General features: G+C 33.1%; 3 protein-coding genes and 2 non-coding genes across 6 annotated transcripts; all 5 read right to left on the reverse strand.

Annotated features, from left to right (window-relative positions):
* Positions 1-8,645: 8,645 nt before the first annotated feature.
* LOC132268589 (ethylene-response factor C3-like) lies at positions 8,646-9,723 on the reverse strand. The gene has a single exon (XM_059769419.1). It carries the CDS (start codon positions 9,614-9,616, stop codon positions 8,864-8,866), a length of 753 nt encoding a protein of 250 aa, XP_059625402.1. The 5' UTR covers positions 9,617-9,723; the 3' UTR covers positions 8,646-8,863.
* Positions 9,724-27,978: 18,255 nt separating this feature from the next.
* Positions 27,979-34,572, reverse strand: LOC132271259 (uncharacterized). Of its 2 annotated transcripts, XM_059772581.1 has the most exons (6): positions 34,212-34,289; positions 33,926-33,975; positions 33,189-33,478; positions 32,994-33,083; positions 28,562-28,926; positions 27,979-28,394 (listed from the first exon to the last, which is right to left on the reverse strand). In XM_059772581.1, exons 2-6 carry the CDS (start codon positions 33,948-33,950, stop codon positions 28,130-28,132), a joined length of 1,035 nt encoding a protein of 344 aa, XP_059628564.1. In that variant the 5' UTR covers positions 33,951-33,975; positions 34,212-34,289; the 3' UTR covers positions 27,979-28,129. The 2 variants fall into 2 exon arrangements, with proteins under 2 accessions (XP_059628564.1, XP_059628563.1); XM_059772580.1 differs by lacking the exon at positions 33,926-33,975 and having other exon boundaries at positions 34,212-34,572.
* Positions 34,573-36,012: 1,440 nt separating this feature from the next.
* On the reverse strand, positions 36,013-53,632 carry LOC132271260 (probable inactive histone-lysine N-methyltransferase SUVR2). Its single transcript, XM_059772582.1, has 9 exons — positions 52,958-53,632; positions 49,577-49,853; positions 48,748-49,186; positions 46,717-47,750; positions 46,058-46,323; positions 43,062-43,128; positions 42,896-42,946; positions 38,656-38,747; positions 36,013-36,606 (listed from the first exon to the last, which is right to left on the reverse strand). Exons 2-9 carry the CDS (start codon positions 49,757-49,759, stop codon positions 36,600-36,602), a joined length of 2,139 nt encoding a protein of 712 aa, XP_059628565.1. The 5' UTR covers positions 49,760-49,853; positions 52,958-53,632; the 3' UTR covers positions 36,013-36,599.
* On the reverse strand, positions 43,300-43,451 carry LOC132271991 (U4 spliceosomal RNA). Its single transcript, XR_009469940.1, has one exon. It is a non-coding gene; the product is annotated as a U4 spliceosomal RNA (small nuclear RNA).
* LOC132271989 (U4 spliceosomal RNA) lies at positions 43,508-43,657 on the reverse strand. The gene has a single exon (XR_009469939.1). It is a non-coding gene; the product is annotated as a U4 spliceosomal RNA (small nuclear RNA).
* Positions 53,633-72,089: the final 18,457 nt, after the last annotated feature.

Raw genomic sequence — 72,089 nt, forward strand, 5'->3', positions numbered from 1 at the left:
AATAATCTCAAATTAATATATGTTAAACAACATAGCATGCTCATTACATATATCAAATCAAAAGTGTCAAATGAGCAAGATAGCATCATATAGAATTTAATTAATTTAAATTAATCAAATCTCTAGATTTCAAAAGTTATTTAAATGATCTCTAATTAATATATATCAAGCACCAAATCATGGTCATACCATATCTCAAGTCTAAAATGGAATACAAGTAAAATACAATTTACTAGAATTTAAATCAAATTAAATCCATTTAATCTCTAGATTTGAAAATTTATCTAAATCATCCCAAATTAATATATATCAAAGATCAACTTATAGCCATGCCATTTACCAAGTCTAAAATGAGTTATATGCAAGATATGATAAATCACTAATTTCTCAAATTAACAAAAGGCATGCATATAACTTATAAAAGCATCAATAGCATACAAGAAACAAAAATATAACCCTATAACATCCCCTACCTCACTAGAGAAGAGTCTCTCTAAAATCCAAGATAAATTAACACAAAATGGCAAACCCTTTTGGGGTTATGAAGAGGATGATGAGGGGAACAAAAAGTGTTCCAAGTTTCATGGTCTAAGGTGAGTGGAAGGCCCTTAAAAATTAAGGTCAAGGCTTAAGCATCAAGCTCCATCCATGGAGGCTAGGGTTTGTGATGAGAAAGAAAATGACATAAGGTGAAAAATGGGTGAGTGGAGGAAATAGAAATCATCTACTCACTATGTATTCCTACATCATGGTCAACACACACAACTATGGTGAATTGCACAAAAACCCCTCCTTAAAACTATAATCCCAAAGTGTCCCAAAAGTAATTTGCAAGACTTAATCCCAAGCCTACACTTGTCAATCATCCAAGCCAACAAGTGCACCAATCTTAGGCCAACAAGTGGGTAAATCTCTACCTTCCAAATATCACAAGATGATGCCTCCAAGTCCCTTCACCCCAATGCCAATAAGTGGTTCCATGAGAGTGTGACACTTGTCACACTTTTCAAAAATTGTAAAAAGGTCCTTTTTGAAAATATCTTCCAAATTAAATTACAAAATGGTCCCTAAGACGAAAAATAATTACTTTACAGTAATTACACAAAACCCCAAAAGTTTAGAATATTACAAAAATGTTATGCGTCTATACCATTTATAAGAAAAGTAAGCACTTAGCATGCTTTTCTACAAAAGTGAAAATACACATAGTATGGAATTAAAATATCGTGGATGCATGCAAAATCGGAATCAAATCCGAACACGAAAAGTGAGGTTATGCCAACAAAGTGACAACCGAGAAAAAAACGAAAAGTGAATAGTGTCACAAAAGTGAAAATGTGAAAATGATTTAGTCCTCAAAGGAAGTTAACAATTCAAGGAAAAGAGTCTCGGAAACCATCCCCGAGTACTCAAGATGACATTAAGTGGTGAGAAACCGAACTCAGAAAGGAAAAGATCAACGGAAAAAAAATATCCGTGAAAATCTGAGAAAAAGAAAGGAATGAAAATGACCGAGTCATTACAAATCCAATAAAATGACACATAATCAAATAAAATGCGATTAAATAATAAATTAAATAAAAATTAAATACCAGGAATATCCCTTTAAAATTAGGGGTGTTACAATGACCTCATGGAAGAAAAGTGGCGAAGCAGCGCCGAGATAAAGTTTCGAGTTTGAATTCAGTGTGGAGTTCATTTCTAAACAATTTTAATGATCTCAAATTCCGTAATAAGACGGACTCAAATAATCTTGCGAATGAGAAAATGATGCGAGATGCAAGAAAAAAAGAAAAGACTAAACAACTAAAGATTTAGGATAAACTATTGGAAAAAAAGAAGGAGATGTTGCTAATAGATCCAAAATCGATGACAACACTAAAAGGGCAAGAGCGGGTTCATATGCAACAAAGGAAGATATTGGAATCTATGCAACAAAGGTTGTCATAGCCTATTTATTTATTTACTTAATCCAAGCTAGCTTGGATATTGTATTTAGTTTCAATTATTTGTAATTGTTTTTAATCCATGATAATCGATATTGCATTTATTTATTTATTTTGTTATTTTATTCAGATGAATATAGTGATGATGTATTGTTTTTACATAAGATAAAAAATATAGCCGTTATAAAAATAATTGTTGGTAAAAATAAATAAAAAATAACTATATATATATATATATATATATATATATATATATATATATATTATTTTTAGAGAGCGAAAATTCGGAGAGACTATTGAAGCATCAAAATTTGAAGAGCAGAAATTGCCTATATGGCTTTTAGAAAAGCTAATGTGGCTTTTAAAAAAAATTAATGTGGCTAATTTAGAGAGCAAAATTTTAAAGAGGATGTTGTGAATGACCTTAGATGGGTGTCCTTCGTTTTTGGATTACTTAGCCCTTTGGGGGGCTTTATAATGTCAGTTTTTTCTTCCTTGTACAATTGGCTTTACCTTGTTCACTCAAAAAATAAATAAATAAAATAAAAAAAATTGTAAAAGTACTAGCTTGCATTATGAAAACGTAAAGTGAAGTGAGTCATTCACTTTGTTACATTGTGGATGTGTTGAAAACCAAAACTTGTAGAGAGATCTTATGCAAGTGTGAGCAGAATGTTGTGAGAACTGGACCAAATTCGATAGATGTTACAAGGAAAACATCTTTGAACTAAAAGTTATTCAAGACAAAAACAAAGCATTAAATTGATTGATTTCCTTAATGAGTATTAGTTGAGATGGTATGATCCTTCATTTGTAAAAAAAAATAAATTTGAGTATTTTAGTGGTGGTCGGAGTAATATTATGAGTTTGTGTGCGTATTTGCTTAAACTTTCAAAAAAAAGAAGATTTAATTGAACAGATTAACCATTATAATTGGTTCTCACGGTAAGAATTGGTTTAGTTTTATGAAGCAAAGGCAATCGATTTTCAAAAAACAGTTATAGTGACTGTCATATATAATGAGTAATAACTTACGTTATGGCTCCGTTTGTTTTGAGGTAAAAAATTTTCTTCGAAACAGATTTATCTTTTTAAGGTAAAATATTTATTTATTTATTTTATTTTGTTAGTGTTTGACAAAAGTCAAGGTCGTGGTTGAGTCCATTGGGCGAAACGTGTAAAATAATTGCCGAATATTGATAAGTATGTTATTTTTGTTAATTTTTAATATATTTTTTTTCTTCGAAAATATTTGACGACAATCGAACACCAAAACATTAAAAAAAAAATTCGGGAAAAATATTTTATATCCAAACAAACTGAGTCTCAAGTACACAAAGACAAAGTTGTTCCAATAGTCTAATTGGACCAAAAAAATCCGAGTCCCACAAAAAAACATAATTGAAAGGATTCTCCATTGTCAATTATTTTCAAAATTTATAAATAAAAACAAAAAGCGAAACGATCCACAAACAACAATCATTATGCAAAAGAAAATTACAGAGAGATATCTAGAGAGAGATAGAATCCATTAATGAATTCAAGAAAGTGGGAGTTTAATTTGGGTTTTTGATGCTGATTTGATTTGGTGACTGTTGGGTTTTTAGTCGTTCATTACTTTATCAGCCAAGGCCTATCCACATACACATGACTACAAGGTCCAGTGCAGATGTGGATTTTTGGGCTGATGATGCACGCACTTGAACAATTTTTTTTGGTTATTTTGGTCAGTTAAAAGGAGGTTATAAAGGTAATTTAATAATTTACACGAATTAATTCAGAAGTTATAGAATAAGTCAGTATTTTTATCATGGTTGGGATATCTTTATTCAGTTTACCGAATTTTGGGAGTCATTGTTCAAAAAATGCTTAAATTGTAAATGAATTTTGTAACTATTGGAAACGGGGGCATTAAAAACATAAACTTTGATGAGATTTGGAATAAATTTCGCTAATAATTTTTTACGAACCTCTAGGCGAGTGCGTTTCTCTCCGTAAGGAGATGAACGTGGTATATTTACTTTCTCAAATCCGTTTCCGGGTGAATGAGAAATTAGCTCTAAAGTGTGGTATTTTGATAAGCCTAAATGGGTATGCAAAATGTGGGAAATATTTGTCCCATACGGAAAAAATGTTGAAACTAATTGAAATTTAAATAAGCCAAATTTGGGTTTGGGCTTGGGCCTAATTGTAAAGTCCAATTATTCTTTTTACTAAATGGAATATTGGATTGGGCCTTTAATTTTGGGCTGGGCTTATTTAAATGGGTGGTTAGTTTTTGAATTTAAATTAAAAGTTACTTTTTTTTTTTGCCAAAGGATTGTATCTTTTTACTAAATGGAATATTGGATTGGGCCTTTAACTATTTATGTGAACCATTGCAACCTATTGGAGTGGATGTGTCTATTGGTGAACAGACACCATGTGAACCATTGCAACTTATTGGAGTGGATGTGTTTATTGGTGAACAGACACCATGTGAACCATTGCAACCAATTGGAGTGGATGTGTCCAGTGTGAAGAGACACATATAAATGGTTGTGTTCAATGATAAAAAGACACACCCAATCCGAAAAGACACCTTACTTAAAAACTGCTTTTTAGTTTTTTCCAAAGGGTTGCACCCAATCCGAAAAGACACATTAATTAAAAAAAACTACTTTTTAGTTTTTTCCAAAGGGCACCCAATCCGAAAAGGCACCTTATTACCTATAAATACCCCTCTTTGGATCATTTGCAAATCATTCATTTTCATTTTATTTTATTTCCCTCTCTAGACTTGAACCCAACCCAAGTGGGTTTAAACCATAGGTTAACTGGTCCGAACCACTTAGATCCTAATCCAATTTCATCGAGCCATATTAAGATTGGTCCAAACCATTTGGTTCGAATTGCACTCAATTCAGCATTTATATAGTATAGATGCATTTTTGAGTCAGAGAGAGTATTACACGGAGAAGGTTCGCCATATCCACGAGTTTGTAGTGCTACTACTGGTAGATGTAGACCGTTGTATCCTGGGAGATAGATGTCACTGAATCCGTTAGCACCATAGCGGGGCGAATCTGTCTTAAGGATATAGTATCCAATACTAGCCTCGATTTAGGTTCTTTATTTATTATTATTATTTTATTACTTTATTTTGCATATTTAATTAAATATAGAATTGCATATTTAATTAATGATTTCTTAGCATATTGTTAATTATCTTATGACATATTAGTATAAGATTTGTTATATCTTAAATGTCACATGAAGCATATATATTTACCAACAGTAACAAGGGTCCGTTGTTCCACATCGGATCCGAATGGAAAAGTGATTGGGTATCGATGAGTGGGTATGCAGTACTACTTAATAGTTTGAGTTTTTTGATAAATGGGCAAGCGTCCACCCGTTACAGTTAGTATCAGAATCAGACTCAATCTTTGATCCAGTGTCAAGCCAAGCGTCCAGCTCGAAAGATGTACGGGTAAGCCATCTCGGGTAGGCAGGGTGGCCTGAGTCGCAACGAGGATGTCGCGAGTTTTGATGAAGGAGAATGTAACAAAGATCATTTATCCCACATCAGATCCGGATGAAAAAATGTTTGAGTATAATTAAGTGGATATATAGCACTACCTAACGGTTTGAACTTAAACATGTCAAAAGTGAGAAGCAAAAAAATTATTAATAAAATTACTATATAAAATAAAAAAGTAGGCAAAAAAAAAAAAAAAATTATTATTATTTGGAACCAGTAGCACAATCCATCCATGATCATGACAGGAGTCAAAAGACTCGTGACCACGGCGGCAAGTCAAACAAGAATTCAATGTGACGTCATGTATATGTTCGGGTAGATGTCCACTTGGCACTAATACTGTTCTTGTCTTCCAACTTGGCCAAGCCCCAATAAATATTATATGCTTTATATTAAATATATATATGTGTATATATATATATATATATATTGAATAAATATTAAATATGCTTTACTAACTCACGTGTAGTGTTGACTGAGAATCACAGGAAACTAGTGATGTAACATTGAATAATCAACTTACAAGGGAAAAACTTGAACCGTAACTTCATACAATGATGTTCCGAAAAAATTTAATTGAAATAAGATTTTTATATATATATATATATTATGTTATGTTATGCATGTGTGTGTTTAACTGCAACACGGCTAACCTTTGACCCTCCGAAAACAAGAAAGCCCTAGAAAACCGGTGCTACAACCCGTGGCAGCGGTCAGCCGCGGTCATCCAATGTACCAGTGAATTTACCTGCCGATATGCTTCCGTTTGCAGTCAATTTTGGGGGCTTTTAAAATCTACCATTTTCTCTCTATTGATTTCACAAATTAGATTCAGCTTTTCTTTTCTTTTCTCTTTGAATCTGTACTTGTTACATTGATGAGAAAGACTCATATATCTATATATATATATATATATATATATATATATATATTCTTTCAAAATTCTAGAGTTTTCTAGTCTATTATTCTTTCAAATTCTAGAGTTTTCTAGTCTATTTCTACTTTCTTCATATATGTATTTAGCCCATATGTTTTTTGTTTGCAGTTCTAATTTTGACCGGATTGCTTCCAAATTTAAAGTTTATTTTGATTCCTCACTATTTATTGTGAGGTCGCCAATTATGGCCAGTCAATTGCTTTTTCTGATTATATGTGTTTGTGAGTACGTGTACATACATATATATATATATATATGTAATATTATGTACAATGTATTCGATTATATAATCTATAATATTAATACACACATGCCATGCACTAACGGGCACACAGGGAAATTGGTTGTAGAAGTTAATGTTAGACTAATCATCATTACTATGTATATCCCACCAAATTAATTAAATAATTAGGGAAAAAATCAAATAATTAGGAGGAAAAGATTAGAGATATGGTTACTATATGACCTTGTGTCATTCAATTTTCTGGGAATTGAAAATTAAAAAAATAGTATAAAAATCTGTTTGGTTGATAGTTTTTAAAAATTATTTCCTCAAAACTTTGTTAAAAATAAAATAAAATCTGTTTTTAAATAACTGCTTTTTATATTTATTTGAAAACAGTTTTCTATTTTTCTGAATTATTGAGATTGTTTTTTGAGTGACAAATCAAATACAATCTATATTTTGCTGAAACTCGAATCCACTACTTCATAGTTTACACTTCTTCGTGTTTTTACAATTGTACATATCAAATAATTAATTGCTCTCAAAGTCACATTATTTAAGTGTGTATATCCCACCTATATAAGAGTTTATATCAAAAAAAGAAACAATATTATTTTACACAAAGTAGTTAGCTTTTGTATTCGATCACGAAAGCAACATGAAACTCTTAATCTTTTATGTTCTTAAACAACCTATAAAGTGAATTAGATAGAAGGAAATAAGAGGGGGTGAGTTTTGGCACAATTATTTGATTACTTTATTCTGTCTTGAAGGTAATGACTTTAATTTGAAATAAGAAATAACTTCTTCGGAAACCTTGTGTACTAGAATGAAATAAGAGGAGGACCGGTTTTGGCACAACTATATGATTACTTCATTGTAACCTGAAGGCAGACACGAATTTAGCATAGGACTAGTGGGGGCGGATGCCCCCTATGGATTTTTTATATTTTCATTTTAGACCTTAATTTTTTTTTTAGAATTTTTGATGATACCCCTACTAAAATTATAATTCGTCCCCACCGATTTTTTTTTTTTTTTTTTTACATTAAATTTTTGAGAATTTATGAAGATGCTTCCACTAAAATTACAATTTGCCCTATTGGATTATTTTTTTTTTGCAATTTATACTTTAAATTTTAAAAAAATTATAAAGAAAACTCCATTGAAATTATAAAAATGGACCCACCATATAAGTTTGCCCCACAAATTAATAACCCCCCTCCCTCCTCCCAAATTTTCTGGATCCGTCATTGCCTAAAGGTAACGACTACAATTTGAAATAGGAAATAATTAACCTCATCGGAAACTTTGTGCACTAGAATGAAATAAGAGGGGGACGGGTTTTGGCACAACTATATGATTATTTCATTGTGATTTGAAGGTAACGACATCAATTTGAAATAGAAAATAAACTCTTCGAAAACCTCGCGCTCCGAACTACCTTTTTTTTATTAAAAAAATTAGGATAATGATTCTCGAACCTAGCCTAACCGAAAAGGCTAGCAGATGGTTTCTTATTCCTTGAATACTTCATTGAAGTCACATTTTTTACATTCTAATATTGAAAAGATCGAGAACATTGGCCTCCAACCCCAAAATATAGGCAGGCAAATTAAAGGTTGGTAAGTAAGGCTCAAAGAATGAAAATGCTGCCAACAGATCAAAATTGAGTACAATTAAATTAAAGACAAAAACAAAAAACAAATAAATTGATTTAAACCAAGCAACAACATATAATAATTGTTGATATATACTTACTATTTTCTTGGCATATATCTTCTGAGTACTATTATACTAATGCAACATAAGTAGGAAAAAGATCAATATCCAATTGGGCTATATAACACAGACTCTCCAAAAAGTGCTTGTCACTCAAGAAGGGTTAGTTATATAAAACCAGAGCATGGGTTTTCAAAAAAACGGTTATAGTGACCGTTAGGTGCCATATCATGTAATAATTTAATTATTAGGAGACAAAAATTAACATAATAGAATATTTACTTGTCCCACAATGGTCAAGTTGACCAAACATCCAAGTCCCACAACAATAATTCAAACATTGATCCTCAATTATTTTTTAAAATTTACAAAGAAACCAAAGGCTAAAAACAGTCTTAAAATTAAAGTTACATTATCCAAAACAAAATCACAAAAAGGAGATCTTGAGAGAGAAAGAGAGTTTCTAGAGAGAGAAATTAGAGAAACGAAGTGGGTGACCATTTTTTTTTTCACCAAGGAGTATTAGTAGAACACTCAGATAAACTTAGAAGTTCCTCCAAATAATCAGCTCCCAAATCCTCCAACACCACCACATTCTCCAACATCACCAACTCTTTCACATCCTTCTTCTTCCGACTCACCGCTTTCCTCTTCATGGAGTGTCTCTTCTTCAACGCCAGCACTGGAGAACACCCTTCCTCGAACCCACACTTCATCTCTCTCAACGAGTCGTAAACCATCTGAGCCGGAAAATTTAGCACAGCCATTGAGCCGCGCATTGCAAAGGCGGCTTGGTCGTAGGCCAAGGCTGCAGCCTCCGCGGTGTCAAATGTACCCAGCCATACCCTAACTCCATTCCTCGTGGAGTCCCTTATTTCGGCTGCATATTTCCCCCATGGCCGCCTCCGGACCCCTCTATAGGTGGTCTCCTTGGCGGGCTCTTCAAATGCTTCTTCTTTGACTTCCACCGACGAGGAAGTCCCCGACGATGAATAATCATCAATGGATTCAGAAAGGACTCCGAAGAGAAGCATCTCTTCGGAGTCATTTTCGTTGAATGGAAGCGGTTGGTTTTCGAAATTGAGCACGTTGTTACAATTGAGAGAGTCGGAAGAAGACGAACTGAATGAAGATTGGCGGGAAAATTCGAGAAACGGATGCTGAGAATATGAAGAATCCATGATTTTGGCTGTGAATTCTTCTTTTGGTTTGTTTAGTCTTGAGTTTGTTTTGTGATCTTTGGTCATATGAAGAAATATCATAAACTAGAAGGGGTTTATATAGTGTGTGACACACGAGGGGGTTTCATATGAAGAAATATCATAAACTAGAAGGGGTTTATATAGTGTGCGACACACGAGGGGGTTAAATCATGAAGGTTTTTTTAAAAAATGTGATATGATGATGATACATGAACATGAGCATTTTGGACTTTGGAGGCACTACTACCAATTAAAATTGTGCTTCACTAGTGGGACCCACCAGAGGAGTTTTAGTGCATTAGCGCACGTGAGTCAAACCATTTGTGGGCAAGGCGGCCAGGTCAGATGAAAAATCACTGTGACGTCAGCATCAAAGATCTAATTTTTGTTTTTGTATTTTTGTTGGGGCACAATCAAGGTCCACGTGGCACGGACCCATGTACTCCAACTTGGCAAGAGTGGAGGAGTCCTTTACCTTGACAAAGTCTTGGTTGCTCTCATCTACTGTTGACTAAGAAGTATGGTTGACTGAGAAGTAGTACTACGTATAGTTAAGGATAAGTTATTTCAAGCTAGACGTTCGAGTGAGACCAACAAAAAACAGTGCAATGCTTTTAGAATTAGGAATGTAAATAATAAAGTTTCATATTTTCTACTAGTTTAAAATTTTGGGTTAATTATAGATAGAAAAATTATTAATTTGTAAATTGAACTTGGCCATTCCTCTCTTTTGGGTTAGTAATTTCATTCAAACCCAAAAGTTTAAACTATTAGATATTATTGCATACATGCCCTTGTATAAGATGGATGAGGACCAGAAAGTTTGGGCCAAGATCAATTCACGATAGCCTGTTGTAGATTTTTACATTCAGTGCGATTATTTGTTTCGCAACAATCAATAACTTTGTATTCCAAGATCGTCGCTGGACTCATTAGACCGTGATAAGACACTCGGGCTAGCAGAAGAGTGTTACTAGTAGCCATAGTTGAAACATGATGTTGGTAGATATGTGCAGAAGTGTCGAGGGTGCCAAACACAGCCAAGGGTCAGGCACAAAACATAAATTTATATACACTTCTTTGCCCGTACCAGAAAACATTTGGAGGATTTGACCACATATTTCGTGTTTGGACTTCCACGGATTTAAAGAGTTATGAATTATGTTTTTGAGGTTGTTGATAGATTTTCGAAAATGGCACACTTTATTCCATGTTGAAAAACTTCAGATGCAGCCCATGTTGCTAATCTATTTTTTCGAGAAATTGTGCAGTTACATGAGATACCAAAATCAATTACTTCAGATTGTGATGTCAAATTCCTTAGTCACTCTTGGAGGACCGTATTTTGTGGAAAAAATTTGATACTTCTATGAAGTATAACAATACTAGTCATCCGCAGACAGATGGGTAGATGGAGATGGTGAATAGAACCTTCGGAAATATGGTTTGGTCCATGTATTTCTGGTGATAAATTGAAACATTGGGATTTGCCTATTCCTCAAATTGAGTTTGCTTTCAACATGTCCAGAAAATTCAAGCTGAGGTCGAGTAGAATGTAGAGCAGTCCAATTCCAATTAAGTATAAAGTTGCAACTGACAAGTATAGACATGAAATAGGCCACATCACCAAAATTCAAATTAATCTGACGTCACCTTAGTGTTAGCTTCAAAAGAATAAACAAGAAGACAAAAATGGACAACACTTGGTCGATATAAGAGCTCCGACAAAAGTAACAGCCAGTCGATGAACCCATAAAGCATGGGACCTACAGTCGATCGATAGGCCCTGAACCTTAATCTGACCAAAGCCACAACTGTCGATCGATGGGCCTTGAACCTCGATCCGGCCAAAGCCATAACTATCGATCGATGGGCCTTGAACCTCGATCCGACCAAGCCATAAATTGTCGATCGATGGGCCTTGAACGTCAATTCAACCAAAATCACAACTGTTAATCGATGTGCCTTGAACCTCGATCAGACCAAGCCATAAACTGTCGATCGATATGCCTTGAACTTCGATCTGACCAAGCCACAAATGTCGATCCATGGGCCTTGAACCTCGATCTGACTAAAGCCATAAATGTCGATCGATTGGTCTTAAACCACGATCCAACCAAGCCACAAACTATTGATCGATGGGCCTTGAACCTCGATCCGACCAAGCCACAAATTGTCGATCGATGGGCCTTAAACCTCAATCTAACTAAGTCACATCCTGTCAAAGAAAACAAACAGTGATGAGTAATGGTAAGACTCTTTGAGGCCAGTGGGAATACAAAAAGGGACTTTGGAATGGAGGATGGAAAACTAGCTATGTCTTGCTAAGAAAGGACCCAATTCGAAGAGAAAAAGCGAAAGACATGTTGCAGTAAGTATAAAGACCTTTACAACTACCTTCTATTTAGGTCATTCAAGGAGATATATACACCTGGCAGCAGAGCAGAAAAAGTAGGGATTAGGGCATCATGATCCATAAAAGAGCATGGGCCCTGACTCATCTTATCCAGAGGTCCAACATATACAACCTGAATGACCTAGGGCTATAAAGAGGTGGCTAAGGCAAAAGGGATAAGGACACAAAGAATTTGGGCTCTGTCAACACTCCAAACTTCGTCTTCTCTACTATCTTTTCAGTCCTCAGATTGGACTGGTTTTCTCTCCCTCAATCCCCTCTTCTGTACTCCTCATATTGTTTTAGTGGTATTTCCTAGATATAGTCATCTTTAGCTTGACTCGAAAAACAGGTACATACAACAAGCATAGAGAGCTAAAATTTTCAAAGAAGGTGATAAAGGGGTGGTGTACTTGCGCAAGACCAGATTTTCAATTTGGACTTATGGCAAGTTAAAAGGCAAAAAATATGGGTCGTTTTGTATCACAAGAAAGATTAATGATAACATTGCTTATGTGGTGAAGCTTCTTAATGATATGTTAATTTCTAATACTTTTAATGTGTCTGACTTTTTCGATAATTAAACTCAAGGACGAGTTCTTCTGAAGTGAAGAAAATTTATGTAGAATGGATTGTTGCGGATTACGAAGACCGTTACTTTACCCACAGTTAAACTCAAGGATGAGTTCTTCTAAAGTGGAGGAAATTTATGTGGAATGGGTTGCTGCAGATTACGGAGACTATTTAGACCGTCGGAGGGTTAAACGGTACACATTTTTCGAGGTAAGTTGATTATAATATGGAGAACCAGTAACAAGCCAAACCTAAACTCTACTCGGCGTTTGGCATGATACTAGATCAACGACGAAGCTGACTTTAGCACCACTGGCTAGACTCTTACGCTATAATCCAATAATTTAAGTTATTAGGTAATACTAAATAGTCGTCCATATATATTCAAATCATTTTCCATCTTGTGGCCAAGTCCATTGTCATATTTGATTTTTTTTTCTTTTTTCCTCTTTCTGTTAAGTTTGTATTAATACCATTGTTTATCAAACTACCATTAAGCTTGACCTATTTAAAATTCAAGAAGCTAGTGTAGATTCAATGTAGTTAACTTCGTACATGTGTTTTATGGGTAACCTTCAGGCTCGATGCTTGAAATTACAGTCAACTCTGAGGGCTTGAAATCTTGAAGTATTTTATAAGAATTCTATAATTTAGACTCATAAATTTCTTTTTCTTTTGAATCTATTTAAATAAGAAATTAAGCCTCAAACACATGCATTCACTCAACTTCTAGAATGTTTCTAGTCTAGTGTTTTTTTTTTTTTTTTCTTTCAAACAATAAGGCCCATGCTTTTTATTTTTATTTATTTATATATTATTATTATTTTAAAAGTATGGCCCATACTTTTAAATTAATGGCTGATCATCCCATTTGAATTATGGTTGGTTGAGTAGGAAGCCAATAATTGGCGGGTCAGAGTCACACTGCTGTGCACTGCAGCTCATGTGTGTCTCTTATGTTTTTATATATGTATCTAATTATCTATATTTTCAGACATGGCACACTGGTAATATTAAGGACTGCATTTCCGTGTACATGGAAACTTGCTGCACTATTTGTGGTAACCATTAAAAGAAAATATATATATGGTTCCTCATTATTTTGCCACATTTAAATTGACCACTCATTCCATTGAACAATGTTTATGGTTTTATATTTGAAAAGAAAAAGAGATACATCTTAGGTCACATAAGGGAGCGAAAGTGAGGGTAGTGAATACGATTGTGAGAGTGAAAATACGAAAATGACAATTTAAAATTTGATTTGACCAGAAAAGCGCCATCAGAGTGTTTATACACGTGTACTATTAAATATATTTGTGTATGCATGCATTATCAATATTTGTACATAGACTAATGATCATTATATATTTTGTGGAGTAATAAAAATGTAATTTTATTAACACAAGAAAATGTGTTTGAATTATTTTAGTCATATTCATAAAGTTAGTGACACTTAAAATACAAATATTCTACTATAATTTTATTTCTAAAAAAATGAGAAACCATAAATCTATATGTTTATTATAAATTTTTAAAGAGAGAGATATATAAGTTAGCTAGAAACAATTGGAATATTCAAGTTTTCTTGCCATCGTAAAGGATCCTTGACCTGGCCACTTCTGAGACAATGACCCCCACAAATTACAATATTATGTCCAAATCCATGCCAACATGTGGTCATAAAAGTATCAAACGTATCTTTGGTTCATCATTAATTCTTTATATATATATATATATATATATATATATATATATATATATATATTATTGTTTTCCCTGACAATAATGGTTCATCTTTATATTAAAAGGCTGAAAAAGAAAATTGAAATAAAAATATAAATCATTTTAAAAAAACAAAAGGGCCCCTTTTTTAGGCTTTTATCACCATAGAAATGGTGCATGAACCTGTATAATTCATTGAATAAGATAGTTGTCAATTTTTCTCATCAATGCCAAATTTTGAGCATTGAATTAATGTGACAAATTATTGGTCTATTTTTCTTATTTTAGAGATAATAGTTATTTTATATGCTCAAAAATAATTCATTAAGGTAATTAATGGATCCCCATAAAATCTAAAAAATAGAAAAATAGACCTCTCATGAACTTCAAGGGGCATGTTGAATGCTCATTTGAAATCAGTTGATTTTTCTACAATATGGATGAAATCACTGACTCATTCTTCCTTTTAAATGACTTAGTACAATTTTAACAGTGTTGCAATGACTTTGACCCACTTGTTACAAGTTTTACCATGCATTTATCTTACATGACTCTAAATTTAAGAAATACGGGTACGGACATGGGACGCGGGTACAACACAATATTAATATTGTGATACGGTAAATCTTTTTTTAAAAAAAATAGGACTGAATACAGCACCGATACATAAAAAAAACATATATAATATTTTATTATATATAGAAAAATAATCATTTTTATTCATTTGATTCACATAATCATGAATGAAAGTACTAATTTGGAGTTTAGAATTAAATATTTGTTATTTAAAATTGTATATTATTTTTAGTATTAATCCATAATATATTTTAAATTGCATTGAATTTTATTATTTTAATAAAAATAATTACAAAATCACCACGCCGTATCCTGAAAGTTTTCAAGACGTATCCTAGTTGTGTCCATGTCGTGTCTCAGTCATGTCAAATCAGAAAATAAAATATTCAAATTTCAAAACACTTCTAGTCGCGTTCAACACGTGTTTTCATGTCCAGACCGTGTTCGAGTGTTCGATACCGTTACGATAACCTTAAGTAAAGTATATTCGCTTTCTAGTTCTGAACCGTCACGGGTAGCAAATATTCTCAATAAGTTTTTAATTCTCGAAATAGGGAAAGGTGGAGCTAGAAATGTTTGATCTGAACCCACCAATAAATTTGTCCCATTCTATTATTAAACTGAATTGGTTTGGGCTTGGCTCTGGATAGAATGTTCTCGAATCCATGCTACTAAATATTTCCAGATATTTTAAAATAACTTTTGTGGTTAAATAATACTACCAATTTTACATTTTTAAAAAAAAAATAACTAATACCAATTTTTATAAGGATACATTTGAATATACTCTTATTCGAATGAACCATAAAAAGAAATGTGAAACACTTCACTAAAATTTTCTAATATTAAATTCCTAGCTCTTTTGCTTTTAAATAAGAAATTCAAAATTTTAATATTATTAGTAAGATAGTTGTCAACTTGTCATTTTCTTATGTGACTTTATCTACATGCAAGTTCATATTAAAATAACCATCATTTGTCAGGCCATGGAAGGGCTTTTGTGTTACACAAATTAGGCACAAAAGCAGCAAAATTGGGTTGCTTTTAGGTTAATTAGCCCTCGTGTAGTCAACTTTCAAATTGCAATCTTCCTACTCAACAATTGTAGCCACTAAAAACATTCATGACTCATTCTCTGCATAACATGCATGAACTAGTAAAGAACTCACAAATTGGTAGGGGTTAGAGTATGAACTAGTATGAACCCACAAATTGGTGGTAGATAGAGTATGACCCGTAGGAAGGATAATTAGGAGGGTTTAGGAACATGAGGAATAAAAATAAGGAGTTGGACATATGTACCCCGGTATATCTTGTAGTCTTGTCACTCTCGTGTGTTGAAGGTGTAATAGATCGGACTTAAGTTATTGGGTAGTACTGTCGGATCCAATGCTAACATACATGAACTAGTAAGAACCCTCAAATTGAGAAAGTAGTTAGAGCATGACCCGTACGAAGGAGAATAAGAGGCTATAGGAAGATGAGGAAGAAAAATAAAAAGTTGGACATATCCTGAGTTTACCTCGTAGTCTATACACTAAAGATATAATAGACTGAATGTAAGTTGTTGAATAGTGTTGTCGGATCCTATGTAAACAAGACCCTTTTAACATTTTTTCTTACCCGAACTCATAACTTTCTCATTACAGTCAAATCATTCTACCTACTCAGCTAACACTCGATCACCTCTCGGGTGACCGGACAAAGGGTTGAGTCTGACTCAAATACCACTTGTAATGCACCGAATGCTTGCACTCTGACCCAAAAACTTAAATTGTTGATTAGCGTTGCATATTCATCCTCATATGCCTAAGTCGCATCCGGATTTGATGTGAGATAAGTTCCTTCTATAGGGAGGTCATCAGATTCAAAGTGTTCCACGTCATTAAGAAAATAAAAATAAAAAAGGGGACAATATAAAAAATGGAAAGTTAGACAAGTTTAAAAATTATGTGGCAAGAGAAAAAAAAAAAATGGTTTTAATAATTAGTTAAAAAACGAAGGAAAAAAAATACTTCTTGTGATACAGTGATAGTCACTAAACTTATACAATTAAGTTGACACCCATGCATGATGATCCCAAGAAAGTGAAATTGTCGTTCTTCTTCTTCTAAATGATAACCCCATTTGAATCAATAATTTAGTTACTTTGGTGGTGAGAATATTATGACATATGCCAGAGTGACGCACACTCATGCATATGATTTTACCAAACCACCAGATAATCAATCGGTTTTATGAATCTATTACTACTGGTCTTGCGTTGAAAGGTGGTCAACATGAGAATATATATAAAATTGAGATATGTTGAGCACTCGATGTGGTGAATATATATAATACAATAGAAAGAGATAGTTGATGTGGTTGTGGTGTCTTTACAGAGGGGGTCTGGTCAATAAGACATTTATAGTGAGTGAATGATTCAATCAAAACTTCCAGAAGTTTTGATTGAATATGTTTCAAAGTCCAAACCTCTCAAAAAGTTAATTGTGGTCAAAAGTTACAATTTGGCTGAGATAAGAAAACCTAAGTGGGAGCTCTCAAATGGCAGCCTGCATTTTGGTTTCACACTAACAAGTGAATGGATTTCACATGTAGTTCAATCCAAAGTAATAATAAGGAGAATTAGCTTTCAAAGAGAATGTGGATTTTAAATTATTAAAGAGGGTCCTTTTAATAAAATAGGAAATAGTTATATGAAGAAAAAATGTTTTATTAAGAAAGAATTGAGTTCTGCTTTTGAGCATTCACATTAAAACAATATCAAATCATGATGGCATTCACATTAGGTACAAGTGCTGAAAATACCCTAAACTATATGTAATACTTTTATTCTTATTTGAAAAAAATGTGTAAAAAACACTCTTAATTTTTTTACATTCTGTAAAAATACTCCTCAATTATAAATCTGACATAAATTAATGATGTAATACCCATTTTGTCATTTTACTCTTTCGAAAATGTCCAAGGGAATATATATGATACTAATATCATAATATAAGGGTGTTATGCGTACATTATCTTAATATTATTTTTTAAAAAAAAACTTTTTTCTCTATATATATCTCTAAACTTCTTTCTTCTTCTTCTTCTTCTTCTTCTTTCTTTCTTTCTTCTTCTTCTTTTTTTATTTTTTTGAAACTTTGAGAATTTGTAAATAAAGATTTGAATTTTTTGAGATTTCAGTTTACTATTTTCTACTATTTTTTTTTTTTTTTTTAATTTCGTACCAACATTGTTAAACAAAAAAATAATAATAAATAAATAAATAATCACAATATCAGTGTCCAGTGGTTTCGGAGTTTGTTGTAGATTTATTTTCTTTCATTTCCACTTTATTCTCGCTTTTTATTTTTTATTTTTTTCTTTACTTTTCTTTTATGCTTTTAATTTTATTTTCTATTTTTATCTTTACTTATCCATTGTTGGCGTACGTCCTCCAATAGTGTCTTTTTCAGTCATTTTATAAAATTATTTATTTGTATATATTTTAGAAAATGGTTCAGTAAGGGTAATTTAGTCAACTTAGGATTTAAATTTGTCAGGGTGGCCTATTTGTACCAAATTGAAACTTTAGGGGTATTTTTTGCACGGGAGGGGCGTCCTCCAATAGTGTCCTTTTCGGTCATTTTACAAAATTATTTGCCTTTATATATTTTATAAAATGGTTCAATAAGGGTAATTTAGTCAATTTAGGATTTAAATTTGTTAGAGGGAGCTATTTGCACTAAATTGAAACTTTAAGATTTTTTTTTTTTTTTTTTTTTTTTTTTTTTTTTTTTTTGCACGTGTCTACAGAACATATCATTACCAATATTATTTCCATCAAAATGTAGGAATCATTTTATTCATTTGTATATTTACTGATATTTTGGAGCTAGAAGCTAACAAAAAAATAAAAAATAAAAATCCTCACTTTGAGGATTAAAACCTTCCATATTTTACGTCGAAAAATGAAAAAATACCATAAGACCGCTACAAGATAAAAAGTAAGTTATGAATGTTCCTAAAAAAGTGAGGCCACATAAAACAGCATTTGCCCTAAGAAATGTAAAACAAATTAAATATAAATAATATAACATTCGTAATCATTGGTTCACTTGATATCTTTTAATATATATATATACATTGATATCCTTAAATATTACATATAGAAAATAGGAAAAAATACCAGTAAATGGTTCACTTGATATCTTTTAATAGCCATGGAGAGGACAGCCTAACGAATGCATAACCAATTAATTAAACATTGCTGAGAATGCTTTTTGCAATAAGTGTGGATTAGATTGGAACTGATAAACACAAAGCAGACGTGAAGATGGGGACAAATAATAGAATCAACCAAATCCAATAAACATTAAACAAGAAATTTCAAATCGAGCAACAAATATATAAATATCAAATCGAGCAATATATATATATCTTAATTTTAAGTATATATACATATATATATATATAAGTAGTTACTGTTGACGTTACTTGGAAAGATCATGCTTGTTCAGCTATGAAGTGAAATACTGGTAATATTTTTTTAGTGTAGTTATTGTGCTCGGAAATAACTTGTCGTTTAATTTTCTTGAGCGATGCACTGAGTTTTGAAGGACTGGTGTTAACTTGAAGAGGGGTTTCTGGAATTGCCTTGTAGATTGTTGGTTGGATGGCTAGAAAAATGGTAATCTGTGGAGAAAAACACTCTGAGGGTTTCCATGAGCCAGATAAACAAAATCGAAAATTGAGGGACCGAAAATTGAGGGACACCCAGAAAACCTGTTTGCGAGACGAGATCATAACAGAGGCACCTTCCGGTAGGTTGCGAGCTTCGCTGCTCGTTTCGACGATATAGAGAGAGAAGAGAAGGATGAGGAGAGAGAAAGTTAGCGAATGATTAAGAAAGAAAGAGTTAGGGTTTGTGTTTATCGTGGATTTTTTATTTTTTTATTTTTCTTTTTTGTTTTATGAAATTTTAATTTGGGCTTTCGGGTTGAACCCAGCCCAAACCGAATAAGGTTGGGTTTTAAAAAAACCCAACCTGACTTAAACCTGAATTGTGAATTTGTATGTCCAGATTTTAAAATTTATGGGCTGGACTCTGGTTGGACTAAGCTAGCCTGCCCAAGTTGCACCCCTATCCATGGCTATGGGACATTGATTCTTAAATATTCTTAAAATTAAGATATATATATATACTTAAATTAAGATAGATATATATATATATATAATAGTAATAAATCAACCCGTGAATCCGATCCAACCCGTCCGAACATATTTGGTCCGGGTTATAACTCAACCCATGTTGGGTGTAATTCGAATTGGCCCAACCCAATTCAATTCGGGTTGAAATTGGGTTGGGGTTGGGCTGGATTGGGGCAGCCCAAGTTGCACCCTAGTTTTATGAAGAAATACGTGGCCAATTCAACGCCACAAGACAGTGGACAGCAGACGCGCCCATAGAGAGAGTGTGGGAAGTTTCAGTGTTCGGATTCAATGTTGGTCCAAGACCGCTCAAACCCCGAAATCCCTAAAGACCCACAACAGAACACTCCCAACTCTACATCCAAATCGCTTCGCTGAGGCCAAAAGCCTCGATTTCTCAACATGGGTCGCTGAAAACCTCTACAAAATTGTCCCTGGAATTGTAGTTTGGCATAATAATATATTAGTACTTGATTTAAGCCAAATGACTTTTATCTATGCTAACCAACAACAACGGAACTAGTTCCTCGACAAAAACCTTTAAATGTAAAATTGGCAGACATCAAAGCAGAAATAATAATAATTGAGACCCATACTTTCCAATTAAAGACATTTGATCGACATAAGTGAATACAAAACAAAGAAATTATGAGAAGCAAGGAGAAATCAGTAATCTGCAACATATAGACGTGTAAAGCTTCAAATTTATGGTTTTAAAATTTCTTGATTAGAGTGATTTCATGTAGATGAACAACATTCAAAATCTTTATAGGGAAAGAGAAAAGATACTACGCCTGGGGTTCAAAAATTACAAGGGAAGAATTTTCTGAGGATGCGAAGGATCTTGCAGCCTTGTTTGTCTCTACCTTTGATCTTGATGATTTGACCGTGTCTCACAGCACTCCTTAAAGCGGGGTCGGCAGCGATGGTTGATGATGTGGCGGTCAACGGCAAGGAGGACGATGAGGAGAACGGCGAGGCCGAGGGACAAAGGCGTCTTGAATGAAAACCTTCCTTCACCATGAACACCGGCGAGTTAAAGAGAAGAGAAATAAGATTTCATTACCCAATACCCAAAACGACGCTGTTTAAAGGAGTGTCTATTTGGGTAATTTTAACTTATAGCAATTTTTTAATATTATTGTATAAAGAATATTGGGAAGCATTTTCGTATATTTACCTACCCCTCTGACAAAAAGTCTTTATTTACACTATTTTGAAACTACAAGGGTGGCGTTTGAATAGCAGGAATGTTATTTGCACTTTTTTAAAAGAATAAAGATGTTTTTTTGCACTTAACCCGTTCAAAAACTAGAGGAGGCTTTCTTGTTAACCCACATCCCAAAAAAATTCTCCTTCAAACAGACTGCACAAAAACAAAATTCTCCTTTCAAACAGATTTACACTCGGAATTGAAATTCTCCTTTCAAATGGACTGATTTACACTGGGAATTGAATAGCTTGCATATCAATATATCGTGACAAGCTTCATCTAAAATGTCAATTCTGTTTGTCGAAAATAGTAGGCAAAATATTATCCAATATATTGTTTAGAGGGACCTCAAGCATATATACTAGAGAAAAAAAAACAGATTCTAGTAGTAATTCGTAAATCCTGCCTACCTACAACAAAGTACAGGTGATGAAATCATGCATCAATTTGGATCAACATTGAAATACACAAAATGCAAGTAAAAACCCAAGTTTTGATATGATTAATTAGCATGGTAATCTCTTTGCAAACATTGCAGTTAAAGGCTACAGTAACCAGTTTCACCACCTGCGGATGAGAATCACAATCACATCGCAGTTATAGGCAGTAACTCTATAAACTTTTTGCCAAATAAACCAAGATAAGTTATGGTGAATAAACCATTTTAGTCATTTACAACTAAATGGACAATCCCAATTAATCACTGTGCCTTGATACAACGTATACAAAGAGAAGGAACTATATTAACCAAGCCACTGCTGGGCACGACGTTCCCCACCACCACTAACAGAATGCCGAATGCTGATCTTCTCATTTGCATATTTTTGCTGGAGCCACTCAAAACCATTCACATCGAGTTTCCAGGAAACTGATTTCCCTTGCTTCCTACGACTTTGTTGTTCACGTATAGAAGCCCAAAGTTTCGTGATAGCATCCCTTTGCTTAGTGCTGAACCTTGAAATGTCATCAAAGGCATGCTTTACTAAGATGTCTATCACTGTTTGGCACCTGAGAAGATGAAGTTCCAGTATGTTCACATCAAACAGAGATAAAATAGGGGAAAAAATACAATTTTTTCAAAAAAGTAGCAACCGTTTGAAAATTTGGACATTAAACAACAAGAAAGAGGAGAAAATGAAAGAAGAAAATAAATTCACAAAATAGCATTCAGTTCTACCATGGGATTTTGTAAAGCTGTGCAGCAATCTCCAAACAAAGAACTAGTGCTTCTCTCTGTGACTTGAGAAATCTTTTGGTCTCTTCCTCTTCCTCTTCATCTTTCTTCAATGTGCTTGGAATCAGAGCATTAAGCCCAAATGGATCTAACTCCTCGCTATTTGCCTCACATGAAGCAGTCAAAGACGAATCCTGATTTATCTGACTGTCAGCCGTTGCCACTTCAATTTCTTTCAGAGCTGCAGCTTCTTCTGTGTCATCGTCCTCAGTTGCAACTGGAAGATTTGATACACACCCTTATTAGAAGTTGCAGCTCTAAAGTGGGATTTTCATGTCATTGGCTTATACACACCCTTATTAGAAGTTGGTCATGCATGCACATTTTTACATACGCCTTATATAGATAGATAGATAGATATCGATATATATATATAGATATCGATATATATATATAGAGAGAGAGAGAGAGAGATAGAGAGAGGGGGGGTGGTTTATAAGTTAGCTAGAAACAATTGGAACATTCTAGTTTTCTTGCCATCGTTAAAGATCCTTGACCTGTCCACTTGTGAGACGATGACACCCCACAAATTACAATATTATATATGTCCAAATCCATGCCAACATGTGGTCATAAAAGTATTAAACTCATCATTATGGTTCATCTTTATATTATAAGGCTGAAAAAAGAAAAATGAAACAAAAACATAAATTATTTTGAAAAAGACAAAAGGGCCCCTTTTTTAGGCTTTTATCACCGTAGAAATGGTGCATGAACCTGTATAATTCATTGAATAAGATAGTTGTCAATTTTTGTCATCAATAGCCAAATTTTGAGCATTGAATTAATGTGACAAATTATTGGTCTATTTTTCTTATTTTAGTGATAATATATAGTTCTTTTATATGCTCAAAAATAATTCATTAAGGTAATTAATGGGTCCCCAGAAAATCTAAAAAAATAGAAAAGTAGACCTCTCATGAACCACCTTCAATGGGCATATTGAATGCTCATTTGAAATCAGTTGATTTTTCCTTTTAAATGACTCAGTACAATTTTAACAGTGTTTCAATGGCTTTGACCCACTTGTTTCAAGTTTTACCATTTATCTTATGTAAGTGTAAATATAGAAAATACCAATATGGACGCGGAACGCGAGTACAATAAAGTGTTGATATGGTGATATAGTAAATTTTAAAAAAAATTAAGACATGAATACACGCGGCACCAACACATCAAAAAATAATAATATAATATTTTATTATATATAGAAAAATAAATATTTTTATTCATTTTATCCATATATTCATGAATGAAAGTACTAATTTGAAGTTTCGAATTAAATGTTTGTTATTTTAAATTGCATATTATTTTTAGTATTAGTCCATAATAAATATATTTTAAATTGCATTGAATTTTATTATTCAAATAAAAATAATTACAAAATTACCACGCCTTATCCTGAAAGTTTACAAAGCGTGTCCTGGTCGTGTCCATATCGTGTCAAATCAGAAAATAAAATATTCAAATTTCAAAACACTTCTAAGTCATATTCAACATGTGCCCCGTGTTCAGACCGTGTTCAAGTGTTCGACACCGTTACTACAATCTTAGGTGAAGTGTACGTAATTTTTAATTCTAAACTTTCAAGAGTAGCTAGTATTCTCATTAAGTTTTTAATTCTCAAAATAGGGAAAGTGGAGCTAGAAATGTTCGATCTGAACCCACCAATAAATTTGTCCCATCCTATTGTTAAACTGAATTGGTTTGGACTTGGCTCTGCATAGAATGTTCTCGAATCCATGCTACTAAATATTTCCATATATTTTAAAAGAACTTTTGTGGTTAAGTAATCCCAATTTTACATTTTTTAAAAAAACTAATACCAATTTTTATATGGATACATTTGAATATACTCTTATTTGAATGAACCATAAAAAGAAATGTGAAACACTTCACTAAATTTTTTAATATTAAATTCCTAGCTTTTTTGCTTTTAAATAAGAAATTCAAAATTATAATATTATTAGTAACATAGTTGTCCATTTTCTTATGTGCTACATGCAAGTTGATATTAAAATAACCATCCTTTGTCAGTCCATGGAAGGGCTTTTGTGTTATACAAATTAGGCACAAAAGCGGCAAAATTGGGTTGCTTTTAGGTTAATTAGCCCTCGTGTGGTCAACTTTCAAATTGCAATCTTCCTACTCAACAATTGTAGCCACTAAAAACATTCATATTCATTCTCTGCATAACATGCATGAACTAGTAAAGAACTCACAAATTGGTAGTAGTATATGAACTAGTATGAACCCACAAGTTGGTGGTAGTAGTATGACCCGTAGGAAGGAGAATGAGGAGGGTTTAGGAAGATGAGTAATAAAATTAAGGAGTTGGACATATCTTTGGTCCATCTTGAAGTGTGTTGAAGGTGTACTAGTGAGTTGTTGGATAGTGCTGTTGGATCCAATGCTAACATGCGCGAATTAGTAAGAACCCACAAATTGGGAAAGTAGTTAGAGCATGACCCGTATGTAGGAGGGTTTAGGAAGATGAGGAATAAAAATAAGGAGTTGGACAAAGGAGTTTATGTTGTAGTCTCGTGTGTCGAAAGTGTAATAGATCGGACGTAAGTTGTTGGGTGCTGCCGGATCCAATGCTAGCATGCATGAACTAGTAAGAACCCTCAAAATGGGAAAGCAGTTAGAGCATGACCTGTACGGAGGAGAATAGGAGGGTATAGGAAGATGAGGAAGAAAAATAAAAAGTTGGACATATCCTCACTTTATCTTGTAGTCTAATGTACTAAAGATATAATGGGCCGAACGCAAGTTGTTGGGTAGTGTTGTCGGATTCAATATAAACAAAACTCTTTTAACATTTTGTCTTACCCGAACTCATAACTCTCTCGATTAGGTCAGATCATCCTGCCTACCCAGCTAATACTCACCTCTCGGGTGACCAGACCAAGGGTTGAGTCTGACTCAAGTACCACTTGTAATACACCGAATGCTTGCTCTTTGATCCAAAAATTTAAACTGTTGATTAGTATTACATACTTATCCTTATATGCCTAAGTCATTTCCCATCCGAATTTGATGTGGGATAAGTCCCTTCTACAGAAAATGTTACAAGATTCAAAGTGTTTCACGTCATTAAGAAAATAAAAATAAAAATGGGGATAATATAAAAAATGGATTAGACTAAGTTTCAAAATTGTTTGGCAAGAGAAAAAAAAAATGATTTTAATAATTAGTTAAAAAAAATACTTCATGTGATAGTCACTAAACTTAAGTTGACACCCATGCATGATCCAAAGAGTGAAATCATCATTCTTCTTCTTCTTCTAAATGATATCCCATTTGAATCAATAATTTTGTTACTTTGGTGGTGACAATATTATGACATAGGCCAGAGTGACGCACACTCATCATGCATATGATTTTACCAAACCACCACATAACCGATCGGTTTTATGAATCTACTACCACTGGTCTAGTAGTCTTGCGTTGAAAGGTGGTCAACATAGGAATATAAAATTGAGATATGTTGAGCACTCAATGTGGTAAATATATAATACAATAACCAGAGAGAGTTGATGTGGCTGTGGTGTCTTTACAGGGGGTCTGATCGATAAGACATTTATAGTGAGTGAGTGATTCAATCAAAACTTTCAAAGCTTTAGAATATGTTTCAAACTCCAAACCTCTCAAAAAGTTAATTGTGGTCGAAAGTTACACTTTGGCTGAGAAATGAAAACCTAAGTGGGGGCTCTAAAATGGCAGCCTTTTGATTTCACACTAACAAGTGAAAAGAGAGAACATATCATTACTAATATTACTTCCATCAAAATGTAGTAATCATTAGATTCATTTGTACATGTACTGATATTTTGGAGGTAGGAGGTTAAAAAAAAATTTAAAATAAAAAATAATTAAAAAATCCTTACTTTGCTATATGAGGATTAAACCCTCCATATTTTATTTTGAAAAATGAAAAAATACCACTAGACAAGATAAAAAGTAAGTTAAGAATGCTCCTAAAAGAGTTGGGCGACATAAAATAACATTTGCCCTCATGTTCTTAATAAGAGTAATTGTACTTTTAAGCCCTAAGAAATGTAAAACAAATTAAATATAAATAATATAATACCCGTAATCATTGGTTCACTTGATATATATATATATATATATATATATATATATATATATATATATATATATATATCTTTTAAATATTACATATAGAAAATAGGAAAAAAATTCTTGGTAGCACTTTAAATAATAAGAAAATTTTCTTCGGAACACTCTAATGTGCTTAAGGAAGGCTTGTCTGGCCACCTAAGCTTTAATTCTACCCTGAACACACTCGACCTCAAATTGGTCCTCAATGACATAATAGTTACTAGTTTCCATAACTCCACCATTATAGAATATTAAACCCTAATAAAGAATTATATAAGAATTGTGTAGTCTAGACTTGTCAACTATTAACTAAAATATTTTAGAATTACTTGAATAGTCTTGTAAATATTTTAAACATCGTTTTGGAGTATTTCAGAATCCTGGATTTTTGTAAATATCTTTGCAGCATCCTATAAATAAGGGTGGGAGGTGATTCTCCTGTTCACCAAAAAACCACATCAAACTCTAGGTATTGACATGCTGAAAGCTAAAACATAACTTAGTAATAGGAATGATGTGCAATGAGGATGATTTAAAACTTGTCTTCATTATTATCATTTACACCATAATGGTTTAGAAACTGTTTGTGGTTAGAATCCGTTAAATGTATCTAAAACTGTGTGTTATTAGCAGTTGTTAAATGTATCTGAAAAAAAACTGTATGAAACTGTTAAATGTATCTACAAAAAAAAATTAAAAATCCGTACACATTTCTTGTAACTTTATTAATTCAAAAAAAAAATTATATACATTTCTTCTAACTTATTAATTCAAAAAAAAAATTCATATACATTTCTTTTAACTTTATCTCAACTTTATTAATTCAAATAAAAATCTGTCTGTTGTTAACCCACACCCACGAAAACAAAATTCTCTTTTCAAACGGACCACGAAAACAAAATTCTCTTTTCAAACGGACTGATTTATACAAAATTCTACTTTCAAACGGACCTACACTCGGAATTGAAATTCTCGTTTCGAACGGACTGATTTACACTCGGAATTGAAATTCTCCTTTCAAACGGGCTGATTTACACTCGAAATTGAATAGCTTGCATATCAATATATCATTCCTCAGACCAAGCGCCATGACAAGCTTCATCTAAAATGTTGATTCTGTTTGTCTAAAATAGTAGGCAAAGTATCATCCAATATATTGTTTGGAGGGACCAGAAAAACAGATTTTAGTAGTAATTCATAAATCCTGCATACATACAACAAAGAGTACATGTGATGAAATTATGCATCAATTTGGATCAACATTGAAATGCACAAAATGCAAGTAAAAACCCTAGTTTTGATATAAACATAGCACTTAAAGGGTAAAGTAACCAGTTTCACCACCTGCGGCTGAGAATCACAATCACATCGCAGTTATTGGCAGTATCTCTATAAACTTTTTGCCAAATAAACCATAATTGCAGAATGTATAGTAACCAAGATAAGTTATGGTGAATAAACCATTTTAGTCATTTACAATTAAATGGACAATTCCAATTAATCACTGTGCTGTGATGTATACAAAGAGAAGGAACTATATTAACCAAGCCACTGCTGGGCACGACGTTCCCCACCACCACTAACAGAATGCCGAATGCTGATCTTCTCATTTGCATATTTTTGCTGGAGCCACTCAAAACCATTCACATCGAGTTTCCCGGAAACTGATTTCCCTTGCTTCCTACGACTTTGTTGTTCACGTATAGAAGCCCAAAGTTTCGTGATAGCATCCCTTTGCTTAGAGGTGAACCTTGAAATGTCATCAAAGGCATGCTTTACTAAGATGTCTATCACTGTTTGGCACCTGAGAAGATATAGTTCAGTATGTTCACAGCAAACATAGATCAAATAGGGGAAACAATACAATTTTATCAAAAAGTAGCAACCATTTAAAAATTTGGACATTAAACAACAAAAAAGAGGAGAAAATGAAAGAAGAAAATATATTCACAAAATAGCATTCAGTTTTACCATGGGATTTTGTAACGCTGTGCAGCAATCTCCAAACAAAGAACCAGTGCTTCTCTTTGTGACTTGAGAAATCTTTTGGTCTCTTCCTCTTCCTCCTTCCTAATTTTAGCTGCCGCCTCTTTCTTTCCCTTTGTTCTTTCATCTTTCCTCAATGTGCTTGGAATCAGAGCATTAAGCCCAAATGGATCTAACTCCTTGTTATTTCCCTCGCATGAAGCAACCAAAGACATATCCTGCTTTATCTGACTGTCAGCAGTTGCCACTTCAATTTCTTTCAGGGCTGCAGCTTCTTCTGTGTCATCATCCTCAGTTGCAACAGGAAGATTTGATATGGCTTCTTTTATTCGTCCAGATGCTTTGGAAAACTAAATGATGTCCCACCAAGTTAGAAGATGAGAATCATCCAAAATGAAAAATCAAACAGAGGCATTTCAGCAAGTGTATGTATTTTTTTCATCAAGTTATCTCAATATATAATTCACATAAAACTAAATGATGTCCCCACCAAGTCAGAAGATGAGCATCATCCAAAATGAAAAATCAAACACAAGAATTTCAATAAATGTATGTATTGTTTTCAGTAAGTTATCTCAATATATAATTCACATAACAGCCTCCTCACAAATCATAATCAGTGCAAATTTATGGGCATGTTTCACTGAAAATATAGGCTGTCGTCAAAAGGACAATAACTGAAAATTGCTAAACAAAGACATGACCATGAGTATCCAAGTCCCAAGACAATGAGAGAAAGAAAAGGAAAAATGAACATCAAATAGCTCGTATCAAGCATCACATTGTTGGTTGAAACCAGCCTTCATGGACAAAAAATGATTCAAGTAGAAACCACTCTCTATGATGGCATGAAATTTTTCAATACAACCTAACCGTTCACAAGTTCAAAGCAAAATCGCTGGCAATCTTCATTTCACTAAACAAATGGAACCCTCACACGAATAAACCAGGGGCCAAGAGAAAAACAACCACAGGGATGAGCCTGAGAACTTCGTAATTTTAACCCAAAGAGATTACCAAACCCCAGTAAGTTACTAACTCCCTTTTTGCTATCAGAAATCTCAGAGACGGCCATCCCAGCCGAAGATCAAGCTTCAGAATGGATTTTTCCAGAAGTCTAGCCTATAGTTTCGAAGAGATGAGCAGGCAAGACGTTAAGTTGAAGGGTAAGGGTTGACATAAGCCATTCTGGGTTTAGTAGCATAAAAAGCATTTTTTCAGCTATGAAATACCATATATGATGCGAGTCATATCATAATCATCCTTTAAATTTATATTTAAAATACTTAGTTATTCATTTCTCTTTGCTCCTAATCTTGATTTCAGTGCATAAAAGTTGTGAGCATAATTAATTAAGCTAAAATTGAGGAACTCTTCCTGTGCCAAAAATTGAACTTACCAACTCTAAAGGAACAAAAATTACATTCTTATCCATTCAAGAGATTTTTATACATTTTTGCACACATTTCATAAAGGGGCAAAAAGAAAAAGAGAGAACAGAAAATTTCTTTCTTAGGAAGAAACTTGATTTTTTTATTTTTTTTATTTGACAAGTCTTAGGGAGAAACTTGAAATTGTTTTGTCTTAGTAGTAGCTCTTGAAATCGTTTAAACTATTTTAAGATTTGACCTCTCATTATTTGGGTCTTGGGCCTAACTTCAAGAATAATATCAAAAGGATGTATAATAAGATCGATAGAACTGGGAGACATCTCAAGATCCCACAACTTCTATGATCTTATAGGTATTGTACAAGGAGTTAGGGACTCGAGCCCCATGCGATTTTACATGAGATCCAAATTAATTCTAATATTTTAGATAGTAAGACTGTAAGATCGTAAATCTGGATCGGGATTATTACAACCATAATGTAGACAGATTTCGAAATTTTAGTTGTAAATCTATTTGTTAGTGATGCAACCTACTTTAATCAAGTTACTTCAGTATCAATTTCTGATGCTAATAATTTTTGGAACTATAATCCAATGCATTATCTTCTTTGTGCATATTTTCTCTTCTCCAGTTTAAGCAACATTGGGACTTTAGCCCATAATAAAAGGCTTGCAATCAGTAGGTTAAGATCTAGTATGGAGCTATGCCCATTTGCTGTGTGATGCTTTCACCATTCTCATCTCTAAAATTCAAACTATGGTCACATTGAATCTCAGAGAATTTCTCCTACTGATCTTACCTGGCACCTTGCATAACCCTAACGAGGCTCCTATCTGGCCCTTCCAATCTCCATTCACTTTCTAAACTCTACCCATTCAATACCTTGAGGATTCCAATAATTGAATCTTCAACAAACTAGTATAGTTGATATATATCCTCTTTCTTGATGAATTAATTCACCACAAAGCCAAATTCCACCTCCAAACCTTTCTCCTTTAAATTCTTTAGTTGCTAAAACGTTGCAAGTCAGAACTTCAGTCCAATTGTGGCACAAAGGAGGCTACATGTATGTTCTTTTACATAGGAAAGATAACTATGTCACCTAAATGCATACGTCCAAAGCTAAAAGACACATGATGGATCATTTATCCCTATTGCATTAATTGTTATGGCCATCACCAATCTGCTCCTTGGAATGGCTAGATTAATTAGGTAGTGCCTGAGAATTTTAACTCCTTTCCGGCTCCCTACTTCCCCTATGAAAGAAGGCTAATCTGAAAGGATAAGACGGTGGACATGGCAATAGGGGGATTGTTGGGAACTCAGCAAGTTCATAAGATAAATATACAAGTACTTGATAATATCTATTTTAATACAACTCATCCCAAATCCTTGATCCCAACTACAGATATATATTGAAATTAAAGGGAGCATTCTAATAGTATCGATTGTAAGCCCTTAGGAACCAATTTGTTCGAGAGCATTAAAATACATGCTCGTTGTAAAAAAATTGGATAGCATATCCCGCTAAGATTGAAAGGAAAATTTTATAAAACAGCTACTAGACCAATTGTTCTTTATGGTACAGAATGTTGGACAGCTAAGAAAAAATACATTTATAAAACGACTAGAGGAAATGTGAATGTTGACAATGTGCAGAAAACAGGAAAAGATAGAATTAGAAATGAACACAGTTTTGAAATGGTTGAAAAAGCACCGATTGAAGATAAAACGACAAAAAATGTATTAAGATGGTTTGAACATGTGCAAAGAAGACCAGTAAGTGTGAAAATTAGAAAGAGTGACATTGTCCACAGTGAAGGTAATGCTAGAGGGGGAAAAAAAAAATGTACAATGTAAAGAGTTAGTAAGGAATGATGTGATGACATGTTTGACTGAGGCTATGGCCTTAGATAGAGCATAATGGAAATATAGAATTCATGAAGAAAGACACTGTTGAGTTAAGTTAATTGAGCACATAACGTTTTTCTCAAGCTTGGACATTCCCAGCCGGCATAGTTTTCATTTTTTTTTATATATATAAGAAAATTTTATAAATTAAAAGCCAAAGGGGGACAACACATATACATAGAGTATACAGGAGCAACTACTAAAGTCCTTCAATACAATTTAAATTTCCTAAAAATTAAGCAAAAGAATGTAATTGATCTCAAAAATCTTCAAAATTCAAAAACTACAAATATTTCAATATTAAAAGCTTTAACTTGAAGACCAGCACCTTAACTCCTTCAAAAGGACACCCATTCATCTTCGGAAAATGACACCAGATGATACAAAGAGGCACATCTTGCCAGGCCTCAGGGGACCTCTTCGCAACACAGCCTCAAAGCCACTTTCCAAGCAAATAAATATGAAGTGGCACATATCTCAGTCTCTTAACAAAAATTTCTACTGCACACGTTTTCCTCTCAATTATGTCACTGCAAATACAAGTGAAAGAACAAACAAAAAAAAATAGGCAAACCTAATAAAAAGTATTTCTTTCTTCAAGAAAATGCACTTAAACAAGATATGACTCAAAAATTGCAGCTTGGTACAGCCTTCACAGTTTTTCTGATAAATAATTTTTTGTTCCCATTTTTACCATGTGCTATTGCAGAATATAATGTGATACATGATATATATATCTTTCTAGACATGATACAATAAAATCCAAGGAATAGAAATTCTCTGAAGGGATACACATTTTTTTCTTTTTTCAGGAGATGCAAGAATTAACAATTTTACGCACTTAACATATAATGCAATTGATGGAACAACTAAAATAGATAGCAGTAATGAATTTCATGGTAGTTGTGATGTTTAAATCTGCAATTCTTAAATGACAAATACTTGTAAATTCTGCATGCATGATGTCATTCTTAGCATAACATTCTCGTTACATCAACATGCATAAATCATTAATTTCCAAAAAAAAAAAAAAACATGCATAAATCATTTAATTCACAGTTTGAAAAATTATGAATAAAAAATAGAAAAAGGAGGAGGAGAAGAAGAAAGCATACCACAAAGCTGTCATCAGTGAAAAGATCATTTGCCACCACAGCCCTGATTGTCCATGAAGTTAATTGATTTCTTTGCTTCTTATTAAGGCACTATAGGCAAATGACATTAAGAAATTAAGCCTCAATAAGAATCTATTATTCATACAAGGAACCAATAATCAATAAAATTTCATTTAGAAGAAACTAAACGCTCACTTCAACTGTATCTTGTGCCGCCGAGAACAGTGCATGATAGTCAGCTCGTACTGAAGGATCATTGCAAGAGGTGGGTGATGACATTGCAGCTTCAAGCATGGCAAAAAAGTGATCGCTGGTCTCAGTTTTGACGCTACCAGCCTGTATCAGCTGTATGGCAAGCTTTGAAGCCTTACTGAACTTTTTGGGATTTTTTATATGTGACAATATCTTTTGCATGGCCTCTATAATTTGTGTTACAGAGGCATCAGTTGTCGTCTTAAACCTCAAGCGCTTTTCAGGAGCAGTAGCTGGAAATTACAACGAAAAACTTAGCTTTTCCAATATAATAATAATACTTGTATTAAAAAAAAATAAAAAATCACCAACTGGAGGTCGTTCAAATATGTGTATTTTTTTATAAATTAAAACCTATGAAAATGAAAAGGAAAAAAAAAAAAAATTAAAGGGGGTCGATTTAGGAGCAGAGAAAATGTAGAAAAGAAAATCAAAATTCTGGGTCACTATCTTTTGGGTAAATGTGGTGCCTGAAAAGAATGATAAGCTCGATTAAGCTAAATCAAACAGTTGTAGTAGGCTTCTTTGGGTTGAGTTGTCATGTTCTCTAGTCCACGTAACAAAAAACCCTTTTTAAAATTTTCATCCTCTTAACTACAATTTTTGGACAGCCAAACAGAGCATCAAGTCAGCTGAAATCTATCAAAAATTCAATAGATATCCATGTCAATATTATTCACCTTTCACTGACAGGACCAGATCCATACAGTATTACGAAACCCTAAAAATCCTGAAAGGAGATTTTCAAAAAATAAAAAATACTAGCCACAATAACTCTATAGTCACTGAATTCATATATACAAATTATATATAAAGATGGAATTCAATGACTGAATGGGATCGTTCAAACTAAATAAACCCTAAAATTGTTTAGCTTGAAAAACAAATACAGTAATAAAGGCTCACTAAGTTAGGGTTTTGCTTTGGTTAAAATAAAAAATAAAAAAAAATAAAAAAGCATTGTACCTTCAGGCTGTGATTGAGGAGGCTTGGAACGTTTGAGGGCACTCTTGAGAACAGGAATCGGTGGATTTGCTGAAGAGTCTTTGGCGATAGTATCATTCGCATATTTTTGATGCTGTTGTTCTTGAGCAGGAGGAGGAGGAGGTGCAGAAGGGGGTGGTAGACCTTGAAATAGGCTGTCAGCCATTGCTCACTCTCTTTCTCTCTATATATTTATATATATGTATGTATGTATGTTGAAAAACTGGAACAAAACCTCCCCTTTGTCTTCGTCTGATTGCCCTAATCGGACGATTTTGGTCCGTTTTGGGTTGGGTTAGGAATGGATTTGAACGGAAAGTCAAATTCGATGACTTATTTCTTTTTTCTATTTTTTTTTCCCTTTTTATAAGAAAAGTACTAGTACTAATTATACAGACACGCGCATTATTATACATACATATATACTGTATTGTTTTAATTCTTTATTTACATTTTTAATTACAAATTTGTTAAACATTTACTTTTAATTTATATTGAATAGGAGAATCTGTTTTCACTTCCACCTTCAAAAAAATAAATAAATAAATACCAGCATTTCGTAATTTGGTCTTGCATCACTAACGGATGTACTGTCGGCACAGTAGAGGCATCCGCCCCCACTAAATTTTTTTTTTATTACATTTTACATCCCTAAGTTTGTACTTTTTATATTTTTATTTATAAAATTTTAAAATTGCCCCCACTCAAATTATAAAAAAAAAAATCATTCTATATATATTTGTCCTCCTCATATGAATTTTTAGATTAATGCACCATATCATACAATCATAAGCAATGAAACCTTATTGCATATTTGCATAATATGTAAAGATATTAAACAACACAATAGAATTCGAGTTCTTGAAAGAATTGAAAGGAGAATGAGGACGCACGTTTGGTTAGAGAAGAAAAGAAACATGAAAGGAGGCCAATAACTTAACCCTTTAACAGCGTATTTTGCTCTAATTTAAAAAATGGGAGGAATTTGAAGTATAAGAAGGAAAAGTTAGTGATCACTCATTTTCTTCCTTTTCTTTCTATCCAGAGACAATAAAAAGAGCTACTACTCTTCTTTCCTTTTTTTTCTTTGTTTTTTTAGTTTAATTTTCCTTAACTATCCAAAAATGAAGAGAGGTTAACACTAATCGTTAGTCTATTTCCTCCTTCTCCCACGTAAGTTAAGAATTTTGATATAAACAATACAGTGCAAATATACCTCACAGTCTACAAGGATTTGTTATTGTAGATTGCAAAGGAAGAATAGTAAGAGATGTGCACTTGCACTTTTTCATGTGAAGACTTGACCACCCCCACTCTTTGAGATATCACTAGGTTACCATCCATGATCTAATATGCATAAACTTTTACAAAGATATTTCAATAGCAAAGAATTTATTTATTACTTTCGCTTTACTTTATATATATATATATAAAGTAAAGCGAAAGAAAAAAAAATTCTTTGCTATTGAAATATCTTTGTAAAAGTTTATGCATATATATATATATATATATATATAAAGTAAAGCGAAAGTAATAAATAAATTCTTTGCTATTGAAATATCTTTGTAAAAGTTTATGCATATATATATATATATATATATATATATATATATATATTGTAGAATCTTGAAAGACCACAAAAGAAGTACCTGAACATTTGCCAACTCATCAATTCAAATATCTCACAAAAACTATAATACAGCCATATCAAGTGCACAAATGAAGAAGCATAATGATAAAAGACAAATATATATATATATATACACACACACAAACACACATATATATATCAAAAGAACTAATTTTCAGCACATTTGTTAATTTTCTGGTCATTTTTAAACATGCTTGTTCATCACTATAGATAGATCATACACCAGAAATTTACTAACTATTTTTTTTTTTTTTTTGGGGGTCCTTTTTCCCACTTCTTTTTTGATAATTGCTACAAAACTCAAGTTTGATTGTACAAACAACAAAACAAGGGAGGCTCGAACTAGTCTTAGCTTCATAGCTTCCGAAACATTATCCGACTAAAAGTTCATTTCTGTGGAGGATCTAAAATGTAGAAAAGAAAAAACGAAAAACAATAGTCAACCAGCTGATTCAAATGCCTACATCATATCCATTGATTCTACAAAAATCTTTATGTGATAATGTCCCCAAAAATGGCCTCTGCACAGGTTTGGCTTACAAAATTCTTGCTGAATTCCTCTGTTCTGTATCATATGCCTTGACATTGCAAACAAGGCAGCTTTGACGCTCAATAATTCATTCTACCAAGCTCTGTAAAAGAACAAGAATTCAACTTGTTTGAGGTTTGATTATCCAACCAGTTGGTTGTCTAAGTGGTGTGAGTCTCTGACACTTGAATTAGTTCCTGTAAAAAAAAAATTAGTAATAGTTAGCGATAACAAAAAGTACTAAACAATGTCTGGCTACAAGTTTTCATATCTTAGAACCAGTTAATAATGTCAAGCACATGGAATTTATGTTCTTCTATGAACTGCCTCACCACTTCTTTCATATCTCAACAACAACAACAATGGGATTGGCCAATATTTCACATGTCTTGGGTTTGGCAGAGCCGTAATGGCCTCATAGACAGAAAATCTGCACAAAGGTATAAAAAAACCACATTTTCCCCTCTAGGGAATGAAACCTGTGTCTTTGACATGAAAAGACAATGTCCTAACCACTAAGAGACAAAGGGTCAAGAGCATACTTATGCCAAGTGACATTCTGTTCTTTTAAAATCTTCATACCAAAAGCCTCCAGCTGATCACAAAGGTTCTTCACCTTAATGCATTTACAAGAAAGCATTCTTTATATGCCTCAGAGCCAAGAATAATATAAGTCTTTCATTTTCTTTCTATATTACACAATTCAAGATTTCATTTGTGTTCATGTTGGTGATATCCTATAGTGTACATTGAGATATCCTACAGTATTAACTGTATGAAGTATAAATGTCTATTATTATTATTATCAACTTAGTATATTAGATTGCTATTAATTGAAAACTTTTAATTACTAGTACTTATTGTAGTTTACAAATTTACTATAAGAAATAATATAGTTTATAGTATTAAGTATTTTTTTTAATTCTTTTTTTATGCTGTAGTATTAAGGTATTAACAAGTCACCGAGCATAGTTTTTAATCATAGTATAATGTTTCATACCAGTTAATAGAAAATTAGTAAAACTAATATCTACTAGGGTAATTTATAAATAATCAATTTACAAATTTTCCAACCAAAATTTAAAATGGTCAATGACATGAGCAATTAATTACCGAAGGAAAAAAAAAAAAAAAATGACATGAGCTATTTGCTTGGAAATTTGGTACACCTAGTGAGGAGGACAAGCATTTAGGGGTGGCAAATCATGTTTAACGAGTCATGATCATGTTGTGTTGAGACAAGGTATTATGTCATAAGTGTCAATCCAAAAACTAGTTTATTATTCATGTCAGAGAACCTGGACACGAACACAATCCATTTATCAAACGGGTAGCACATCACATCCAGTGTAACCTGTTTCAATTAAATGAGTCGTGTATCCCGTGACACCACCTGTTTAGTGACTTGTTTAATATTTTTGTTAACAATAAAATACAAATATAACAAAAGGCTTAATAAAATTGAATACAAATTTTAAAAAATCACATTACCGTGAATTGACAAAAATACCTATATTGATTTATTGTGTTGGTACTTTTTAAAAGGGTTGAAATGACATGTTGAGCTAAAATAAATTAATAAGGTTGAAATAGGTCATAGGGTGAATTGGGAACTTAACACAATCAATTAAAAAGGTAAAATCAGTTGTAAACAGCTTGAGTTCTCAAACCCAAACACAACACAAATAATTAAATGGGTTTACATGACTTATGACACGAGCAAGATTAATGTTAACCCAACCCTGCTAATTCCTTGTTGGGCTCAAGTCGTATTGGCGGGTCATGTCCAATTTTGTCACTCCTAGGATGGAATCACATGGTAGAAATTTGAGTGTGGCACTGCATGAACATCTGTGGAAAATAGGGGAGGCCAGAAGAACAAAAAAGTTAAGGATGTGTGTGTGTGTGTGTGTGTGGGTGGGTGGGGGGGTTGTGGAATAGATTTAGGAGATGATTTTGATCAGAGATGGTGGCCCCTCGGGAAAGTTTAAGGGCACAAGAATGAAAGCAGATAATGATTAGGTGCTTAATGCCAATTACTAATACAAGCCCACTACTGAATAAATTCAAGTTTTGCCTCCAATTATGGTGTTTCCTATATGGGCTTTGATATATATCTTTTTTGATAAGTCCTACATGGGCATTGATATGATAATGGCAAGAGGTCTAAGCAGCTCTAAAATCATTAAGGGCGCGCAGACGCACACACCCCATGGGCATCATACTAAAAGATGAGGCATACTAACCATTTTTTTCTGCTTCGGCAGAATGCACTTCCACAGCAACACTGAAACGCTTTAATAGGATGATTATGATCATCAAAGTCAATCCCATAATCCTGCAAATTGATATCATATAGATCAGAAAGGAGTTCCAAACAATTTGCCATTCCACTTACCAAAAAAAGTTGTCATTCCAGTTATCTTCACCAAAATTCCAATCGAATTAGGACTCAACTTAGCAATGTAATTATTGCATATAAATTAGCAAGCATTTAAAATACTAAGATCACACTGAGCATTTACCATACGTGGCATCTCCTTCCACATGGGAGGTTGAGGTTTCTAATCCCCATTAGGTCAATAATCGGTTTGTAGCAGGTTTATTTGTAGGGTGTGTGTTTCTTACCAACTGAAAGGAAAAATTATGTATGCTACCACGATGCACAGCCTACTCAAATAAGAGGAAGTTATGAGAGAATGATCATGGTGCAGTAATATATCAGGAAGAATTTTCGTGCATGCCCTAGAGTCTGCAGGACAATAGAAGCCACTTGGGTAACCACCTCAACCCCAATATTTACAGCAAAGAGTACTTTTCTATTGCCCCTAATCGTTGCATAACATTGAGCACATGAAAATCCAATAAAGTGTAATAGGAGGGTCTAAGGGTAATTACACAAGTATGCAATTCATATGGACGACTATATAAAAATTATCTCAGATGTTTGTGCCCCAAAAATCCTACATATAAAATGTTACCCGGACCAAGGTAACTGTATCGGGTGCAGGTGCTGTTAGGACAATTGACAAATATAACAGATAAAAAGCACACACACACAAGCAAAACAAGATTTACGTGGTTTGGAAAATTGCCTAGTCCATGGGCAAAGAACGACTAACTTTACTTCAATAAACTTGATTACACACTCTTTTCTTCCTCACAATCTCAACTCTCTTTCTCTCTACAATTTTCTCTCTCTAAACTTATAGAGTCTTCAAAACCCAATTCCTTGTTGGACAAGTATTCCCCAACTTGCCTACAAGGAGTTACCATATCCATCTTCATCTCTAAAATAGTAGGTACAACACTTTCCCCAAATCATCAGTCTTTTCCCCAAGTCTTCTAGGTTTCAAAACTGATTGGAAAACTGTTTCTCACAGCTTCCAATAACTCACTGTCTAAGTTGAACCGGTTCAACCCCATTTAAACTGGTTCAACTTTGGCAGTAGCCAAAATCAAGTCTACAAATCTTCAACCTCCCAAATCATTCACGTAATCAACACGTGATCAAACTATGTCTTCACCTTCGCGTGCTTCTCCATAGATCCACCTTGAACAAGGATCTCTTTATACCTCCACCTCAAATAAAGCACTATGATGAAATTGAGAAACACTCAAACAGGTGCGTGTCCAAGTGTCAAACCTACACAAATCCCAAATTTTAGGTACAAGGATATATATCTAAAAGTAGGATACAGGTACATAGACATTTAGTATGCATTTAAATACATTATATTAATAATAATGTAATGTTTAATATTGTTGTTTTATAAGAATATACTCAATTGTTACCCAAATTAAATGAGATGTGGTAAAAGAAAAGGGTCTCCTTACTTGTGTAATATTAATAGAGTTTTCCTCAAAACTCTATTAATATTAATAATTTATAGTTATTAATGGTAATTTTGTATAGAAAAACTAGTGTTGGCCGCCTCCATTTTTTCTCAAAACTCTATTACTGGTAATTATTTATATTTATTAATGGTAATTTTGTATAGGAAAGTTAAAGTTGGCGTCCCAAATTTTTTTTAAATTCCCTTTTATATTACTCATCTATGGTAATTAAAGGTGGTTTGGGAAAAAAAGTTACTTGTGACCCTTCAAAGTCTTTAGTCTTGCTTTCAAAAATTCAAATCTAATAAAAAACAAAGAAAGTGTTGTAGTCCTTGCTACAATATATTAGTTACTATATATATATATATATATATATATATATATATGACTATAATTATTTGTTATAATTTAAAGTGAGAAGAAAAAGAATTGCTCGACAATTGACAACCTCATTTATAGGTGGTTAACCAATCTTCTCTCCATTTATTTTCTCATATCATTCAGATAGGCTCTTAAAAATGCACATTATAAATGCACCAAAACAAAAATCATTGCAATTACATTATTTTATTTTAAAATTTTAATTTTATATTATTACTTAAGATCTAAGAGAAAATAAAATAAAATAAACAACTACTCTAAAAGAATCAGAACAAACACGGGAATTTGAACGTGGCAAATTCCCATGAGTCATGGCTTTATGCGTTGGTGGATGTATTCTATTTAAAAACTATATAGTATGCACACAGGACTCCGAATAAAATCATCGACATGAAAATAGAAGAAATACAATATAAAAGAAAGAAAAGAGAAATGTGTAAAAAACTTGAATGAGATAAATCACTCATTCACAACTCTAGTATTTATAATAAAAAGAGCACATGCTCATATCACAAGAAAGGAAATTAAATCAAGTTAAAACATATTCTGTGACTAAACATATGCGTAAATAAAGTCAAACTCCATGATTCGTGACTATCAAATCTTTGCTAATATGGTGAGTCATTCCATAATTTGTGGTTGTCATATCTCTGCTAACACTCCCCCTCAAGTTAGTGCGTGGAAATTTGAGATGCTCAACTTGGACAATACATCTTCAAACACAATCTAAGTGTCGATCAACTAATCAATGCGTCTCCTCAGACCATAAACAATCAATGTCTCCTCAGACAATAACCAATCAATGTCTCCTCAGACTATAAACAACCAACCATGTCTCCTCAGATCATAAAAAAACAAAAATATCTCCACAGATCATTTTCCTTCATACATATATCTAAAATATGTAGATGGACGAATCAACAATGTCTCCTCAAACCATTCTCCTTCATACATATGTTTAAAATATGTAAAGTATGTAGATGGAAGAATCAACGATGTCTCCTTAGACCACAAATCATCAACAATGTCTCCTTATACCACAAATCATCAACAATGTCTCCTTAGACCATTCTTGAATGGGTGGTGCCAATCTTACAACGCCCTCGTTGCAGTTGGACCACCCTGGCTCTAATACCAAAAAGAAATACAAGATAGAAGAAATACAATATAGAAGAAAGAGAAGAGAATGTATAAAAAACTTGAATGAGATAAATCACTCATTCACAACTCTAATATTTATAGATAAAAAAGAGCAAATGCTCATATTACAAAAAAAGGAAATTAAATAAAATCACAACATATTCTATGGCTAGACATGTGCGTAAATAAAGTCAAAAACTATGATTCGTGGCTATCAAATCTCTGCTAACAAAAATAGACTATATAACTTCTTAAACATGTTTGGAACTTTGGAAGTGAACAAAGGTGGATAATTTTGCAAGTGTGGGAACAGGTATCATACATAGTTTGACGCTCAGTAGGGACAAGTGCTCCATAATTATACCAAGCCATAATGCACTTTTTCTTCCTTTTAATACAAAACCAATAATATTTACAGAGAAGGACAGTAAGAAAAGAATAGCAGAAAACATAAGAAACTGAGAAATCCAGTTTGTAGAGAAGTACAATGTCCAAAAACTAAAGCTACAAAACAAGAAACCCATAACTCCTTAAACTCCAAATTCCTAATCCTCCCATGGGGGAAAACAGCTTTCTAAGTGCAACCAGTGTGGTAGCACCATCTTCGCAAAAAAAAATCAGCATTATCAATATTGGACCAAAAATCCCCCCTAATCTTTGGCCCCTGAAGAAGCAAAGAAATCCACAATCTAAAGCATGAGGGGAGATAAGTGACATTAGCTGACAGAAAAGGATCCCATTCATCTCACAACTTCAAGGTTGCCTCCATGAAGCAAATATGTAAAACCCATGGTAAGGGCTTTTGCCAAGGCCTCTTATGAGAGTTAGACCATTATTTTGATGCATTGATGGTGTTCACTATCTAAGGCATAAGGTGAGCTAGACTATGTATTTTTTAAGCATAAATTAAGTTAATGGTCTGAAGCATGACTTGTTATGTAATTATTGCATATCTAGAACTAATTCTAAGGGCAACTAAAGTTCAACCAGTAAAATACTATAAAACTAAGTTTATAATATAACCTAAATCCCTAATTAGAGGCTATTGCAGACTGATAACATTATCTACAATTCATATGTCAAATGAACCACCATAATTCAATTGTAGAACCACTTAAATCCACTTACCCATGTCAGTTCCTCCAAAGCATCCACTTTTCTTTTAGTGAAAAAGGCAAGCTGCATAAAAGGCACACAGATATGCTCTTTAGTGATTCTTCTCAAGAAATGGTTATTAGTACCCTTAAAAGCAACTTATGCATGAAACCATTTGCAAAAGTAAGTCAACCCATACATGGTAATAGTGGTGATCGGGGGTCTCCACTTCTACTGGAATCTCAAGCAAGTTTCCATCAAAGCATCTAGATTGCCAAAAAAAAATAAGAATACTGAGATTATATCATCTTGAATAAAACAGAAGGAAAATTAGTTATATTAAAGAGTGTAATAACTTCTTAAAGTAAGATTGTAAGCTGACTATAATATTCTCACAAAACCAACTTTTATCAATTATTCTTTTTCTTTTTTTGCAGGGCTTTACCCAAGAAGGGAGCACTTCCAGATTTTCTCAATGGCCAGGGCTAAAGCCAGGTCAGAGAGGGGGTTTAAAAGTAATTTTCAACCAGATATTGACACACCTCAGTTAAAACCTCACTGACTGCATCATTGCCCCTAGCGCAGTGATATAAGGTGTCTCACAAAACTAGCTTTTATCAATTATTCTTTTTCTTTTTTTGCAGGGCTTTACCCAAGAAGGAAGCACTTCAGATTTTCATAATGGCCCAGGGCTAAGGCCAGGTCAAATGGGGGTTTAAAAGTAATTTTCAACCAGAAATTGACACACCTCGGTTAAAACCTCACTGACTGCGTCATTGCCCCTAGCGCAGTGATATAAGATGTCTTTAAGTATTTACACAAAAGAGAAGCATATAGAAACTGGTACCACTTGCATCAATTAAATACAAGGTTTCTTAATTATTGCGGGCTGTTAAGAGGATTTAAAAAGCTACACCCTCTCTAACAGTTTAAGCTTTTACAGTAAATGGTGATCAATATGGTATCAGAGGAGGCAAGGGCCCGAGTTCAAACCTCACTGTCACCCTAATAAGTAAAATTGAAACACATGTTGGACCAAAACAAGGCCACACATGAGAGGGCGTGTTAGAGGATTTAAATAGTTACACCCTCTCTAACAACTTAAGCTTTTAAAGTAGATGGTGGTTAACATGGGCAGATTGGACAAGGGAGTATGAAAATACACAAATAATGAAAAACCAACAAGCCAAACTACAGGCCGAAGAATTACAAAACAAAATGTATCAAAATTAGGTGTCTATTGGGTGTCATATCATGTATCATACAGTTCCAAAAGAAGTGCTATATTTCATTGCTGATTGTGGATTTGATGATGCTCTCCTCCAAGGATTAACTTATGTGTGTTATCAAGATTTCTTTATTGCTTTCACTTCTGTTCTCACAGCATAACATATCATCAATTTTCTTTTAGAAGAGAAGGTCAGCCACACAAGATACTAACAGAACATCTTTGGTCTCTGAAAATACTGAAAGCACTTGGATTGCAATGTGTGTCAAAGCCAGAAGAAAAGGTCAACCACAAAAGAAGATGGATACAAAGATTGTCAAATAAAAAGGCGCAAATCTCTCAAAGCTTGATCACATATCTAGATTAAGGTAAGTTGAGACCATAGATATCAATTATGACCAAGGTATGATCTTTAGAAGGCTTTAAAATATGTTTTAATCTCATTTATCAAAAATAGGGTTTTTAATAAAATGATTTAAAACCGTGAACATCGATCGAATTGATTGAGATTTGTAGTAAAATTCTTATTGTATTCTAGTAAGCTTCGATCAAAATCTCAATCCATTAAAAAACTATGGCAGCGTGTGTCAATCAATCACACCCTGTAGAACTACATTTTTGGAAACTATCTTAAATCAGACTTCTACTAGGATTCTATTCATCATACCACATACATGGATCTTCTAATTGACGATATGGGGTTATTGTCAGTCTAGGATCTCGTCAGAGCTTTTACTCTTTACATATTACCGATAGAATTTATATCTTTAGAGAGAGAAAGTTTTGAAAATCAATATAGGGTTCTTATTAGATTACCACATTATATGTGATTGAGAAAATCCAAGTAAGGAGCAAAATTGAAACTACCAAAAAGAGCATCAACCGAGTAGTTCATAAAGAAAAAGTTCAACAGATGTCACTAGACGTGGGGATCGGAAGTTGATAGAGTGCATAAATGGAGTAGCGGCTGAAAGGATCTTCCATAAGCCTGACTTGGGAAGGACTAGGTGATTCTAGGGTGGAATTTGGGAACTTAGTTTTAACCTCTTTCTCACATAGCTGATTTTAATCTGTCTGGATTAGGTCCGGCGGTTTTTCTCTTTCTTGAGTTTTCTACATAAAAATCAGGTCTCTACTCTTTTTAATTTTTGCTTTATATGTTTTTGTGGGTGCAATTGAGACTTCAATTGAGCTAACTAGCTGGATTCCAAATTAAACTTAATGGTAATTTTAAACTTAGTTAATTTCAAATTAAAATCCATAAGACATATTCAAACCACCTCTATGTCAAATTGATCTATGCACTCTAACATGATTAGAGCCTTGGGTAACAGTCTAGTAGTACTTCCCAAAATCAGATGTGTGAACCATGAGTGCTACAGCACCCTATTTGTCCAGTTAATCTAGAAATTGCCAAAACACCATCAACTCCAAGAATATAAGAAAACAAAGATAAAATATGGATTGCAGTCAAACTAAAACTTAATTTCTGAAACCAATTTCTTAACTTTCCTTCTATTGATATTTGCTTTTCCTTAAGCTTCTTATGATAGCATCAAGTCAGAACTTGATTCACTCCTTTACTTCTTCTACCCTCTCCTTCTATGTCACATATATATATATATATATATATATATAAACACACACACACAAACAATAAATATATAGTTGAGATATGTTTCCACTACTGTAGTTTTAAATGTAAGATTTCGTTTGCATGTTAGTCTGATTTACTAAAATTACATTAAATAACTAAAATTACTATTACCCTACCATGCCAACATCCTTTCTTCAACCAGAAAAGAAAAAAAAAAAAAAAATTTGTGGCCTGGGTGTTTAAGTAATTTTTTTTTTTCCTTTTTTTCGGAAGGTCTGTGTTTAAGTAATTCACGTTGTGCAATCCATAGGGAGAGTTGACATATATATATATATATATTCAAAGAGAAGGATCCACGTAAAGATATTACCTATGATTTATAAATCTTGCAACATTTCCATAATATGTTGCATCCAAACAAAGTGCATCTTCATCCTTTAAAACTCCTTCCGAACCCCAATCTGCATCAAGTAGCACAGGGTATGTATGTCTCAAATTGCCACTGCTTTGGTTATTCCTCTCGTACAATTCCATGTTGGTCAAAATTTCTCCAACATATTCACAGACAAAAGCACCTTTAGGCAATTCCTCAAGTGTTCGAAGACCCCATCCTTTACCATCATTGGTTAAAAACACCTAAAAAATAAAAGTAAATTTTAACAGTTACAAAACAAAATAATAGAAGACTGCTAAATTGAAAGAGCTAACGATGGTGTGGCACGAGTTCAAAAACTTCGTGGTTGAACAACTTCCTTCTACTTTTTTGTCTAGGAAGTTGAGTGACTACAACTAGCAAGTTATATAACTTCAGTGGTTTCAATTAGATGTCTTCACTACTGAAAAAATAGCAAATTATCAATGAATCGCTTATTTTCCAATATTTAGCAAAGCATTTACTGAATTCACTAAGGAACCATTGCCTGCTTTTAGTAAGAAATGCATTCAGAACATATATTTTGGGTTGAAAACATCTAACGGGTGGTTGAAGCATAAGAGGGGGAAAAAGAATTGCCAAACACACTAGCTCACCTGCAAATTGCAGGCAATGCCTCGCTGTACAACACGATTCCCACACTGTAAGTTGCAACCACATTTTCTCCAGCACTCTTTGATAAACTTCCTCACTAAATGGCCCTTACATGGTTCAGGCCTGTACCCATTCTTAGCCCTCTCTAGTGGGCAATCTTCACAATAAAAGTTATAGTGTTTTTGAGGTTCTTGATTCATAGAAATACAAGCAGTCAGAAATTCTTCTTTCAGCAAGCCTTGGGGTGTGTAGGCAAACTCTCCCCCCGTGTCGCGAGCACATGCACAAGGTACAGAAAATGAAAGACAATCCCCTGAACAATCTGAACAGCAATCCTCATCCGCAATACGAGCCAGAGAGAAATGTATATATGCATTTTGATATATTGTATTTTGGGGTATGTAAATGAAATTTGGTACATGCTCATTGCCGATTTCATCTATCAATGAAATTTTCACCTTTTCCATACCTTTTGCCATATCACTGATTCTACGAAAGGACCGCTTTTTACCATGAGCTGTAGGTTGCTGCTCAGCAATCACCAAACTACGTGAACTTGAAGATCCAGAAAAGCTCAATTCCTTTTTGTTCAATTCCCTCCCCAAACTACCAGTTCTAAGAATTTCTCTGCTGTGCTCCCGAATGCGTCCATCACAATCACCAGATCTTTTTACAAGAAACCTATCAGCAGAATCAGTACCCAGTTCCAAATAACTTTCACATAGTTCTTTCAATAACTTCATTACTGAAAATTGAGGCCCAACAATCTTGTACGATCTTAGATATTTATTCTCCACGTATTTCACAACTGCATCAAAATTTGGACAGTGAAAATTCGGTTGTCCAAGGGCAGAATTACAGTCCAAATATAGTTTCACTTTCACCTCTCCAAATGGTGATGAAGCAATATCAAAACTACCTTCAGAGTCTGTGCCATAATTGGCTGCTGTGCCATCAACTTTATTGCCATTATCCGCATTTTGGGTCATAAAATATTTGACAGAATCAACTACAGTTGAAGAACCCTCCAACGAACCTGGAAAGACAAGACAAAAACAAAGCCAGCATGTCAGGAATGATCCAGTATACTTTGACTAATACATCATAGTTAATGCAAGTCCAATAGGAGAGCATTTGAAGTCGGTAAATAATTTCTTAGTGCTTTTATTTATATAAGTATTTTTAAGAATTTCTTAGTTCTTATAATTAAACTTATGAAGCTTTTGCTGAATTTCCTTGGATCAAAGAAAGAAGATAAGAAACATAGTGTATTTCCTCTAAAGTTGACACGGTTCAAGCCACTGGCTGGCTATAGGAGCATAAAATAACTGTGTAGTGTCTACCACACCTTTTGCCTTGTTCAACTGAAGTGTTTGAATCGGTTTAAATCATAATGATCAACAGATTACCACCAATGAACAAGACGTCAGAGTACGTAGGGCTGCTGCCTTCACTCAGTTTAAGGTCAATTAAGCAAATATAATATTATTGTCATCTAGTTAACTGGAAGCTGCAGGGCAATGTTTGATAACAGGTAGGCAGATGCAACAATCAGGAAAAAAGAGATGTAGAAGAGCACTGCTCAATATTTTTGGCTCCTCAAAAGCTCTTCAATTTGCAACCCTTCTACCTTTGCTGTAGCTATTTATTTGCTGCAGCCATGGTTTTCAAGTCGCACCTTTAAGCCAAATTTTTCTATCTGAAGGGAGGTTTTTAATACCGAGACATTAGCCTAATCTGAATTTCAGTGGTTTTACGTTTAAATACTGAAAATTCTAGAATCAGGGATGCAGCTTTAATCCTACAAGCACAAAGACTCATGAAAAATAGTTCTATTGTTCCTTTAGATTTCCATTTACATCCTCTTCAGTGCAGGGTAAAGTAAAACAATAAAATTAAGAATTAGTCTGAAATTGAATATATAATAATGGCTACTGATAAATTTTTGTGGACATCACAGAAATTATGTACACAAACATGCTATAAGTCTTATAATCTTATTGCAGGTCAAATTTAAGTTATAGATAAAATACCTGAATGGATCATCGATGTGGGTACTGCAAAATGTGGACGATTATCTTTAGGCATCTTTTCTTTCCGAATATGATCATAACCAAGTCCATCCATTGCTGGATTAGACAGAAATGTAGATGATGCTCTATCAAAAGATGATTTCCTATTACTGGGAACAAAGTGAGATGAAATGGGATCCTTCCCTTTGTCATTAATGGGTGGCTGAAGCAAATGAGAACTAGATATACTTCTCTGGTCTTTCAGACATGATTGAGATAACTCCTGCAGTTTTGGTAGAATTGAAGTTTGTGATATATTGTCCTCATCTAGATCTAACATTGTGTTTGCATTGTCCACTGTGGATGAAACCTGATCTTCCTGCTGTGCCACATGCAGTTTCTTAAATGGAGGTTCTGACCCATGATGCACCATAACGTCTTTCCTCTCATATTCCCTTTGCTATTCAGAAAAGGTTGGGAGACCAAATGTATTAGAATACTTCAAGACTAATCAATTGGAAGATTGTGATCGCATATTAATAACAATGCAGCCATGCATTAAGTATAATTAATGGGTGACTTGAACCAATATTATGATAGCATCTGCAGGTGACAGCTAGTATGAATGCATTTATAAGTCTCTTCTCCTATCTGATGAGGATAGATGCTGAAATGGGAATAGCTATAACAGCACATCTATGTGGTTACAGGGCATAGATAGAAACAAATGAATTTTACTTGGTTAAGTTGAAAATGAAAGGAAAGGGATATAATACAAGAAAGTTTTAAATATTAAACAGAGGAAATTATATAAATGACTCGTTAAATATATTGTAATACAAGAGTAAACCTTATCATCCCCGGATTCAAATATAGCATCAGCAAGAGTACGATAGTTATCCTCCTCAATAAGTTCCCATCTTTTGTCATACAATCTAAGAAGGTTCTTGAGAACTGGTTTCACGGTTTCTGCAGAAATGCCCAAGTCATTCATTGCACTGAAGGCCTTTGCAACTTTTGGATTGGGTGCCATCAATTATCCAAAAGCTTGCTACCTGATTATGGTATCAATTTGGCAGCTACTTGTTTCTTTCTGATGCAGACTCCCCCGCCCATAAAAATGGTACCTACATTTGCCAGGCTTATAAGACATCCACAGCATTTGAGAAGAGTTTATGGAATTTATTAATTAGTTACAAAGAGGTGGAATAAAGATGTTCTACTAAAATGACATATTTTCCAGTTTGTTTCTGAGGCATTTAAAGGTATGTTTCCCTCGTCAATAATTCCTTGAAAGAAAAAGAGTTGGAGCAAAAAACAATTAACAGCAATATAAACAAATAGATTCATCACTACTATAGAACTGATTGTTTTTCACCTTACAAATCTGTGAGCGTGTGTAATAAGGATGAAATGAACTCATGTAACACAATTATGCAAACACATCAATAAATTGGAAACGTTGGCTTAAAAAAGTGGAAGACGAAGAATATAAACAACAAGGTTTTGCAATTTACCTCCAATGTGCCAACTTAACCCCTAAATGGTACAAAATATACAATTTAGTCCACAACATCATATCACCATACTAGCAATTGGTTGTCACTAATACGAAGTTCTTTCTGTTTAAATTAAACCCCCAAAAATTAAAAATTAATATTCTGCTATAATACAAAATAATGCCATTAGTTAAAAAGCATCATTTAATAATTTAATTCTCTCTAATCTTTCTGCTCAGTAACTCTAGCTATTTCCCTTCTAAACTTTGTTTCCCCTCTGCAACTCTTGTTTATTTTCCATTCTCTCTCTACTCACTCTTTAGCCAATGAAAGGTTTCTTCATTGACAGGTTCATTCTAAACTCACCATGGTAGAGGCAGCTATCATTAATTCTGTCGATCTCACCACGATTGCTGCCACAAATAGCGTACACTACCGACCATCATCACCATCTCAAATAGCAAAATACCACCACTCCAGAAGCATAGATACAGAGAAAGAAGCACATGACAAGACAGAGTAATATACCCACGTCTGTTTTTATTATAATAGCAGTTAAGGTTATGTACAGAGCACAAGGGCCTTGATTCAAAAGAGTGTGTTTTTACTTGAATTTTGCTTAACAACTTAAATAAGTGCAAGAATCTGAATACTACTAATATTCCTGTCCCACTAGTGGTTTAAAACCACCCAATCATTACCTATTGACTGCTTCAACTCCTTGAATACCTACAACAGAACAAACCCCTATTCCCTACCCCTCTTTTCCAGCTGCACAACATCCTGTGACCAATCACCCTTGCAGATTCCAATGTGACCAATCACCCTTGCAGATTCCAATGTGACCAATCACCCCAAACAACTGCTTATGAAATTTGTTGCCTCCGAACATTGAACTCCAATAGCAATATCTGGCAAGTTCACTATCGTTGTAATTAAATATGTAATGCAAGTGTTACCACCGGGAACAACTGAATTAGAATCCTGAGGATTCTATATGTGATCTTCAATTATTTTAAACCCCGAGATGCTGTTCTTGACAATTTATTGGGTTCTGTGATTGATTGAGCAGCTGCACAGTGCTGTGTTGGACCCGGTGGGTTGGTTGTGTGAGTGAGTTTTGATATTGGTAGCAAGGCGGATTAATGAGCTGGTTATAAGAGTCATTGTAGTACATAGGGTAGAGTTGGTGTGTATATGGCATTATGGCTAAATAACTAATTGACTCTAGGAATGTTTGCACACTGTACATCGGTGGTTTTATGAGATAATGTTGTTTGGGTGAAACTTTGACCAAACAATAGAGCAAAAAGACAGAATGTTAGAGTGGTGAAACTACAAACGCTAACATTAACATATTTCTTCTACTTCAAATTCATAAAGATCATGACTGGATTCCTCTAAAATATGGAATGAATTGTACTGAAGACAACCTAAAGAACTCCAACAAATGCAGACACAAAGATACTCAAAGACTCCATTTAGATCTTTGAGAGAACGAGGGAAGGCAAAATAAAAATGCCAAGGAAACAAAGATTTTTTTTAAGTATTTTATTTTCCTTTTGTCATTCTTTGAAAATCCAAACAATTGTAAGAGCCTAAAGATTTTGTTTTAGGGCTACTAACATTAATAGAAGGGTTGTGCTATACAAACCAAAATTCATAAGCCAACTAAACTCTCCTGATTTAAGTAATTGGCAAATCTTCATCACAAGTGAGGCCAATCCACATTTTAAATTCACAAGAGCTCTTTTTAGGCTGTGTTCGGCTGCATAGAATTAGAGCTTTGGAATTGGAATTGGAATTGGAATTGGAATTGGAGGAGAGAAAAGCAAAACAAAACTTTCTCCAATTCTACCAATTCCAATTCCAATTCCAATTCCAATGCTCCAATTTATGCAGCCGAACATAGCCTTAATATAATTAGCTAACTCACTCAAACTACTCGGTAGAATTCCATGAAAGAACTTTGCATTATAAATGATATCTTCATTTTATATATAATTAAACATGAATGATAAAAAAACAGCTCCTAATATATGATTACATATTCATAAGCAAATCTATCAAATGAAATAAATTACATTAACACAAGAATATGAAGTAATATAATGCCAACCAAATGAGTAGACATACATGTAAATAACAAGCACTTCAATAAGAATATTACACGCCACACCACCAAAAAGGTTGAAAACGAAATATAAGCATCATAAATAAAGCCATTAGAAGATGTTAGCCGTCACCACATAGTTAAACATGCTACGATAAATGTCGCGAAACGAGAACACAATCAAGAGAAATTGACACACACCACACAAATAATACAAAGATTTACGTAGTTCAACAGAAAGCCTATGTCCACAATGAACATCGAGATTTCAGTATGTAAAAATAGGAGATTAAAAGTTTCAACCCCCAAACCCTCTCTCTTTATCTCACTCTCTTTATTGCGGTTTTTAGACCTAGAACCTAGTCCTAAAACAAAATTCGGGTCACAACTTCACAAAACATTAAAGCAAATCATTTCAAGGAATCAATGCACAAACAATTTTATTTTATTTTCACACCGGGTAGCTAGTATAAATATATGAAAATTGATAGGTTTTTTTAATCTAATATTAGTTTCAAACCATGCATTCATCAATTTCTTTAAATGTTCATCTAAGATTACACAATAAAACATAAATTAGATAGAATATTACTTTCAAATAAGAGAGAATATTACCTACCCGATTCTCAAGTGTTTGAATTGATTGATGAGTGTCTCTATGGATCCTTTTTCCTCGTTGATCCAAATAGTAGATAATGTAATTTTTTTCCTATTTGAAACTAACAAACCCAATTTGCCCTGTAAGAAAACCTATCAGAAATTGTTATAACCAAAAACTTAATCATAAAATCGATAGAAAAGTAAACACACACCACACAACCAAAAACTTAATCAAGAAATCGACAAAAAAAAGTAAACACACGCCACACAACCAAAAACTTAATTAAGAAATCCACAGAAAAGTAAACACCCACCACACAAAGAATACAAGATTTCACTATGTGAAAATAAAGAAGATTACAAGATTCAACCCCCAAACCCTCACTATTTCTCTATCTTTTGTCTTGCTATCTTATAACACACCAAATCCTAAATGCCCTAATATACTTTACAAGAGAGTCCTAGAACATGGTCCACTGCCTGAAACTAACAACATTAGGAAAGCTATAATAATAATAATAAACCTAATCACTAAAAACTACTAAATACCAACTTTAAGTTTTGATTATTGGGTCGTTTCGCGATGGGTTTTCTGGAATCGAAACATCGATTGAACTACACCCAAAAAAAAAAAAAAAAAAAACCAACAATCCGTCGTAACGCAGAAAAGATAATAACAGTAATTGCAATTATCCCAAGCTTCTATCAATTTATTGATTATTGATTTAAATTTACAAAAATATCCTTCAAATATAAGTAAATGAACTTATTTTTTTAGTGGTTATTCATATGAAGCAGCAAAAAATCTAACAGAAATAGAAATAATTAAAATAACAAAATATATTTATAAAATAAACAAGTGTTGAAGCTAAAAAATTAGAAACAGTAAAAAACTAAGAATGACAAAACAGTGGCGTAAAATAACAAAATAAAACATCTGTTGTAACATATAAATGTTCTAAAAGATGTGCAGACGTTATATATTAATTATGGGTATTGTTTCAGATGATGATTAGAAAATGCAATACATAGATGTCCTTTCTACAGGATGCCCAAAATGCACCCTAAAATAAAGGTGTCATCGTGAAAAAAACCACTCCAGAAGTGTTCGACACCTCACAAAAAAAAAAAAAAAAAAAAATTACTTATCATGTATATAACAGAGCAAATGCTCTGTTTGGCTGCCGAGAAAACAGGGGAAAAAAGGAACGGGCACTTAACCCTTGATAGAAAGTTGCCAACAGTTATAGTTCTTGCCTTTTTCAACCGTATTCTTGTCTACCAAGCGAAAAATTAAGAGAATGAAAACATCAAACTACCTGTTAGCTATAACCCCATTGAAAACTGAACTAGAAAATGCAAGAAAAAATACGAACCAGAGAAGAATTAAGCGAGAAAATCAAATGGTAGAAATAACACCGCCATTGCACGACGCGCTTTTGGGGGAGAATATCGTGTCTGAAACAGAGTTGTACAACAGTATGCTTTTCCGCAGAGCGGGCCTGCAGAGCGTTACAGAGGTGTGTGATATATGTGTGTTTTGTCTGTGTGTTATATATAGATGCAACGAGAGACTATGTATGCCAATAGAGAATATATATATATATATGCAATATATATATTAGAGAGAGAGAGTGAGAGAGGAGGTTAAGAGTGGAACACAGAGTTTACAGAGCATATAAAACAGAGTGAAGAATACGAAACGTGAGTGGTTATCAGATGCGATATTGTAAAAGTAAGTTTTTAATGGTCTTGACACGTGGATTAAATCTATTGGGGGATTGAGAATTGTTCGCTGGACTTAGTAGTGATTTGTAGTGTTGAGATTGGATGTAAGGTGGGTGGTATATGAGATTGTTCGTGTGGGATTATTGCCCACTAACGATTTCGATATCCGAACCTGACTTTGACACGGGAAGGACCCGGTTTGGGATCTGCCTCGGCGTATGGTTTGTCACATGTGGATATTCTTTATTGGTTTAACGAAGCTATTTTAGTGGGTCCTCAATTCAATTTTTGCTATTAAGACAGTTTTGTAATAGAAAGAGTCATTAACTCATTGTATTAAATATATGGGCTTTGCTAATCAAAGCGCGCTGTGGTTTTAAATGCATTTAATTACTTATGTTTATATTTTAGTGAAATTCTACGGATATTACTTTTTTAAATAAATATATCTTTTTAAATTATTTAATATTTCTTTTTCTCTCATCTTTAATCTATTCATATAGAAATGTGTTCGTGTGTTTGTATATATATATATCCATATGGAAATGCGTAGGTGTATATATATATATATATATATATATATATATATAATAACTACTACTAAATTCTGAAAAAGGAAAAAAAAACTATAGTTAGAATAATCCATTTTCAAGAGATGGATTCGAAAGGAAAAAAAGAGCTAGAACAAAATCCGAAAAGAAAAAATAATAATAAAAAATAAAAGAGAACGAAAAAAGAATCCATATACAAGATGAAGATAGATTCTAAGATTTTTAAAAAATACAAAATTAGTTTATATATATATATATATATATATATATACACACACACACACACGTGTATATTTCTTTTTACAACTATCTTGGTGAATAAATTATTTGTTTAAAAAAAAAAAATCATTTAAAGAAGGATAGTTGTAAAAATAAATATCCTTCTTTAAATGAATTTTTTTAAAAAAATAAATAATTCATTCACCAAGAGAGTTGTAAAAAGAAATATACACGCACACATTTTTATATGAATAGATAAAAAGGGGAGAGAAGAAAGGTTGTAAAAAGAAATATACACATGTGTGTGTGTGTATATATATATATATACACACGCGCACACATTTTCATATGGATAGATGAAAAGGGGAGAGAAGAAAGGTTAGATAATTTAAAAGGGTATATTTGTCTAAAAAAATAATGTTTGTAGAGTTCCACTAAAATAGAAACATAAGTAATTAATGCATTTAATGTATTTAATGGGATCTGATTCCTATAATAATAGGACAAACGACTATAAAATAAAGCTACAGTCACGCAAGGCGACTGTGATTAGTAAAGCCCTAAATATATTAATTAAAAGATGTATTAAGTAATTTATTTGATTTTTAATCGAATCAACTTAAAAATAAATGAGTTGATATTGGCACTACATAATTATCTTATGGTAATCCATTCTCTTTATCTCTTTAAATGAAATTACAAAAGAATCCATACATCACACTAAGTTTAGATCTTAAATTTTTAGAGTAATAATATTCATACAGAACACTTATAGTAAATTGTCTAACCAAGTAATTTTTAATTGATTATTTATACCAAATACAACTAAGTGGGGGGCTCTACTTCCTTATTTGTTACATAATTGACCAATTAAAAGATTATGTCTAACAATTCACTGCAGCTATTAGGTGCAAAAATCATTTTCCAAATTTTTAATATCATAATATATAAATAAATAAATAAAAAGGCTAGAATGTATAATACTTAGTTTTTAAATTGTTGATAATAGAGTAGTTTTGAAATTCTTGCTCAAAGGATTAGCTCAAATAAAGAACATATATAATTTTGAGTTGTCAATCAAATCATTTGTTATGTAATATGGTCAATTTTGTGTGCCTATGATCGAATTCATAAATAAGCAATGGTAAATTTTCAAGAAATTTTTTTCATGTGATTCATGTTCTTTTTTTAACAATTTTATTTTACTATATATTTGTTTTATAATTCAAGTCTCATTTTTTTAGCAATTTTTACTTATTCCTAGTAGGTGATTTTATTTTTATTTTTTATTTTTGGACTATGGGAAGGTGTGTTTGTGTTGGATGCTCTCTCAATTTTGACTTCTTTTTTATTATTATTTTTGTGTGTATTCTCTTGGTCAAAAAGAAAAATCACAAGTTCCTCTCTTTGTTCAACACACACACACACTCCTAAAAATAAAACCAACAAGTGCTCTCATATTTTTTCCCTTTTGGTGTTGGTATTATTGTTTTATTTTTGATAATGTTGTTTAATGGCTTCTATTTTGGTAAAGAGAGATTTGACAACCAGAATCCAAAGTCTAATAAGGAAGTACAATTATGGTATTAAAAATCATAGAATCAAAGAACCCTCTTGTAATTTCATTTGGAGATAAAAACTGAGGATACTTGTGGAGGGTCAATATTATCTCTCTTAAAAAATTATCTCAATTCAATAATTAAATGTAGAAAGCTAATAATTCTGATCATCAAGAACTTTCTTGATAGTATTACTCTTATTCTATGAAGCACAGACACCGACACGGGTACGATATGACACAGACACTCGGATACGGCAAATTTTAAAAAAATAAGACATGGACACGGCAACGATACGGCGATAAAATAATAATATATATTTGTATTATATATAAAATTTTAATTTCACTTATAATTGTATTTATATTAATAGACATAACTCATTTATATTAATTCCAACCAAACTTCTATTAAAATAAAAACAATAAATAAGTAGTAGTATATATTTGTATCCAATACTAAATTTGTAACCAAACACATCTAAAAAGAGATAAGTTTTTAATGTTATCTTCTTGGTCTTCCCACATTGACGGATTATCTTTTTTCTCCTCTAAGCGACATTTCTATTTCTTCTGTCTCTTAATTTTCTGTATCTTTTGTCATTCATTGATGGCTCTATTTTACAATATAGTGATATATGAATGAATATGCATACAAAAGTTCAATCGAACCATTAAAAAAAAAATTTCTCTTTAATTCTCTGAATCAAATTGGGACTTGGTAGACTTCGATTGATTTACACCAACAAATCATGATCATCAGGTTCTTCATCACCTCTTTGTTGCTTTCCTCTCTCTTCCAGGTAATCTCTCATCCCCTCCATCTCTAAATCTATAGTTGTGTTTGGTGTGTTGTCTTCGATCAATCCACACACATATCTTCATCTTTATTTTTTTTCCTAACAAAAATCTGAATTGCCATGTCCTCAGAAGTGTCCCAGTCGTGTCCTCCGGCGTGTCCAACTTGAAGAAAAAAAAAAGAATAAAAAATTGGGCACCTGTAAAAGAGTGTCGGACACATGTCCGACACTGGTACGTCGCCCATACCCTATGTGTCTGTGCTTCATAGCTCTTATTATATAAAATGTTGAAAAATATTTTAAAATATATTTAAAATGTTTTTTAAAATAAACATGTATATAATTTAATTATAATTATTTTGGTTCATTTCTCTTTAGCAATAAAGTTTCAAATGTGTTCACATATATATGCATATATTTGGATGGTTCATTCATTAACAAATGAGATGTTTTTTTTTAAGTATTCATACTAGACTTATGGTAGTATTAATGGATTTATATGATTCATTGTTTCACTTCCTTTTAGGGTGAACCATTTTAAGTTCATTTATCAAATTTATGAGATATATTTTGAAATGTTTGAACACATTTATGATACTCATCTTGATAGGTCTATTTAAGATCGCATTTCCTTCATTCAAAGTATGGAAGAAATATAGATCAAGTTCATTCCCATTCCATGTTTAAGTTTTCTTATATTAAAGTGTAGAAATTTTCTTTTCTATTTTTATATATTATATATTTATGACATTCTGAAAGGAGATTAAGTGTTGCACCCAATAATGTATCGTGCAAATACATTGTGGTTGGGTTGAGTCCAGTCTTGATTAAATCCCAGAGATAAAACTAACATGGTCCCGTGCACCCTGTGGGATGGTTCAACTATCTTCAAGAAACATTTACGCACCTCTAAGCTATGGTTCGGATTTTCTGAAAATTTTATTTTCACTATATATATATGTAAATACAAGTGATTTTCATGATTTATCATAAGCATTTTTCAAACAGAAAATGATTTATTTTATTCAACAAGATTTTATCTTTTGCACTACCCGATAAATCTTCTTTAAGAATATTTTAGAATCTACAGTGTTTTCTTAAGGCTCCGTTTGATTAGATAGGAATAAGCAAGAAAAGAAAAGGAAAATGAAAGAAATGTGAAGTGAATGAAAAGAAAATTTATTTTCTAACACGTATTTGGTTAGAATGAACATTTATTCATAAGGATAGACAATATTTGGTTTAACACCCCTTTGATGTGTGTATTATTAATGATAAAAAAACATTCTCAATAGAACGAATCTTTATAGGATAGGACTGTGTTGAGAATGTCGAACCTCAAGGACTGTGGTGGATTGTTAAGTGTAAAATTAATCGCTAATTTAATTTAAAGAAAATAGTTGTTTGTTTTGATTATATCTAAATAATATGAAAAGGAAAAATAAGCAATTAGAACAAAGGTTGAGATCAAGAGAATAAATACTTAGGGCTTGACTTCACCACGAACCTCATAATATGGTCAATTGATTCAACCTTAGGGATTTCAATATTTATACATGATCAGGAATTAAATGAATTAACATTCAATTTAATTTATTTTCAAAAAGATAAATTATGAATATATGTTAAGCAATAACCTATCTTCAGTTAGCACGAATTGTCTACTTAACTACTATAATCTAGGGTACAATACAACTCGTATTCCCTAGGTATAAATATCAAAACATTCATTCACAATACAAATTAAGTACTATTGCATGATCACTATTCAAATCGTTATAAGAAGCCCTTAGCCGCCAATCTCAAACAATAAGAATAGTTCGGATTTGATTATAGTAAAATCATTTCTAAGACAAGATATTAATTTTATCAAAAACCAATTTTATTCATTAAAACTTTAATTGCTTAGAAATCCTAAGTCAATTGCTCTTACATGCAATCAAAATGCATAAATAATAAAAATCCCCAAAGTTAAAAAATAAGCAAACCATATTATTCAGATTCGGGTTACATCAAGGCTTTAAGATGGAGTTTAGCTACTCATGGAGAGGAAATATGTCTTCATTGATGTTGTAGAAGCCATCTCATCGACCACCAAAAACTCATTTGGATCTTCTTCTTCAATTTTCAAAACCCTAAAAGCTGCCGCGAGATCTGAAAGTTGCAAGAGTGCAAGAGAGAGAGATCTTAATGTGTCTTCTCAATCTTATTTTATAGTGGAAAACAAGTCCCGAACCTTCTTCTTGGATGGGATTTACAACTTCTGGAGACATTTGGGCCTATGTAGAACAAAGAAGGATGATTTTACATCATTCTCGCATGTATTTTTAACTTCCAGGAGGTTTGTGCTCGAGCACAGCCTTAACGCTTGGTTTCTTTCAGCAAATTTGTCTAACGTTGTACTGCTATTTTGACATATTTAAAGTACGAATATCAAAATTTCTATTAGAAACAAAAACATCAGGCTTCGAGTCTTCTTTCCATCGCCGCTAAGTTTGCCCAATTCAGAGTTTTGAGTGAAAAGTTAGGCCTAAAATACTGAAACACGTCTAGAATTTTCATTAGTGCTCGAGCTCTGAGGGGTTGTGCTCGAGCACAAAGTTTTATGCTCAAGCTCTGGGAGCTGAATTTTTTTGAAGCGTCTTTTTCTTCAATACTCAGCCATTCTTTTTAATTTTATGATTTGTGCTTGAACTCTGAGGCCAGAATTCTTGTAAATCTTCCCGATTGAGTCCCAAATTGACCCAGAAAACCCTAAACATCTCCTAAAGCACCAGGAACATCGCAATAAGCTCTAAATACATGAAATTGACCGTATCCTTGGGTTAAAACCTACGAAAAGCAAATAAACAAAAATAAACATAAGAACTAAGATAAAAGTATCACTAAGATATTAACATATGCACATTTAAGGACTCAAATATCCAATATTTAGTGCTTATCAATCATGAGATTTGTTATAAGGACAAACATATACAAGTTGCCTATTCTTTTAGACAATGACACCCCCTTGAAGAATTGGCAACCAAATGTGGCCTTAAATTGATCGAAAAGACAAAATTACCCCTTAATATTAAAATCAATTATATTGTAAAATAACTGATATATTGAAATGTCAAAATTACCATTTAGTACCATTACACGTCAGCCTTCTATCTTCTCTCTCCTCCCAACTTTCTCTCTCCATACTCTACGGTCATGGATTTTTCGACGAAATCTTAGCCTTCCATCATATGTTCGACAACATTAACCTTCCATTATCACCATCCTCCAAGAACCGCTCAAGTAGCTCCTTATCGATCGCTGCCCCATTCCCTCTTCACCGACACGTTCTAACACTGGTCCGTTTGGTCCCCGATGTCGTCGACGCCATCGGCGTCCCGCGAATCATCTTCAACGGCAGTTATTACTTCGCTTGTGTTTGCGAAGATGTAATCGGTAAAGGCAAAGGTTGGGTTATTGGCGGCAGTAGTGAATACCCAAATTGAAGCATGGATGCATCTTACAGATCACGAGGTCGCCATCGTTGATGGAGACGAAAGCCGTCGCTAAGAGATCCAGTGAGTCAATGAACGAGATGCAGTCATCGACGGCGAACTGAGAGTTCGTTGGAGAATCTACGACGAAACCTGAGTTTGGTGATGTGTACAGCAAAATTTAACCCACTAATCCTTCCCAACAGACCTAACACTGGCTGCAACTGCTCCAACAACAATTTAACCTACAACATCGGCGGCCGCCTCGAGTGTAACGGCTTCGCTGGTGCCACCTTCGCCCAATTTAGCCTCCACCACGGCCACACCAACCTCTCATCTTAAAAAATTGATAAACATACAAACTAATCGGAGAAGGTGAAGCGTGACTTGGCAATGTGTCGGTGACTTGTAATTTCTGGTCAATAATGAGGGTAGATTGGTCTAATTTATTAAGTTGCAAAAGTTAAAAAGGTCCACTAAAATGGTCGAAGTACAATTTGGTTAATTTCCCATGGCAGGTGGCTACATAGGGTGTCTTTGTCAACTTTTTAACCTTAAGAACATCTCCAATGCAAAATGTTATTTCTACATGGTAAAATTATATTTAAAGAGGAGTTATACTGCCAAAATGTTAAATTTTAGCAATTTTGCTCCAATGGTGCATTTTATCCAAAATGTTATATTTTAACAATTATGTTCCAATTGTGCTGACATTTTAACCATTACTTTCCTTATTTTAATCAATGCATTATCCTTACTTTTCCATGTGATTTTTCAGCCTGTATCTTGCAAAAAAATCCAAAAAAAGGCTTAGCATCTCAAATTCTTAACTTATAATAACCTGCTATATATGAGAAAAGTTTTGAGAATCTCATATTTTGAGAAGTTGTATAACACACCATTGGATTGCATTAGAAAACAAAATCTCTAATATTGAGTTTGAGAGGACATTTGAGAGAGCATTGGAGACGCTCGTAGGGGAAAAAACAGGAAACTTGTACATGTCTATCCTTATGGCAAACTGAAGGGGTGTCATTGTACCTTACCCTTTAATTTAAAAAGAAAAAAAAAAAAGTACATCTATAAAATCCTAATTTGTGAGAAAATAAGTAACTAGAAATTTTATTTATTTATTATTATTTTTTTCATGAATCATTTACTTACAAGTTACAACAACGCATAGATGATGTGTTGTTAATCCTATATCTGGCATGTGAGTATTTTCTGAATTTGAAAGTGCTTAATTCGTGAGTGTGGCGCCAAATTGGCTGAGAATATAATATTTGGGAGAATTGTTTTACATGTCTCATATGAAAGTGTGGGTCTTTCTTTCGAAGAGAAATTATTAAATATGTGGTTAGTTCAACCAAAACTTAGAAATTGAAGAGTGTAAGAACATATTACAAAGAAACTTAAACATGATTTATAAAAAAGAAAAGAAAAAAAGAAACTTAAACATGAGTTTTGATTGAATTATACTCCAAGACCGTTTTGTAATTTTTCCAAACCATTCGGAAGCGAAAAGTCTTTTGAGACATAGTACATTTGCTTTTAATTTTTTTTAAAATGATAATAACAAATAAATAAATAAAAATATGGGCTTGAGATCTATGAATTGATTTGACAATTTATTCACTTTTAATACAATAAAAAAATTAGTAAAATCTATTCTTAAAAAGTTTAAGTTCCCAAAAGGATACTTAATTTGGAACGGATGGTTCTTATTTTTTCACAACATCCCATACACACACAAATGACGTGTGGGGGACTACCTGGGTGCAACTTGCTGGTTCTGGGCCTTGTTTGCTCTCTAAGCTCTTATATATTTCTCTTTTGTCTATAATACTTAGGGGTGGCCACGGATCGGATTAGATCGGATTAGGCATCAATTCTAATCTGATCCACTTCCAACGGATTAGTAGACAAATTTTAATCCGCCACCGATCCTTATCCCACGGATCGGCTTGATTCGGTGTAATAACGGATCGGATCGAATTGAATTCGCGGATTGAGTTTTATCTAAATTATTCATTATTATTTTTATAATTAATATTATTTATTTATCTTTTACCATAACCCAATAGATAAAATTCTAATTTATTGATAGCAATTCATATATTTAAATAATTATTAACTAATACATCATTCGAATCCATTAAATTATCATTAACTAATATATTCTTTGAAAAAATATATATAAATTTCACGGATCTTATCGGATTTTTAACAGCCCAATCCGTGATCCGATCCGTGAGCTACATATTTGATTTTTTTTATATCCTCCACCTATTCGTAGGTGTAGCAATCCAATCCGATCGGACCGGATTCATGGATTATTTACCCACCCTTAATAATACTTACCCATTCCACTGAAGAAAAAACATATGTGGGCCTGCCTCTCTGTCCAACATTCCTTTTCTTATCAATTTTTTTTTTCACTTATTTCCTAGGCTAATGGTGTGATTTAAATGGACTACCTAAATCTTAGCTCGAATGAGCCCAATTAAATGACTTACCAAATATTAGACCGGTTTGGTTGAACGGGAATTGGTGATGGAAAGTGAAAATAAAAGAAAGTAAATTGAAAAAATTTAATTTCTTAACGTCAATTTGGTTAATACGAAAATTTTACAAGAAAATAATGAAAAAAATAATATTTTATGATTTGAATAGAATAAAATTTAATATAAAAGGGTAATATTGTAATTTGATAAAACTTTCTCAATAAATCAAAATTCCTTGTATGGTTTGGAAGATTATGGAAAAATTAGTTGGTCATGGAAAGTGATTTTCCCTAAAAAAAAAAAATCTTTTCCTGCTAACCAAACTTCTAAGAGCATCTCCAGCAGTCTATTAGAATATCATTTTTTGTAAAATATGATGTGCAATTTTTTATTTTATTTTATCTCCAACAGTCTGTTAAGATATAATGCCACGTCACCAAAGTGTAAAATTGTTATGTATTGTACACAACCTTTTTACACAGCCATATCAACATATTTCATTTCCCCTTCTTTCTCATTTCATTAAAGAATCAACCATATATTAAGTAGGTTTGTAAAAGTTACGTGGGTCCTAACATGGCACGTAGTTTGTTGTCATACTGTCCAAATTTTTCTGAATTTTTTCAAAATTTTATTTTATTTATTTTTCTAGCCAAGGGTTTTAAAAAAGAATTTTTAATTAAAGTGGACAAGATCATTTTTAGAATTTTTCGAAAGTCAGGACGCTTTCCAGGTTTGGGAACTTGTCCCGGTTTTGCCATTTCCATCGAGGGGCATTGAGGGTATTTCGCACACATATACATATATATGTATACATTGGGAAGATATTTATGGGATGTAGATGGTATTGCAAAGAAAGGGGAAGGGCATTTGGGTAACTTTGCCAAAGGTTAAGAATCACTCATAAGGTGACACTTGGCTAAAGGAGAACCATTCACACATTTTGAACTTGGTTAACCCCGTATTCTTTCCTATTCTCGGCTAGTCTTCCCCTCTCTAACTTTTCCTTCTCTTTCTATATTTATATACACACACATACATTCCTTAGTTTGAAGCCATTTTTTATGGCTTTATGCTCCATTCTGTAGGAAAGAAAAAAAAATTGGATGGAAGGGAGAGAAGAAGGGATGGATGAGACATAACCAAGGAAGAGATTGTGTCTTTCTTTCTTTTTTGTTCGGTTGGATGAAAGAGAAGAGAATAAACTCACAATTTATTATGTTCGTTATGAAAGAAGAAAAGATAAAGTTTTAAATTGTTTTTACCATTATGTTCAGCAATATCTATAATATTGTAATGCATAGAGGATAATATTGTAATTTAAAACTTGTGTAATTTAGAATATTATTTAATTTAAAATTTCTATAATAGTCCACTTTTCTTCCCCCTCTTTTCCATCCATTTTTGGACGGATGAAAATTTGTAAAGAATGAAGGATGACATATCATTCCTATTATCATTTATTTCCTTGTATCATCTCTACCAAACAAATGAAGTTTGTTTCTTCCTAAGAATGAAGGATGACATATCATTCCTATTATCATTTATTTCCTTGTATCATTTCTACCAAACAAATGAAGTTTGTTTCTTCCTTCCTATTTTCTTTCCCCATCTCTTACTTCCTTCATACTAAATAATGTATTAAGGTGGGATTTGAGAGGAGAGCAAGGAGAAGAAGTTGGAATACTTGAAGAGAGCTTTCATTTAAAACCAATCTTGCATGGGCTAGAAGGATTCCGAAATTAGGGCTTGGTTAAAGCCTTGTTTGGCTAAGCTAATTAAGGTAGGAGTTTCATAATGCTCTAAGCTTTGTTTTTCATTGAGTAGTTACAGGGGCGGAGCCAGGATTTCATTTTAGGGAGGTGTAATGTATTTGACGAAAAAAAAAAAAACCATAGCAAAATCACAAAATTCTCAAGTAATAGCATAATATTCTTGATCTAATTTAATACCAATACTAATTTAAAGTATACCGATTGAATTTTGAGCCATGCCAAATCAATCATACTCCATCTCCAAGCACTTCGTGAATCCTGAAAACCAAAACAAACAAGATTTTATTTAATTATTTATATCTTAAACTAATAAGGAAACAAGATATTTTTCAGTAATATGAATAAAAATTTAAATAAAATAATTCATTATTCAACTGAAAAGAAAAAGTTACAATACTTGACAAATATAAAAACCAAAATATAAAAGTTTACTTGACAAATATAAGAACCAAAGTATAGATTTTGATTATATTTTCATTGAATACATTACAACTATCCTCGACGAGATTTCATTTTTTGAAAGTGCTGAATGATAGCCTCATTGTCTATGCTCCTAAATATATATTTTTTAACATATACAACCAAACTATCATTCATAAATTGATCTCCCATTCGATTACGCAATTCATTCTTTACAATATTCGTAACAGAAAATGTCATTTCCACTATGGCAGTTGCAACTGGTAAGATCAACGCCAATGTCACAAGCAAATACATCAATGGATACACCTTGTCCTTTTTTGCCTCCACCATTTTTTTTTTTTTTTTGCAAGAGTAGAAATCCCTTTTAATCCTTCAAAACTATTATTAGAGCGCACATCAAGAATATAAGTCTCAAGTTGACTATGAAGTTCCTTGAGCTTCACTGTAAAAAATTCTTTTGGATAATATTCAGCAAAACGAATTATCTTTTGCTTGTCAAAAGCAAAGAATAAATCATTTGGACATAAACATGCCATACAAAGAAGTAACTCAGTATTAGTCTCACTAAAATGACTATTTAACTCTTGAAGTTGCATATCTATCACAGAATAAAACAACTCAACACGATAGTAATGCAAGTTTGTCATTTTTTTCACATTCCGTCGTCGTCGACCTTGAGCAAAAAAAATGTCATCCATGTTGGGAACATCAATCCCATGTCTCTCACAAAATAAAGAAGCTTCTTCGAGTAGAGAATCTCATCCATCATCCCCCATCATTTGTAGTCGTTGCTTACATACTTTGACTAAACACACATCATTCACGATATCTTGATCTTTTCTTTATATTGCTTTTGATAATTCATTTGTCATTCCAACAATGCCTTCATCAAATGGAGACTGAATACAAAATTAAAGGATTGTATTATCCTAAGTAGAATAGTTGCTTAACTTCTTTGATCAGATCTAAATCCATCCGCTTTGATAATCTCAAGAACATCAATTACAGATGAGAACATTGTAATTAAGTTCATTAAAGTACCATAATGTGAGCCCCAACGAGTGTCTCCTGTACGTATAAGAGAAATACTCTAATTTAAACCTTGCCCACTTGAAAGTTCACCATTGTTAAGTCCTTCAATAACTTTTGTAGTTTGTTTCTCTCGAAGCATATCACGACGTTTACATGAGGTTCCAACTACATGCACTACATTAGCAGCAAATAAGAAAAAAGTGGAAATCTGACCATGATTCTTTGCCACAGCAACAAGAGCCAACTGAAGTAGGTAAGCAAAGCAATGAACAAAAAATTCAAATTCATTCTCTTCCAGAATAAGGGTTTTGAGACCGTTGAACTCGCCTTGCATATTGTTAGCCCCATCATAATCTTGCCTACGCAATCTAGAAATGCTCAATCCATGTGTAGAAAATACATTATCAATCGTTGCCTTAAATGAGAGAGCAGTTGTATCTGTAACATGTACCATACCAATAAAACGCTCAATGGTACTCCCATTCTTCACATAACGTAACACGATAGCCATTTGCTCTTTTATTGATACATCACAAGACTCATCAATTAAAATAGAGAAAAATGCATCTCCAATATCTCTAATAATAAAATTGATTATCTATGTTGCAAAAGAATTAATAATTTCTTTTTAAATCTTGGGTGATGTTAATTTCATATTTGTAGGAGCATTTTTCAATATGACAACTTTAACATCCTTGTTGTGATGGGCATGAAATCTCAAAAGTATAAGAAAGTTCCTTTAATTGTTTGAATCATCAGCTTTATCGTGGCCACGAAATGCAAGTCTTTGTTGTAAAAGATATCGGATATAATCAACTGATGCAGTCAAACGAGTTCGATATTCAATTCTAGCTTAGTCTGGCTACTTGAAAAAAATTGTTTGAATGTGCTGCTTTTGGCTCACCAAAGCTTCACAAGATCTATAAGCTTGGTTATGGACACTATTGGGACCTCCAAGAGTTGATCCCTCTTCTTCTAATTTGAAAACCCCTTACCCACAAAGGAGTCACCTTTTGATTGTTCTCCAATATATATCTGGCTTGAAAAGGAAGCAACATATGCAAAATACTGCATCTTTGGTTATGCTCTATTCTAGCCAATTAGAATAGTCGCTGAACCAAGCAGGGTTGAAACGACGTAACCCTTTCCTGAAATTCCTATAAGGAAATTTACAAGTCTTAACCTGACAAGGGCCTTTTAGAAAATAGATTCTATGAAGTTGGTCTTGAATATTAGGATGGTAATCCATGATTCGAGCTCGTAGTCCTGGATCTGCTGGAAGATCCTCCAAGTTAATGTCGAAACGACTTTGCTTTAAAATATCATCATTTCTCTCTATATAAGAATTGACGTCATTTCTCTTTATAGAAGATATCAACTTTGATTTTTTTTTACAGAATTGATCAATTTTTTTTTTTTTCATAACTGTTTAAGAAAGAAATAGATTATTTAGGAGAAAAAAAGAAGAAATTTATTATTGTAAATTGCAATTACTTGCTCCATCTATCATATTAATTATTAAGCATAGATGTTCCAAAATGCAAATTATTTATTTTTTATAATTTTAGAGAACTCAATTATAATTTGTGGGATTTTTGGATGTGACGAAATATGCAGATAATCAAGAATAAAATAGGGCAAAAAAATTAACTACTTATATTATGAAATGATGAAAGTGAAAACTAGAAATGGTGAATGGAGCATGTAAAATTGATTTCAATACATGCAATACTTAGTCTGCTAATCTTCTAGTGTTATTAATACATTAAATCATCAGACACTGTAAGTTTGTATATAAATACAAATCGAAATGCAAAATACAAAAATAAATCTGAAAAGAAAGACAATAATATTAGAACGTACCAAATGAAAGTGAATGAAAAAACCCAAAGGGGATCTGTGAGATTAAGTATATAGAGGCCACATATGGGGTAGCTATAATTATAAAGGAGGTGAGATAGGCTGTGATTAAAACACATGCAATTACGCAAACAAACGAGTTTCAATTATTGTACCCTTCTTCTTTGCGTGGAGGACAACATAATGATAAAGATAAAAAGAGTGAAGATGCCTCTTTTTGGGTTTGCTGATAAAGTTTGTCTAGGAATTTCATTCTAATAGAGAAAGGTTTGGTTCAGCTACCTAAATTTCTATATTCCCATGTATTCAACATTATAATATTATAACATAATATAAAATTATCATAAATTCGCTTACAAATAGTAAATTTTGTTATATATATTCACAATTCAAGTAAGATCAAAACTAAAATAGATGTGAATCATGTGATTCATGTGAAATTGTGAACCAAAAAAAAATTAGGGTTTCCAAATTGTATATAAAAAAAGAGTATGTTTTACCTGGGGAATCAATGACAGACTGATAACAAAACAAGGCTAATTCTTTTTTGATTCTGTTGATGTAGTTTAAAAGAATTAGAACGAGTAGCAAAAGTGGATGTAAAGTGGAATTGCTTTACCATTCCCAGTTTCCCCCAAACAAAAAGAACGACTTATAAAGTTATGCCGATCTCTTATCCTTCAATATTATATGAGTCAAATGACTGAATCACCCCTCAACATGTGAAGAATTTTTTTTTTTTAGGGGGTGTATAATATCTTTCAATTTTATAGATAAGGCAGTGTATAACCGACCACGCATATATATATATATATATTAAACAAATAAAATAACTGAATATTAAACTTGAATTAATAACAGAAATTACAACTGAAAATAACTTACAAATTAATGTAACTGCTATATATCTGAAGTATACAGCATACTGATGTTGTATTACACTCAGAAAATAAAACTAGAAATGAACTAAATATTACAATATGAAACTGAGAAGATGTAATGAAGCCTGAATTCTCTTGGATGAAGCCTGAACTACAATAAAACTGAGCCCTGCTTTTATAGTCGAGCTTTGCCACTGTTCGAGGATGCTTCAGCGCGACTCTTGGCTTTTAGAAAGTGACTTTTGCTTTTGACTGTAGATGAATAATAACTTTTACTGTGAATGAACAGTATCTTATCGGGGTACTGTAGAAACAGTGATTCTGTCGACATTTACTGTTGAAATAGTGACTTTGACTGGTTACGTGGCTTTCTTGACTTTAACTGTAGCAAATAGTAACTTTGACCAAATAGTGACTTTGACTTTTCTTGATGAATCCTTAGAAAGGGCTGTCATAAGGATTTTGGCTATCTTGAAAGACAGAGTCATCATATAAGTTTACTTAGTAACTAGGAGTAGCAGCAGAGGAAGCTTCTTCTTTTACTTCCTCATCTCTGGATAGCACTTGAATGCGATCTATTAATGAAGCTGCCATTTTCTTGAGTTCTTCAAGTTCGGACTTGGATGTAGTTTTTCGTGACTTTGTGGAAAGAGCAGAATTAGTAGGGGAAGGCTGTTTTCTGTTGAACAACTGGTTTTGCAGGAGGAGTACGAGACTTATGTTTGTGAAATGACTTGGACTGCGGATTGCTTGGGGTAATCACCTTCAACGTACCCAATAATCCTGTCAAATTTGAAAATGTCCCACCATTTGACATAATGGCGACGGATGACTATGTTGTTCTGGATATCATATTGCCATTTGAATATCCATGGAACTTTGTATTTGCTGCAAAATAACAGAAGGGCTAGAAATTGAGAACCATGTTTACTAACTTTATGGATAGTGGAAAAATATTTGACTTCTTCTGCAAGGGAAAGAGGGAGGATCTCAGGAATAGCACCATGAAGAGACCACCATCTCAGGAACCAGGTAGGAATCTGACTTTTGAATTGACTATTAAAATTAAAAAACCATGAATGAGTAAATGACTCATTTTGGTATAGGAACACAGATGACCAGGCTGTCATGTAGTCATAATAGGTAAATTGGATAGTATGATCAGGTAATAGCTGTGGTAGAGAAGGATGATTGCCCCATTCTTCCATGGAAATTATCCGACAGATGTACAGGGAATGGTAAATAACTTTGGTAGAATCATGTTTATCATAAGTAGTCTTGATTGTAATGGAATTGGTATTGTACATGATATCTCTATAAAACAGAAGAGTTTTAAGAGGATGGCTTGGAGCAAAGTGTAGGTTACTTGGGAAATAGGAGCGAGCTAATTCAATTGGGTCTTTGATGTGACTTAGGTGTGGCTCAATATAGAACAAGGAATTAGGAGTTTTTTCTACATAGGGACTTAGAGGTTTCTTTGTAGTTGTGACTTGAACTTGGGATTGGGTTTGATATTTTACTTGAACTTGAAATGGGTCTGGTGGAGGATTGACCAGGGCTAACTTAAAGGTTGATGGAGAGGCAAGAGGTTGAAATTTGTTGGTAACTACGAGTGCAGAAGATTGTGCTTGTGACTAGGATCTGGTGACTGAGGCTTTGCTGGAACAACTATCAAAAGGTTTAACTAGTTGGGGCCTCGGGGGAGGTTGTTGTTCTGCCATCAGATTTCTGCAAGAATTCCCTTGTAAGAAAATCTGGAATAGAATTGTTACTTCCTTTGATATATTCTATATCAAAATCAAAAATACTTAAAACAGCTTGCCACCGGGCAAAAATTTGTTTAGAAGCAATATTTTCAACATCTTTTTCTAAAACATATTTTGCACTTTGACAATCAACTCTGACTAAAAACTTTTGATTTAAAATATCATCTTGATATTTATTTATACATAAAACAATAGATAAAATTTCCTTTTTAATAGTACTTTAATTACGCTGTGCTTTTGTCCAAACACCATAATGAAATCGAACTAATTGTTCAGGTGAATTTGGACTGACTCCATAACCAATATCAGAGGCATCTGTTTCAATTATTTTGAAAGAATCAGTGGTTGGAATGCCAAGACAAGGCAAGGACTTAACATAATGCTTAATGGTTTTGACTATATCAGTATGGATAGAGGTCCATGGAAGAGGGTTACTTTGAAGACGATCAAAGAGGGGCTTACATTGCTTGCGAAGATCTTTGTAAAAGTCAGCAATGTAATTTAGAGACCCTAAGAAGCGTTGGAGTTGTGACTTTTCTAAAATCTGGTCTGGGAATTTATCTGCAAATTGGAGAGAC

The sequence above is a fragment of the Cornus florida genome, unplaced genomic scaffold, assembly GCF_030987335.1.
Source record: "Cornus florida cultivar Cherokee Brave unplaced genomic scaffold, ASM3098733v1 CherokeeBrave_3.0.0_Hap2_Chr08, whole genome shotgun sequence".
Taxonomy (NCBI): domain Eukaryota; kingdom Viridiplantae; phylum Streptophyta; class Magnoliopsida; order Cornales; family Cornaceae; genus Cornus; species Cornus florida.

What these genes read in the sequence shown, in the direction of transcription:
- LOC132268589 (XM_059769419.1), bottom strand. Translation starts at nt 9,616, where the DNA reads ATGATATTTCTTCATATGACCAAAGATCACAAAACAAACTCAAGACTA.
- LOC132271259 (XM_059772580.1), bottom strand. Translation starts at nt 34,395, where the DNA reads ATGGCTGACAGCCTATTTCAAGGTCTACCACCCCCTTCTGCACCTCCT. An exon ending in CGGCACAAGATACAGTTGAA is followed by an intron (nt 33,084 to 33,188) that starts GTGAGCGTTTAG and finishes ATTTGCCTATAG; the next exon opens with TGCCTTAATAAGAAGCAAAG. An exon ending in TCACTGATGACAGCTTTGTG is followed by an intron (nt 28,927 to 32,993) that starts GTATGCTTTCTT and finishes GACATCATTTAG; the next exon opens with TTTTCCAAAGCATCTGGACG.
- LOC132271260 (XM_059772582.1), bottom strand. Translation starts at nt 49,759, where the DNA reads ATGGCACCCAATCCAAAAGTTGCAAAGGCCTTCAGTGCAATGAATGAC. An exon ending in CACATCGATGATCCATTCAG is followed by an intron (nt 47,751 to 48,747) that starts GTATTTTATCTA and finishes TTGTCTTTCCAG; the next exon opens with GTTCGTTGGAGGGTTCTTCA. An exon ending in GCAAGATTTATAAATCATAG is followed by an intron (nt 43,129 to 46,057) that starts GTAATATCTTTA and finishes TTGGCAATCTAG; the next exon opens with ATGCTTTGATGGAAACTTGC.